Genomic DNA, 72,089 nt, shown 5'->3' with positions numbered 1-72,089 from the left:
AAGAGAACCTCATCACATATGATTCATACATACATTTATCCAAATAAACCTATGATTCAAGGCATAGGAAATTTCCAACATTAAAATAACCTTGACCTTTGCTGTGTTTTTAAGACATAACTTGAGTTATAGGTCTCCAAATTGAATGAAATTAGATTCAGTAAAGATAAGACAAAATGCTACAAATTTTATGAAGGGATCACAGCCCAGATTAATGTGTAAGATGGTAAACAGAAGCTAGGAACACAGACCAACAGTCCAGACCCGATTCAGCAGAACTAAGTCCAATGTTTATTAAATTCCTACTTCACCAAACACTCAAATTAAACCAATCCAAAACCAGGGAAGTCTCAAGACACAGGGCAACAACTCTCATGAAGAACTCAGAACATAATCTTTCCATTATAGTGGTCAAAATGGGCACTCAATTCAAAGATGCATGTGGCCCGGCATAACAGAGTCAGTTTGGGTTTTTCAGACATAAGTTGAGCTATATATATCCAAATTGGACATAAGAGGATGGGTTGGAAAGCTAAGAAGTATACCTACAACTTTCATGAAGGACTCAGACACAAATAGAGAATAGAAAGGATCGAAAAATTGTCCTAAATCTCACCCAATAACACATTTTCCCAAATTCAGCTTACTTTAACCATGAAAAGAACATGAAAGACATAGAGACAAGGTAGAGGTTTCTACCACATATTAAATACTCATCAAACATCACCCAAGAGCATGTTATTGCAACCAAAGTTCAACAAATCAATCATTTTATACAAAATCCCAAAATATACACATGATAGCATATATGCACAAAATCAAAAAATTAAAGTAAGGTAAGTATGTTTATGGACACTAACCTTAAACACAAGCTCTAACAAGCTTAACTAAAACTCTTTAAGCCTTAGCTTGCCCTTCTCTTTGGTAGAAGATTCTCCACCCTTTGACCCAAGTAGGAAAATCTCCAAATTTCTTGAAATTAGTCACCAAAAATCACTTCTCTAGCTTCACTCTCAAAGATTAATTACTTAAATCAAGTTGGATGAGGTGAATTTGGTGGATTTAGCAAGTAGAAGTTGAAGAAAAACAAAGAGAAGAAGGAGAGGAAGTTGGCGTTGAAGAGAAGAAGAAGAAGAGAAAAAGTGGTTGCTCAATTATTGGAGTTGATCTTTATAAAGCAACTAAGGGTGTTTTGGTCTTTTCCCACAATTGGATGGCTAAGATTAAGTCAAAATTAATCTCATCTAATGGCTAAAAATATTCTCCAATTCAATTCCTTCAAAATATTATTTATCTCCACAAATTTCTCAAATTACTCCATAAAAATAATTCCTCAAATTTCCTTAATTAATAAAGCATCATAATTCACTATTCACTAATTATCTAAATTCTCTACAAATATTCATTACTTACTTTCTACCCATAAAAATCATGCATACATACTCCAAAAATATTAAAGAAAATATAAAACATATATAGTAATTTTTCCGGACCAAAATAATACCGACTCTCGGACTGGTAGTACTATTCACAGACCGGTCGTACTATTCACAGACCGGTGGTACTATTCATAGACTGGTAAATCACTATCCATTCATAGTTAATTATACTCAATATCTTTCTCGGATCTAAATAAAATATTATCCCCCTCTCTGTAGCACCATTCATGACCCGATAAAATAATATCATTTTAAGATTCGAAAATTTTGGGGCGTCACATAGCATACAAAATTTGGCAGCCAAATGGAAGTCGATGGGAATGGATGCGAGTGAATCCTTTTTAGTTCAATTTATTATTAACTCACTTCCTCTTGAGTTTGGTCATTTCCAGGTGAATTAAAACAACCTCAAGGAAAAATGGAACATTCAGGAAATCAAGGCCATGTTGACACAAGAGGAAGGGAGATTAAAGGAATTGAAGGAATACTCTATCAATCTCACATTTCATAATGGAGTTAGTAGCAGCAACAACAAATCATGGAACAAAGGCAAGAAAACGGACAAATCTCCAATGAAGGTCAATGAGAACCAAATCCATGAAGAGTTGAAGTGCTACTCCTGTAGGAAGAATGGCCACTTTAAGAAGAAAGGTATATCTTATGTTTCAATATATTTTGAATCAAATCTTATTGAAGTGCCTAATAATACTTGGTGGTTAGATTCTGGTGCAACTACTCATGTGTCTTATATTATATAGGGATTCCTTTCGATCCAACCCATAAACAGAATTGAAAAGTTCCTGTATATGGAAAATAGAATGAAGGCACAAATAGAGGGAATTGGGAGTTATAGAATGATCCTCGACACTAGTTGTTATCTGGATCTTGAAAAGTGTATCTATGTTCCTGAATGTGCCAGAAATTTGGTTTCTGTAGGGAGGTTGGACAATATTGGTTTTAATTTCAAGATTTGTAATGGTGTTTTTTCATTGTACAAACATAAGTACTATTATAGTTCTGGTACATTGATTGATAGTTTGTATCATTTTAATCTTGATGTTGAATTTGTTGAATCCCTGTTTAATGTTGAGCACGATATAGGTAATAAACGTAGTGCACATAATGAATGTTCTGCTTTCTTGTGGCATCAAAGGCTAGGTCACATATCCAAGAAAGGATTTTGAGATTAGTGAAAAGTGAAATCTTACCTCAATTGGATTTTACTGACTAGGACGTGTGTATAGATTGCATTAAAGGTAGGCAAACTAAGCACACATTAAAGAATCCAACCATAAGAAGCAGTGAATTACTTGATCTTATACGCACTGATATACGTGGTCCTTTTGATGTTCCCTTTTGGGGCAGAGAAAAATATTTTATCACTTTTTATCAATGATTTCTCACAGTATGATTAGGTTTATTTGCTGCATGAAAAGTCTCAATTATTGGATATCCTTGAGATATTCATTAATGAGGTAGAGAGGTAGTTAAATAGAAAAGTTAAAGTTGTGAGATCTGATAGAAGTGGTGAATATTATGGTAAATTTAATGAAAATGGACAATGTCCAGGTCCATTTGCAAAGTTTCTTAAAAGTCGTGGCATTTGTGTGCAATACACAATGCCAGATACACCTCAACAGAATGGTTTAGCTGAAAGGTGGAATCGTACTCTTATGGAAATGGTTAGGAGTATGTTAAGTAACAGTACTTTACCTTTATTATTATAGATGCATGCATTAAAGACTGCTGCATATTTACTTAACAAGGTTCCTAGTAAGGCAGTTGCTAAGACCCCTTATGAATTGTGGACATGAAGGAAACCTAGTTTAAGACATCTTCATGTTTGGCGTTGCCCAGAAAAATTTAGGATATATAATCCACAGGAAAAGAAGCTTGATGCTAGAATAGTTAGTGGATTTTTCACAGGATGTCCTGAAAAGTCCAAAGGGTACAGAAGTTATTGTCCTAACCATAGTACAAGAATTGTTGAGTCTGGTAATGCTCGATTTATTGAAAATGGCCAAGTTAGTGAACCACGTAAGATGGATGTGCAAGAGATTCAGATTAGAAGATCAACTCAGGTGGACTCTCCTAATGTCTCTTCTTCAGTTGTTGTTCCTCTTGTTGTATTACGATTTAACAACATGGTTGAACAACAAAACAACATTCCAAACCCACAAAATGACCATATAAATGATGAACTAGTTAATAACAACAAGTCACAAATGAGCAAGTGGTTCCATAAGAAATAGCATTACGAAGGTTAGAAAGGCAAAGAAGGCCAGCTATTTCTAGTGATTATATGGTGTACTCACTTGAGCATGAATGTGAATTGAGCATGAATGTGAATTGAGCATTGATAAGGATCCAGTCTCTTTCCAGAAAGCTATGGAATGTGATAATTCTGAAAAGTGGTTTAATGCTATGAAAGAAGAGGTGCAATCAATGAGTAATAATCAAGTCTGGGACTTAGTTAAGTTGCCTAAGTGTTCAAAACAAGTTGGTTGTAAATGGGTCTTCAAAACCAAATGGGACTCTAAGGGCAACATTGAAAGATAAAAGGCCCGACTTGTTGCAAAGGGTTGCACTCAGAAGGATGGTATTGACTATAAAGAGACCTTTTTTCCAGTTTTCAAAAAGGACTCTTTAAGAATTATTTTGGCTTTCGTGGCTCATTATGATCTAGAGCTTCACCCAATGTATGTAAAGACAGCCTTTCTTAATGGTGACTTAAAGGAGGAAGTATATATGGACCAACCAGAGGGATTTGCGATCATGGGAAAGAAAATTTTGGTATGTAAGTTAAAGAAGTCAATATATGGACTAAAGCAAGCTTCCCGTCAATGGTATCTTAAGTTCAATAATACCATCACTTCATATGGATTTATAGAAAACATTGTTGATCGGTATATTTATATGAAGGTCAGTTGGAGTAAGTTCATTATGTTATTCCTATATGTTGACGGCATTCTTCTTGCTGCGAATGATGTTGGGTTGTTACATGATCTAAAGGGTTTTCTCTCTAATAACTTTAAAATGAAAGATAAGGGTGAGGCATCCTATGTGATAGGAATAGAAATATTCCATAATAGATCATAAGAATTGTTAGGATTATCTTAAAGAGCTTACATTAACAAGGTATTTGAGACATTCAGAATGGAAACATGCTCTATAGGAATAGTTCCAATTCAGAAAGGAGATAAGTTCAGCGAATGCAATGTCCTAAGAATAATTTGGAACGCAAAGAGATGGAGTCTTTTCCCTATGCATCAGTAGTTGGGAGCTTAATGTAAGTTTAAACATGTACTCGACCGAATATTAGTTTCGCCGTAGGAATGTTAAGGCGATATCAAAGCAATCCCGGGATAGACCATTGGAAAGCTGCAAAGAATGTACCTAGGTATACAAGGCACTAAGGATCATATACTCACCTATAGAAAGTCTAACCATCTAGAAGTGGTGGGATACTCGGATTCAGACTATGCCGGTGGTATAGATTCGAGAAAATCTACATTTGGCTACTTGTTTCTCCTAGCTGAAGGAGCAATTTCATGGAAAAGTGGAAAGCAGTCTATCATTGCTACTTCCACAATGGAGGCCGAATTTTTGGCATGCTTTAAGGCCACTGTTCACACATTGTGGTTGCAAAACTTTGTCTCAGGTCTAGGTATTGTCGACAGTATAGCTAGACCGTTGAAAATTTACTCTGATAATTTCGCAACTATTTTCTTCTCTAAGAATGATAGGTATTCTAAGGGTGCAAAACACATGGATTTAAAGTACCTATCTATAAAAGACGAAGTGCAAAAACACAAGGTGTCAATTGAGCATATCGATAATGATCTCATGATAACGGATCTGCTAACTAAAGGCGTAGCCCCCTAGAATCTTCACTGGCCATGTTGATAGGATGGGCATTATAGATAAGTCCTTGTTAGCATGATGTTCAAACTTGTATATATATATACACACATATGGTTATTTTGCTCATATTATTATGACACTTGGAAATTCAATTAAAGATGTGTTTTTGCTTATTTATGTGTTATCCACATTATAGATGTATATAATAATGGTGTGAGTGAGATAACAATAAGGTTGATTGTAACAATGTATTATTTATTGAACCATTTCTCGATTAAAGTTCTTATGAATTGAGCTGGTCTGGGATGTATAGAAGGAATCATGTCGATTAATGACTTATGACCGCCATATAACCCAATCACTTTAATTCTAATTAAGTTAACATGATAAATTCAAGAAATTCACATGGGCCAAGTGGGAGATTGTTAGATTATTTTAATAATCTATGTGGCCCATGTAATTAAAGTGTCGGTTCTAATTAAGGTGGCCCAAAATGATGCTTATTGGGCTTAATGGAATGAGGACCGGTTAGGGTTTTAATACCCTTCCTCTGCCTTAAAAATAGATTAAGGAAATCAACAACGTAAGTTAAGAGAGTGTGACGGCTACCTCAAACACAAAGCGGTGATAAGTTGTTTAAGAGAACGTGAAAAGATAACTCCTGTTGTCGTTGATAATTCTTAGACCATTAAGAGAGAACTTACGGAAAGAAGACCAGAGTGAAGAAACACAAATCTACTGTTACAGCGAGAGTCGAATTGCTGCAACGAGGTAATCAATAGCTATGGATCAAGGTATGCTTCCGTTTATTGTATAATCTTATTGAACAAATTCTATGAACAATAAGATCTAAGCTATATTAAAGTATATAACATTCAATTCCTAAATATAATTTAATTTGAAGCACAATTTTGGATTTTTTTAAAAAAAGTTGGGAGTTGATTTCAATTAAAATGAAGTTAAGTATGGAAATAATGACAATTTGATTTTTCTGAATTTTTCCTAATTTATTATGATTTTTCCTTGTTTTCCTTAATTTTCCCTATTTATTCTATTTTTGGCTCATTATTGCTTAATTAATAAAAGATAACTTCCAGAATTATTAAATTTGAGTGTGTGCGTTCAGTGTGACAGGAAGTAAAAAAAATGAAATAATAAAAAATTATATTGCTAAACCTAAACGCTTAAGAGAAGCACAGTCCCTTTGTTTATTTCATACGCCTCTTCCTTCTCTTTCTCTAAAATAAGCTGAAGCTCCTTCTCCCAATACTCCATTGTTTTTAGCTAAACATAAGTAATCAACCATTGATTATTAGATTAGATTATAGAAGTGAGCTTGTTGCGCAATCTATTAGTGGAAGTCATAAGTGTTGATTCTTCAAATCAAATAAGTGTTATATTTGATTTTACTTTTGGTTTTCAAAACTAAACACATGATTCTGATTTTGGCATTTCATTGATACTGAATTAATGTTTGGTTTTGTGAATAGTATGTTAATTTGAGTAATGGTATATTGATTTGCATGTATTGATGAGTACAGAAAGGTGAGCCTTCAAGGGTTGAGAAAAGCAAAGAGAAAGCCTACTTGAAGGCAATTGAACAATTGTATTTTTCTCTAGAGGTTAGTGCTTAGCATTTATGTGAATGTTTCTTTGGGTTTTGTACAAATTTGAAACCTAGGATTTAAGTAATTGATTTTGGGTTTTTGGTGAATTTGATTGTATTGATTGACTTTCGTGTTACGAATGAAATATTACTATCACTTGAGTGTTTCTACTCTTATTTGGCATGTTTAAAAGTAGTTTTACTTGTGAATGTTTGGTTCTTAAGAGGAAGAATTGATTTGGCATGTTTAAAGGCTTCAAAGGAGTGAAATCTCGTAACTAGAAAATCCAGATTACATGGTCGTGTTGCCTAACACACCCAAGCCATGTAGTCTTTTGACTTGTGAGACATGGCCTGCTGACACGGTCATGTCAGAGAACACGGCCTGGCCGTGGACTCATCTGATTCTCACTATGTAACCTTGAATTTTTTTTTTTTTTTTTTTTTTTTTTTACCTTTTAATGATGCTTAAGCACCCTTAATGCATGCCTAATGTATCTTTGATGTGGTTTTCTTTGGAATCTCCTCTAATTGAGACTAAAATCCCATATGAAAACCAAAAGGGAAATAAATAAGATATGAGTCATGTTTAAATGATTCTAATAGAAAAATTATTACTTATTTGAACTTGTTACTATGACCTAAGGGTTAAATGTAAGTTTAAATGTGGCAAATGAGTTAATTATGGTTTAGTATTGGGTTATGAGATCAAATTTGAGAATTTGGTTAATCGGTTAGGTTTTGATGAAATTATTTTTATAAAGTCCTTCTAAGGTCTATTGATATGCATTGCATGACTATGTGATGAAATGAATTTAACTAGTCTACTGTATATGGTAGGTCAAACCATGCTTGAGCAAATGCATGTGTAATTTTGTAACTTTGTTAGTATTAATGCATGGTAAATATATGCATTTACATTGTGTTGTGTGAGCAAAGAAGTTGAGACTATAAGTCTCAATATGGAACTAAAGCAATAAGGTACATTTGCTTACCTATGGTATATTGTATATATAAATGTGTAAGATGAGAATGTTTAATATCTTGGATGTTTAATAATGTACTTGTTATATGTGAGCTTAATTGAGCATGAATGAGATTGATTTAAGACTATGAATAATTGGGCCTATATTACGTACTTGGATGAGTGATTGTTCAATGTGATTATTTGATTATGAAAATTGATAATGCTTTTAAGTATGAATCCCAAAGGGTAAGTACTAGCGTTGCTAATGAATACGAATTTGGATATTGGAGCTATGATCACATGCTAGACACGTGGGTGTCTTATGAGTGAGCGGATGCGCTTTACTGAAATGAAAGGCTTGTGTCAGTGTGTTAAAGACAGTTAGTAATCCTAGAGGGCTCTGCTATCTGTTAGTTTGATTCAATATCTCTTTTGCTTCTATTCTATCTAAGTTACTAATAAGGCCCTAAATTAGAATGAGTATGTGGACATTGATCAAACATGAACTGAGTATGTGGAAAATGAACTAAATGGAATTATTGAATTATTCTTTGAATGGGTGATGCCTTGTTTATGATTAAGATCATATTATGTTATGGATGTATATGTATTATGAGGAATGACTAAATGTATTGATTATGCATCTAGAATACATTTTAGATGTTGGCTGGTTATCTAAAAATATTTGAGAATAGTGGTAATTGTGACTTATGCTTCTATTGATGAAGTACTTTTGTATATAATTATGTGAGAATACACGTTGCTATGTGTGTCATGGTTCAGACACCATGTTAGTTGCATGTGTTAAGCATCACTGAGTTTTATACTCAGTGTGGGATTTTGTTTATCTCGCGTAGGTTTCAGAGCTTTGGAGGTGCTAGTTGGACCTTGAGATCCCGAAGTTGGAGGAAGAAGTTCCCAGTCTTACATTCCAGAATATGGACTATTTGAGTTATGAGTTACTAGTTTATTCTTGGGTTGTAGTTAAAAGTTTTGTGATTTAAGTTGGATTGTGATTGTAATAAGCTTAATGTTTTTACTTAACCTTTGTTTTCAGAGTTTTTACCAGTTATGGTTTATTTTAATGATTATTGGGTTTATTTCAAACTATTTTGAATATCTTGAATTATTTGAAAACATATGAGGATTTGGTTACCTAAGCAAGACTTAATTTAAGTTTATTTTGCATATATTAAATGTTAACTTGTTTTAAGTTGGTAGGGTTAACCAGATTGTAAAGTTGGTTATCACACTCAAATGCTCTATAAACCGAAAAAAAATCCTTGTAGTTTTTCTGCAAGACTTACCTTAATTATTTTCTGAATTTTTATGGGCTCACAAATTTTGTATAAACTATATTTATACTAGTTTACTAATAATAATGATTATTAATAACCAAAATCGTGCTTTGGTGCCTTTGACACTGCAGTGTGGCATCCATTGTTTAATCCTATGGGATTGAAAATTGGGTGTTACAATTAGTCAAACTAAAATTGGAAAGAAACTCCAATCTGAGAACCTATAAAACAAGGAATGAAATTTAATTCTCAACAGCTCAAAATTTTTCCTTTTTATAGTTTCTAAGACTTGAGATGAATCTAGTCTTTCATTACACAAAATAAGCGGGATAATTAATCTGTAGTGTTTGAACTTTTCATTTTTTTCTATTTTGATGTCTAAATGGAAAATGGTAACCATTGAGTAGTTAAACATTTTAAAATTGAGTTGGATAACCGGAAATCTAAATGTATGATTGTGAGACCCATTTTGTTAACACATGGCTACTGACATGGACAGAAACAACTCCATATTTGCCGAATAAGCCGATTCTGACGTAGACTTTGATAGAAATGACGTTCTTAACCTCCATTTACTGTTGCCGTAGTCGTTACATATCTGTCTCTTTATTTCTCTCCATAGCCGCTTCAGTGGATTCGTCATCCCCTGCCCACCTCAACAATGTACCTCTCCTCCTTCTTCACTTATTTGTTAGATTGTTTACATTCTTGTTTATGGAATTAGTTGGCTTCTGGAGAGCACAAATTTGATGGTTTCTTTTCCTTTGTTTAGCCTTGGTTCTGATAAGCATTTCAGGAGTACTTTTTGTAGCCGATGCTTCTGGAGAATCGCCACTGCAAGTTTCAAAAGATCAAGATTAGCTCAATCTTGATCCATTTTCAACTAAACGTTGGGGATTTAATGATGTTGAAATTCTCTCTTCTCTGTCTTCAAGGAGCTAAATATTTAGCTGAACCATCCATATTGAGTGAAATATTACACAATAATCTCAAAAATTCAAAGATCAAACAAGAGACCTTGGAAAAAGAGCAAAATGAAAAAGGAGGAGAAAGTAAAAAATCAAAGAGGAAGTTTGATCAAATTGACAGCTTAAAGGATCAAGAAATGAACTGCACAAGGAAAATGAACAGAATCCAAAGGACAAGAAACTAAAAGAAAGCCAAAAATGTTAGGAGAGCTGGTTGTATACATCAAAGGACAATCAGAGTCCACATCAGAATCAATTTATTTGGCAAACTTAAATTTTTTTTTTTTTTACACATTAGTTGCCACATGTTAAAAAGCAAAGCGGGTCCCATAATTGTACCGTCACTTTTCCAGTTAGCCAACTCGGCTCGAGACACCAAATTGCAAATTTTGAAAAACTCAAATACTCAATCATTTTGATTTTCCGTTCAAATACTGCAATAGAAAAAAACGAAAAATTGAGACTTAAAAGATATAATTATCCCAAAATAAGCTTATTTTTTCTCATCATATAGTCCATATCGTAACAAAAAATAGCGAATTCCAAATCAATTTTGATTTTGTCAATAATAGAAAGTTTTTTCAATGCCAACCAAGATCAAATAAGTTGCAAGGAAGAACACGTTTTTGGTTTTTTGAAAGAATAAGGAAGAACACTTGATATACCCCAACAGTTAAGAATCATGGCCCAAACCTCTCTCTAGCAAAGAAACACGTTAGTAAACAATGATCAGTGGTCTCTACTTCATTGTTGCACAAAGGACAAAAGTATTCCCTATTATCTTGAATACCATTTCCAATGAATAAGTTTTGTCTGCAATGAATCTTATTTAGAAAATATTTCCAAATAAAAATGAAAATATTTCCAAATATTTTCAAATAATGCAATAAGTTTTTAATGGGATGAATGAAGACAAACTAAATTTGTGATTATAATTGTTTTTAATTGATAAAAGCTATTTAAAAGTTTAAAATAATTAAAGCAATAAAAAAAAAGCTACAAAACTGCATCCATAAATTAGTACTTTGTATTTGGATATTTGGTGAAGGAAAAAAAAAAAAAAAAAAAAAAGAGAAGTGTTATGTAATAAGTGGCTATCCTATACGGACTAGAAGTCTATATTCTTAGTTATTGTAAACTCTATCTTTCTGATTTGTGTAGGACTCTATTAGAATTTCACTTATATAACTATATATATTTGGCTTCTCATCAATAATAGATACACTCTCTTATTCTCTCATATTTTGCTCTCTATTTTTTTTTCTATCTTTCCTTTAATTTTATATTATTTTATAATACGTTATCAGCATATTCGTTCTACATTTTTTTTTTTTTACACATCGATTTTTATTTTAAAAAAAAGTTATAATTAACTGACGTGATATATGTAATTGGCATAATGTCTTATAAAATAAGAAAAGAGACGTTTTGTTGTACATTCTAATCACATAAATAGATAAATATATATATATGTATATACCTCTGATGAAGACTACCTACGGTCAGAGCCCAACGTTGCAGCGATTGAGTTGGGTAATGATTGCGACCCGAGGTGGCCACCAAAATTAAAAGAAAAAAATTGATATGTATGTTTGTGATTTGTTTCTATAAATTATAATTACTATATTGGCTTTCACGCATGATGATTTAACTGCAGTAGTATTTTATTGATTTAAGAGAAAATTCCTAAATATGACAAAGTTACGTGTGCCGTCAAATTACTTGCCCTTGCTGATATTATATGATATTAGTTTTGACTTTTTGATCATTTTTTTTTTTTTTTTGAGAAAGATCAAGTTTTTGTTTAGTAATTTGTTTTAAAATTTTCATTTATTGAGGTTCTTTTATTATTTATTATAATTATCTTATTTTGTCAAAATTTTATAAACTTGAATTTTTAGGGCTTTAATATTATAGACATAAATTTATCATGAATACTAAGCATTATGGGTCTTGAAGAGACAATCAATGATAAAAATTAATCAAAATAATTCCAAGAAAATAATTTTCTTTTATTGAATATTTGATAATTAAATATCAATTTGTTCTTTGAAGTGATTTGAAAGGAATGTACAACGATCAATAGAGCTCATCATGAATTGATACATTTATCGCTACAAGATCCTAAACTATAAGTTATTTTAATTTTGCAATGTTAAGGTTATTATTTTATTATTATATTTATTTCTTTATATTGGCATATATTATTCATATGGTACAAATTTTGAGAATGGGGTCATTTATTTTTAAATATAATTAAAATATTATTGTTATTATAATTGGAACCTATATTAGCTTTTGATTTAGAATTTTCAATAATATTTATATCTCGAATATGCTCCTGAAGTAACAATATCGAGACAAAAAGTTTTATGATAAATTTAGATTTATTTCATATCATTTTATTATTGAGCAAAGTATTGAGTTCTTAATTAATATCATAAAACTTGTCCAATTAGATTTGCTCCATTCCCTGAAGTGAATGGAATGACACATAATACTGGACATGGGAATAGTGAAATTCACCAAACTAGATTTGATGCATTTCTTGAAGTGAATGCAATAATATATGATATGGGGTATGGACATGAACAATGAAAAGATATACTAATCATTGAAATATTAATGAGATCATAGTTCAAATAATGATCTTAGCAATTGTGGTAGTCACATAAGTAATTAAGAGTAAATCTTACCACCATAAGTGGTACAAATAATGTGATATATATGAATATAGGAGTGGTCACGGTTCCAAAACCATTGGTTTCAGTTTTGGAACCGAACGGTTACGGTTTCGATTCCGATTCTTTAACGATTCTATATCAATGGATCCAAACGGTTCTCTGATTGATTTTTCGGCATTATAAAATCAAAAGTTAGGGAACATTTTTATTGAAAATATAAAATTTAAATATTTATGAAATAATTTTTAGAAAAAACTTTTAAAAAAATAGAAAAAGGCTTAACTTAATTTTTTTATTAAAAAAAAGGCTTGAACTTTTTTTTTTAGAAGAAGGGCTTAAACTTAATTTTTTTTTTTTTTTTTTAGAAAAGGCTTGAACTTAATTTTTTTTTTAAATGAAAAGGGATATTTATAGTAAATCAAAAAAATCAATTTTCCACAAATACCCTTAAAACTAGTTGTTATATAGTTGTTAGGAGCATTAACTTGGGGGTTTCACAAAAATATTTTTAAAAAAAAGTTATTGAAACCAGGTGGTACCGCTGGTTCGAATCGTCTGAACCACCGATTCTAATCGATTGGAAAAAGCCAGTTCCAGCCAGTTCTTGAAACTTCCAGTTCACAGTTCCTCAAAAGTTGGAACCATAATCGAACCGCAGTCCCTCGGTTTTAGTTCATCACGGTTCCGATTCTGGTTCCCACTGGTTCCAAACAGGCGGTTCCGATTCCAAAAATTGAAAAAATGGCCACCCCTATATGGATATTACTTATGTACTTATTGTACACCAAAATATTGAAAGAAAAATTTTGCTTTCGACGTAAAAGAATATTTAAAAGGCTCTAGAAGAGTTAGTATTATTACATAGAGGAATAGATTTTATGCATATTGCTTTATTCCAAAAATATACATTAAAATGGTTATGATATGAAGATGACGATTGAAATAAATATGATTGTAAACCTCCGGTTTACAAATATAATATTTTACTCTTTGACATGATCGAATGGACCATCTCGATCAATAATGATGTGAAAAAGAACATTTAATCCTTATATAGATATTTATTGAAGAACTAGAAGTTTCTTCAACTGTAATGAATTATTATATTAGATTTGTTCTCAAAGCAAATTAATTATTGAGCAATCACCAAGTAGAGTTCAAAAGAACTGCTTGCACTTTCTAGAATATATAAAAAGAAATCATTGATCAATTCATCCGTCATGTGGATTATTTAAATATTTTGCGGATGCATCCAAAATATAGTTATATGATTATTATTAACTTGCAACCTGAAGTTTGTATGATTATTTGCACAAACAATTTGATTAAGAATACAACTTCCAGATTATGCTATTAAGATAATTTATCTTCAGAATGATGGTGAATTTACACATCAGCCTTTAATTATTATGACATGTGTTAATTTAAATAACTTAGGGCAACCTGTTGTTTTTATTTATGCTAAAAAATGATTTAGAAGAATCATTTATAAATAATTGCAATTAATTGCAAGACAATTATTACGAGAACGAATCTTTCTATTTTTTAGAGGGACATACTATTAAATTTAGTAGTATTTAATTGCATCAGGCCAATAAGTTATTATAAGTTCTCTCCTTTATAATTGATTTTTGGATCAGGAACCAAACATTTCCCATTGAAGAATTTTTAAATGTGCGGTATATGTTCTAATTGTTCCACCACAACACACTAAGATGGATCCTCAAAAGGATGTCGAAAATATATGTCAGGTATGATCTATGATTAAATATTTAGAACTTTCAAATAAGAAATGTATATATGCCAAATTTGCTAATTGTTATGGATCTCGACATTAGGGGGAGAAAATAAGCAGCTTGAAAAATAAATTAGGTGGAAAAGAATTATCATTATTATATCTTGATCCTTATATAAGGCGATGTGAATTTTAAATTTTAAAAGATAATTCATTTGTAAAATACTGCAAATTAGTTGTTCGATATATTTACTGATCCAAAAGGAGATAATTAAATCTCACATACTAGCCGCAAATCGCTCCTATTATAATTGAAGTCCTTGAAGGACAAATTACTTATATTAATGAGTCTAAGGCATGCTTGAAGTATGATAGACCAATTGGTTCCAAGGATAAAAATCCTAGAAAAAGAAAAGGAGCAAATATTCAAGTTGGTCAAGTTCTAGAAAAGTATATTCTAGAAGAGATCCTAGACATGACTAGTAAGTTTTTCGAAGAAATTTAGGTACCTGAAATGAATGAAAATTATAAGATCTTTATAAATTATGTCATGTCAGGACAAGATAGAGCCAATATAAAAGAAATGTCGACAATATTTATATAATATAGTGCATGAAATTGTGAAAAATAATGAGGATCTTGAGTTTAGTCTATCGGAGAATATAGATATATAATTGATTGGCCAAAATAGAACGATGCATTTGGCATTTAAATTTATTTGAAAAGTTAATTTTAAAATTTTAATATGGGCATCAATAAATGTCAAGCCAGTAGAATACAAATATGTATTTGTGCAAAATTGAAATGGGGTTATGAGATATAAAGCAAACTTGTTGCACATATTTTTCGCAAAGAACTGGGATTGATTATGAGGATAAATATCCTCATGTGGTGGATACAATTATAATTTGATATTTAATTAGTCTGGCAATTTATGAAAATTATAAATGCGTCTAATGAATTAATGACTACCTTTTTATATGCTAACTTGATATAGATATCTATATGAAAATCTCTGAAGGATTTTAATTGCTTAAAACATAAAATTAAATTCTCGAGAAATTTATTCAATCAAATCATATAGAGCTCTATATAGATTATTGGAAAATGATATTCATGAAATATTGAAAAATGCTTAAGCAAGCAAATCGAGACCCGTGAAATATATTCAAGATTTCTATGTGGATTAAAGGAATCACAATAAATACGATTTAATCACCTTAATGATATGTATGGCTTATAAAATATTATATTATTTTATAATTATATTATATTTGTAATATTCTTTTATTGAAAGTCACATCCTTTATACTTTGATACTTATTTTATATGCTATCAAGAGTAAGATGATCTATTGATTAATAAATATTTGTTGAAAGAATATTATAATGATATTATTATATTCATGAGTTTTTATCAAGAGATTTAAATATGAATTTGTCATTATTTGGTTTATGGACATTATTGGAACTCCTGAAAAGCTTTCAAAGATTATAACTTCCGCAAGGGAGTAGTTAAGATAAAAGAGATTGAGAATATAAAGTTTTGTCTCGACCTGAAGATCTAACAATTCATAAATGAAACTTTGTTTATGAATCCACATATATGACTAAGTTATTAAAATGGATTTATGGACTCGAATGACTATGAGGTTACTTGATGAGAAAAGAACCAGTTTTCAACTTTGTGAAAATTATGAGAACTTATTGGTCTTGAAGGCGCTAATAAATCTTGCTAATCATATGACTCGATATATTATAAATTTTATTTGCAAGATATAGTTCTTCTTGAAGATGAAGAAATTGAATGAAGTTAAAGCATATATTTTTTGACATCTCTATGGGATAATAGATATGAGTTTATATTATAATTAACATGTAAAAATCAATTTTGATTACCGATGAAAATGTAGGCTACTTGTCTAATCGACAGTATGTTAGATCATAATCAAGTCGTTCATTTACATATAGAGATACAATTATTTCATAGCATTCAAGGGATGAAGTATTTCTATTCCTTCTTTTAGCCATGCAAAAATTTTAGCAACTCATGAAGAATGACAAGAATGTATTTATTCATAGTACGTACAATCTACTTCTTAAGAGAAAAATTCCTACAATATTACATGGAGATAATATTTAGTACACTCATCTTCCTTGAAGGAATAATATATTAAAGGAAACAAGAAGAGCATATTTTTTACAAAAATTATTCTTTGCTCATGATCTACAAAAGAATGGTGATATTGAAGTTTAACTACTCAAGCGACAATATTATTGATTTGCCATTAAAGCGCTTTCTACTACGAGTTTTGAAGAATCGATACACAAAGTTGGATTAGATAAACTCAAATATCTCAAGTTTTATTTTCATGAGAGGGAGTAAATATGCACTGTATTCTTTTTCCTTTTAACCAACGTTTTTTCCCACTAGGTTTTCCTGATAAAAGTTTTTAATGAGGCAGTATTCAACGCGTATTTAAGAAAAGAATAATGTACTCTTTTTCATTCACTAAAATTTTTTTTCTCACAGGGTTTTTTTAGTAAGGTTTTAACGAGGCATATTCTTTTGAAGAATGGACATCCAATGGGAGTGTTATAAAATAAGTGGCTGTCCTATATGGGCTAAAAGTCTATATTCTTAATTATTGCAAACTTTATATTTCTGATTTATGTAGGACTTCATTAGGGTTCCACTTATATAACTATATATATGTGGCTTTTCATCAATAATAAATACATAGTCTCCCATATTTTACTTTCTATTATTTATCTTTCTTTCCTCTAATTTTATATTATTTTATAATAAGAATGGTATAAAAAATGACAATTTGAAATGTAATGTTTTTTTAAACAAATTTTTTGAATATTTTTTAATTAAATGGTTTTTTATTAATTAAAATTATAAAAATTATTATTTTATTGTTTTGGCCAAAAATTGGGGGATTTTGCTCATCTTTTATGAAGTTGGGTGGTAATTAAAAAAATTGATTTTTGTACAAATTGAATATTGCAAATAAGTTGAGGTGCAAATTGACTTTCTGTGTCAAATATGACTCCTATAAATTTATTGCGTTATTCTATCGAAGTAAGAAAGGGTGTATGAGTAAATTTCTTTGAACCATGTACCTGTAGCAGTGATTCTGTTGCATGGTAGTACTTTTGCTCTCCACGCGGCTCATGAACTTTTGCCAATCATACACTGCCTCCGTGTATAAAAGGCCTGCCACCTTCGTGTGCACTGTGCAGTGCCAGAACTTCTCGTCACTCACTCTCAGTAGAGCCTTGTTTCTCAAGGTAATTATTCCAAGCTTCAACTCCTTCGGTTTTGAGCATCAAAATTTTTTCATGCTCATCCTTGATTCATTTTATTGTTGGTGTGTTCATTCTTCTTTCAACAGAAGAAAATGGCGGAACCTGACGTTGCTGTTCCTATTCTTGTTCCTGATCAGTACGTTCGTTCTTTTCATTTTGATCCACGGACTGCTCTGTTTTTTTGCGTTTGTTTGTTTTCCAGTTTTTTTTTATTTTTTTTGCGTCAGATGATCCATTTTTTCACTTATACGCTGTAATCTTAAAGTTGAAGCAATATACAAGGTTATGTTGTATTTTCTCGAATCGCCATTGATAGAAGCATGCAAAGATAGAGAGATGTCGATAGAAATTATTTTTTATGTTGAGATTCTGTATAGCTGTCTATGAAACATTCGTTTTGGCATTAAACTACCTCTTTAGCCAATTTGTAATTAAGGTACTACTTTTGAATCGATTTGCTTTTGGGTTAATTTTCCGAGGATTTTGGTTTCTCTGTTTCCTTGGTTATAAATGCCTCTGTTGTTCCTTGTGAATTCAGACCTTGTCTGTATGAAGTTGACATCTCTAAGTTGTTCATAGACGAAAATCTCAACAGAAGCCTCTGTCTGGTAAGCTGATCTATTGGCTTTATAAATCTGGTTCATCGATTTGTGCTTGAGCTCTAATTTTATTTATTTTTTTGTTATTTATAGTTGGTAATTGGTTCTATTTGGATTTCTTTCAAAATGACCTTTTAGCTTTAGATGAGCATCTATATTATATGCATGCTCATGAACTGTTTATTTTGCGTTTCACTATTTTTAATTTTGCTTATGTTATTGAAACTGAAATTTTCTGTTGTCTCTCCCACTCGTCCTCCATTCTGGATTGGCAAAAAGTCGCTGGCTAAGATTAGCAACAACATGCTCAAAGAAGGCCAGTTGAGGTCAATTTCAACCGATCCCAGGCAATGCCTTTACGTGTTAACTGGTGAGTTATTATTATCCTTACTATAGTCTTTGCTCCAAAGGATGGTTTAATTAGACGTAGGGTGGCCTGAGCTTAGATTGCATTATTCTTGGTGATTAGTTTGATAATTTTTTGAGGCCTATATACTTTTCTTTGGCTAGATCCGATTCAGTCTTGGGTCAGACTCGATGACCCTACTCACCCTACTCTATACTGTGCCGTTCAGGTTTGTCTTAGATCTAATAAGCCATTCAGTACTTTACTTTTGAGGAATTATATATGTTTGAGCCAAGGTTGTTTCATATATGCCTATTAACGAATTCACGTTCTGCAATAAATTTGACATGCTGGCAATTAAGGAGGCCAATTATCCCTGCATTGTACATGTTAATTAATTACTAACATCTAGCTAGCATTTGGCCAGGTTATAAGCAAGTAATAGAACCATATAAGGAATTTTAGAGTAAGAGATGCAATAAATAATTTCAGTGACAGTCATATTAAACGAACTTTATGTGTTGATCCAATTAATATATTGGGATAAATAAAGCCCTCGACAGAAGATCTGAATTTTGTCATATTATGGATTGTTGCTTTAGAGAACTAGAAATTTCTCTCATGGTGGATAATGGAGGTGAAAGGCTTACTTAATTAGACATCTTCACATGCTATACCATTTCTTAAAATTTCTCTTTCGGATTGTAGTTCACAATGATCTTCGTTATTATCTCCTTCGTCCCTTTAAACAATATTCATCAAATTAAATAATAATATTTATGGAGGAGAGCACTTAAACCGCCCCACCTCCAATCAAACAACATCTGATTGGTTAGTTAATTATGTATTAATATTGTTGAAATTTCTGTATATCTGGATCCTTATCTTGAAGTATGTTACTGTTTGTTTCTATCTTCGTATATGATATATCGTGGCCATTTTATTTGTTACTGACTATCATCTTGTCCAGGTATACCTTGAGGGACCAATTCCTGATTCTATTCAAGAAAACGAGAATGTTGGGGAGTCCATAGCCCAAACATTTGCATATTTTCCTCGATTGAAGTCTAAGAACCTTGTGGGTGCTCAAATTGTGCATCTGTTTGCAGCAGAGGTAATCCCTGTGCTTGGCTCAAAGGTTTAGAATCCAACAAAAGTTTGGCATGTAACTTGACCTTTTCATTCTAATAATATATATTCAGGATGGATATGGCTCGTCATCATTGGATATGTTGACAAGGTAATAAATATATTTATTTCGCTTCCACATCAATTCATTTGCCGTTTGAAATGAAGTTGATCTCATAATACAGGTCAATGAATACATGAAAATAATGATCTGATAGTGGCATCCATATATAATATAGGATAAGACTGTGTATATTTGTATATTTGAAATATATCTTACTACGAGCATATTTCATATATTTCACCAATAGTTTTCGAAATTCAACTTGAATGTGCATTTGCAAACCATCTACTTGTTTTCAATTAAAGAATTAATCAAACAGGGACAGGTTACACAACTTAATTTACATAATCCTTGCACTAGCACTTAGTTTAGTTTACGGTTATGCACTGAGGAGCTTATGAACTCATTGCTGACATCATCTGCAAAGAGAATAATTATATTGCCATGTATCCCTATTCTGAAAATCGATTCTGTCATTTCATTTAATTATCGGTCTCCTGATACATGGTTTTCTTTGTTGAAGATTTTATGGTGGAACAGCAGCCACAAATTCCATAGAATTGGTTATTCCTTTAAACTCCTTTCCAATATAGCCCTATAATCTGATTTCTCCAATTTAAGATGTAATTGCTTAATCAAAATTTTAACTGATCTTTTTAGGATCCACTTATCAGTCCAAGGAAGAAATGGATAAAGTTACATTATCTAGGGGCCTACATCGACTTGACTGTTAATGCTGTTACTCGCTGGGAAGGATACAGTTTCTTTTTGTTGTTTGTAATGAACCTTAAGGTATTGATATACTTGAATCTTAAAAATAAGCCTGTTCAAGATTTTTGTGTTTCAACACTGGTTTTTCTTCAACCCAAAAACAAGACAAGAATAGAAACTGTTGGAAGAGTTTTACCTAAATATTATATCGAAGCAAATGTGTGTAAGCCCCCATAACACCCCCCCCCCCCCCAACCAAAAGAAAAAAAAAAATGATTGAAAATCAGAGAGAAATTGATCTCTTGTTACTATTATAATCAACTTCTCACAACAATATTTTTATATTTTCACCTGTGATGTATCAGGGGGAAATATATTCACCTGTGATGTTTAAACCATTGAATGATTATGAACTGGAGATTTCTGGAAATGACGAGAATTGCTCTGTCCCTAACCTTGCAGAGAGTAAGTCTTATTCTATCCAAAATTTCTTTATGTTATCTTCCTTCCTTACTTCAGAACAATTGAAAACTGATTAGTAGTTAAAATGTCTCAGATTCCAGGATCATATTCGTAAGACAACTGTCTTTACATTTGCGCACCTTGGATCATGAGGTTGCCCTAAGGTCAGTACTGGGAACTCCCTTTAATGTTAAATTAATTTGTCGTTGAAGTCGATTGAGAATTCAGAAAGTTGCTGTTCTAATATACTGTTGAATCTGTGAGATGTCTTATGCTACTTGGCAGTTTATTATATATATTCTAAGCTAAACATTTTGTAGTTATTCAAATATTCATGTTTTAGTTTTTTTGTTAGAGGATTAACATTTGTTTCAAAAAATTATGTCTAGATAAAGTTGTTGTTTGTTCTTGTAGTAGGAATTAACTAAAAATCCTACAACCTTGGTGTTATCCAGCCGACATGTAAGCAGATGTATCCATGAAAATATTAAGAGAAAAGTTATATTTACCATCTTTCTTAAGCTTGCTTTGCCATTATTTTCAACAAATACAGGTTACTTGAAAGCTTTTCTAGAATGATCCATGCCAAGAAACTGCCTCGTGTGAACAAACTGTGGCAAGGAAGAGACCGAGAAAGAGTTGATGATTTTATTAGGTTTCCAGGGAAACTGGAGAAACTTGAAGTAAGTAAATACTGGAGATGGTAAATAAATCATAGACTGAAATATTAATCATCCAATTCTTACATATGGATGATATAAATGGGATTTGGATAACCAAATTACCAAAAGGAAAAAAGAAACATCTCTTCTAGGAAAGAGTTCGAATGCTGTTTATGGACATGTATGAATTCAAACAAGCGAAACATCTAAACATGGCCATCTTCCTATAAGTGATATCTAACTGAAGTCTACCATCCATTTTTTGTAGCTAGTCACGGACTTAATGTGCGATCTCGCTTCGAGTTATTTTACTGGGAAATTGCCAATTGAATTGAATTGTCGGATGATGAACAAGTCTGTTTGCTCTCTGTGTTGCAAAATCAGGTTGACCTATTTCAGGTATATCTGACTGTACTCATCAATTTTGGATTCTAAAATCTAAAAACCTGAAAATTAAAAAGGCGCGAACGTTAATTATCAATTGTTAAGCAGGATGATAATGCAAGGTCCAGGCTGAGGAATGTTTTTGGGAAAGTTACTGACTTGTACAACACTTTATCACCAGAGGTATATCCCACCTCTTTCGTCTTCGCCTTACTGAGGTTTTATTTCTTTTATTAAGAAAATTCAGATTTGTAATATTTCGTACTATGCACAGGTGGTAGATGATCCCCATGAAAAACAAAAATCAAAAGCTTTAAGTGGACAGTCTAATTAGTAGCAAACTTTCTGAATTCATGAACTTAGCTGGGTTCTGGTGATTGGTTGGCGGGTTCCCTGTTTCGTAAAATGGCACTAGTTCTTCCATCTGCAAAAAGAAAAATTTCCCCGAATGAAGTATATAAGCTTTCATTTTAGTTTACACCTTTATTTTTCTTTCAATATCCAATACTAGCCAATGGCTAGTGCAACTCATCATCAGTGCACTAAATCAGTGAAGCAACGGTCTTTAATTAAATGACTTGTAGAAATTAAATTTGATTTCTTAATATCAAGAGTTGATTGCAAGTTTCATCACAGGCCATTAACTCTTTAATAGCAGAGCGTTCTCTTGTTTTTGGATCCCACAAATTGCCCATATGAAAGCATATCCATCACGAAAAACTACTTCAATATTTTCACTGCCAATCTCTAGATCAAAGTACAAATTTTGAAAGATAATTCTATAATATAATCCGTAACGGACTAAAGCATATTATATAAAATCTTTTGAAGACTATTGTAAGCCTTCAAAATACTCTGGTTGTAAATATGACAAATCGATATGCTAATTAGAGTAAGCCTCAAGACTACCGTAAGATTTCCCCTCAAAGTTAGCTGACCAGGACTATTGGAAGTTAACTTGTCCGCAGATCCTACCACCGGTCACCAGCCAAAATACTCTGGTTGCTCTGTTTTTCTTAATTTTCTTAATAAACATAAAAATGTAGCAAATATCACTACTAGGGCGAAAAATGGTAAGCTATAAGCAAATACAATCAACATATCCTAATTAAATAAAAAACCCCAGAACCTAAATTCAATCTTTTAATTACAACCTCCCTCTGATCTCAGGTCAAATGCACTTCCATGACAGTTTCTAAGGAGCAAAGTCTCTACATCATTTTTCTCTTTCGACCTTTACGAGTTCTTTCAGGCCTTCTGCATTTCTCGGATGCCTTTCTGTTGGCCTTCACACTAATAACGCCACTAGGAGAGATTGTACTGCATTTTTTCAGAGCTTGCTCAAATTCAGCTTCTTTATCATTAATACAGTATTGCTGCAATAATTCAGGCTTCAGCAAATCCATATTCTTTATTCTCATCTTCTCCTGCATTTATAATAAAAGTTTGATTCCAACTAACATGGTAGGAAAGTTCATTTGAGAAAGTTGAAAAGCTTACCATCACTTGCTTAGCACCATCATTTAGATCTTCATCAACTGACACACTATGAGGCTGAAACTCAACCTAATTCCATAACAATTAATATAACCCCAATGTCAGAAACGGTAGGGAAATAATACAGAGAAAATTCCTGAATGTACAATGCCATGCAAGTGCGTGCTGAAATGAGATACAGTCTTGAAAGTGAAAAATCCTTTTGAATGTAGGACCATTTAGGGAAGGAAAATATATGAAGCTCTACTTAAAATAAAACCTAAATTCAATCTTATTTGAGAGAATATATGTCCTCAAGCAAAACAAAAGGGAAGACAAACGAAAAGTGGAAATGGGTTAAGATGTCTATTCAAGTTGATGGCTGAAGCACTGCAAAGGGGTCGCTTTCAAAATTCAAAAACAGAGTAAATACGAGCTCTTTGTCCTATCTGATACTGGGAGTGAGCACCATTCAATTTAAACGAGAAAACAATCCAAATCACACAAGGCTTGGTTTTTCCCCAAAATTCGGCGTGGTTTTGATGCTACAAACTGAACCATAAAACATTATGTATTTCCATATTGCATAGTTGTCTTCTTAGCTTCACAGATCCAATAAGCTATCATTCCCCAAGTCACTTGCCACCCTCACCTCCACTCCACTATCCTCTCTCACTGTGCTTCAAATCTCCACAGCCTCAGCTTCTTAGTTTGCCCCCTTCCTTCCTCCTCACTCATATTCAAGAGTCAACAGCAATGGATTCATAACACTGAGAGTTTGTCTGGGCTTATAAAAGTAGTGGCTCCTCTCTACACTTTAATGTGCTTTTCCTTATTTTACATTATATCCCTGTCAATCCAGTAAACTAACTGTAAATCACTTGGCTTGGTGTAAATGTGTAATGAATTCAACATTCAAGTGATCCTCAAAGAACTGGAGTAGGATATTTATAGATGGCATTCTTTAATAGGCAAACCCAGCTTGATATTAATAAGAAGTTAAGAGTTAAAATGAAGAATCGCCCTAGATTCCAAGGTTTATTAGAATTAGAACACAAATAGTATATAAGACTTGCAATTTTGTCGATGAAAGGGAAAAGGGATGACTGATTGAACTAGGTTTAGCTTAGATGGTACAACGGTATATATGATGGATGGCAGTGAAGAAGCAACAAATTAAAGATTTGTGTAAACCTAGGAAGATGTGGAAGAAGTGCAAAAGGATTTAGAACAATCTAAATCTTACTCTAGACGTAACCCTAAAAATAACTAAAAAAGAAAAAAGAAGAACAAGCTAAACAAATGAAGCATTAAATTCAGAATTTGATGACCAACAAAATGTAGTGCAAGCGGTCCCAGCAAGGTTAAAATAGCCAAAACCATTGCCTACTTAGTGAGAATATAAGCTTAAATACCCTAGATTCATTAGTGAACCCAACAAAATAATAATTTTTTGCTTAAACTATGCTTTTTTATTCGACAAAGATAGTATTCCAGCTTACCTTACTTTCACGAGGTAATCTCATATCCATTTCATTGGTTAGAACACCATAAAAATACTTGTAAAATTTCATCATAACCTTGCGAAACAGATGCAGGACTTGCGTTCTTTCTATCTTCATTTGTTTCTGATTCCCAGCACATGAGCACAGCAAAAGTGCAGTAGAGAAATCAGACCGTATAATAAATACAAGGCATAAACAATGAACTTCATACAACCAGCAGAAGCTGCAGAACTACATATATTATCATATAAGCTGTTCAGAAGGCACAAAGGGATCAGAATACTATAATCAAACCTGAATGTCAGTTAGACTCTGTAGCTGCAAGCCCATGCATAATAAAAGAGATGCTTGGAGATGTGATAATTGAATTGGAAGCTTCTCATCAAAGTAGTAATAGGCAAAGAGTGGCAGAAGATGCATGACCTGAATCATTTTATTAAAAAATTATGTTCATCTCAATTAATGACTTCCCTGCACATCCTTAAAAAGAATAGCTAGTGACAAAGTAAATAGATATATATGTATGTTACTATAAAGTAAAGGCTGCTCAAGAAATACCAGAGGGTATAAATGCCTCATATGCACCGCATAGAAAATATAGGCTTTTCTTTTTTTTCTTTTCTTTTATTTTTCCTTTTTTGGCAGGGATTGGAGGCTTTTTTATTTTTTTTTGTGTGTGCACACACGTGGTGAACTGCTGTCGTTTGATGATTTCCTGTTGATTTGATGGTGAATCAGTTGAGAAATACCCTAAACATAATGTTTTTTCTTTTTTTTTCACTATTGGTACTTACAGAAATTCTTAAAGGGGAGGGGACTGCCAAGAATAGAAAACTAATGGTGTTAGTTAAGGGTTTGGCCATTTCTAGTCCATATATCTGTAAACATGCAGCTATATATAAATTTAATGAAACTAGCAGTTCATAAAACAGAGGAGAAATTTCTTGATATATATAAATTATTAAAAGAATTTGAAAAGAGAAAATTCTTGATGTATATAAATTATCAAATCACCATGGCACCTTTGCGACTTATGAACTACGAAGGCCCCAACAATATGTGTTTCCTTATTATGGTAAGTTTGCAAATATCAGAGCAAGAAAATGTTAAGAACTCAGGATTCTTTCTATCTTGAAGTCTCAAGTGTCATACTGCTAGGTTGCTGGCATATGAGGGTGGGTACTTAATTATGGATCAAGAAGGGTGACCCTCAACTGTAGTACAACTACTGGACCAAAAAATGGTGGGCACTATTCGTGACATGCATGATTACATTAATTTTAGAAAACCACACGATTTTGATCTCTTGACCCTTGAATCCATCAAACTTTACTTCTTAAATGCACTATATTAGAGGAGAAATGAGTAGACAAGGAATTTTAGAAGTGCCATGGTATACTCTTTATGCCAATTCATATACTCATCAATACCACAAATGAGAAAAATGCAGCAAAAGGTTAATCGCTTAACTTATTGATATAATATCCGATAATAGAGATTCACATCTGACCTTCCCATAATCTTTACGATTGTTGGCATAGGAGTCCAGCAATTTCACATCATCCGGAGAGCAAATCAATTTTACCACAATAGAAGCTTCTTTTTCTGAACATAATGATGTCTCATTTTCTGAGAAGTCAATCTTTGGATCCAAAATGCTATAAAGAAACTGGAAAAGTTAGTCACACAAGCAAACTCTTATGTTCATGACAGAATTCAATATGTATGATATTACCTCATAGCAAGTTTATAATCTAACTCCCGAAAACATAAAGGAAGACGTTTGACAAACTTTCTTTTGAAACCTATGGATAGCAATGATTTGTCAAATATAACAAATTCAAAGAATGAAATTTCCCAGTAACAAATTTGTAAAGAAGCTCACACTGATAGAATGGAGCAAGAAAGTCAAGGGAACATAAGCCATCGAGTTCAATATCATCAGTCTCCAATGGCTTCAACATCATGCAACTATGCTCACCAGTTCTGTTATTCTACCACATCAAAAGAAGAAATTCATCAAGTTACATTTATAGACTTGATAAATTAATTGAACTGCGAAAATGATGCAAATTGCATAAATATCTTAACTGGATTATCACAAATGTAAAAGGGAGTAAATTTATGTTTCTTCCAGAAGCGAAAAAGATCCTTGTTAAGCCCAAAAGAAACACCAATGTAATTGACTCTCTCAGGTAATCTTTCACGAGGATGTGTCAACAAAGGTGGAAGGTTTTCTCTAGGTGCAATAGTTTCTTCCAGCAATGAGGCCTGCAAGTATAATCATCAGAACTTGTGTCCAGTGTGCTAGTGCACAGAACAGATTATGCAATATGATGAAGCAAACCAAACTTCATCACCACACCTGATTTGCCGCTTGAATGATGTTTTCGTGAAGCCTTCTTCCATTGTTTTCAACATTTGTCTCATCAATAGCAGTCAACTTCCCCTCATAGTATCTGAAATTTATCAAGAGCATTAATATTTTTCTGACATGCATGATTGCGTTAATAGTGAAGCAAACAGTTCAATAAGAGTACTACTATTGTGTTTTCTATTGCGAACTGAAAAGCAAGGCTGAGAAGGACGCTAAAATCTCAGCCAAGCAAGAAAAGTATGCTCAAACTAAAAATGTGTTAAAATTGCAAGTGAATCATAATTCATCGATCTGGAAGGTAGAGAAAAAAGTCACAGGGAAAATAGCTTCACTATACAACTTTATCTTTTTTCAGATCTTTTATGGACCTATGTGCCTCACTTACTCAGCTAACTCTAAGCAACCATTTTGTCACTGCAATTATGATCATTGTATAGACAGATAAGAGTACTAAAGGAAATTATATGATCAGGAAGTCTAAGAAAGTACGAGTGTCATTTTGATTCAGGATGCACTCCAAGTGAACCTGAGATATCTTTTAATCTTTTATGGGATGCAACTTGGTTCAGCTTGATAATTTCTCCTAGTATAACATTACGAGTTGTCACACCACTTTCAGGCTTACAAAGTTCCAAGTAAATAAAGCATGCATCTAGCATTTTCATAAATAGGTATTCATGTATCTAAAATTCTCATTCCTTTTGGTCTTCTTGAGTGTTTTTAATTTACGAATATTTATACAGATATCATCCCCTAGATCTGATACATAAGTACACTAAAAAACGTTAGCTTTATTTTCTGAAAAATTAGGCTTCCAAAAGGATTTGGAACATTATAAATTATGCTATTAATAATTTACTAGATGCCATCATAGCATTTAGTTTTGTTTACAGCAATTTATTGATTAAGAACAGTAAGCCACTTAGAGTATAACAAAATAGTTTAGAATTTTATGTTAGAAAGAAATTATACAAATTTGTATCACGAACTTTTGTCTAAAATACTTTGTATTATCCGGTTCATGGACTTCCTTGCCCAGGAAAAAAGGGAGAACTGAGAAATTATCCCCCTTTAATGCCAAAAGGGGAATTTGGAAACAAAAATGAAAGAGAAAGCACTGATGTAAAGCAGAAAACATAAGACATTTGAGACATTCAGATTGCCTTTTACAAAGGCTGGATAAAAAGTGCACAGTATTATACAGACCTATGAACATTTGATCTAACAATAAACTCAAATCACAAGAAAAATTCAAGTTCTTATTAATAAAGCCAACAGCAAAAAAAAAAAAGATTTTTTTTTATTTGTTACGCTTTTTCACATCAAAATGACAGCATGAATACAATTGTACCTTGTTAGAAGATCCAGAGCCACTGAACCATATCCATGCTGTGAGCCAACCAAAAAGACACAAGTATTAGAAAGATCGTTATCAGCAAGTGATAAAGATTGGAGGTCTGAGACTCTGAAGAATACCCCCAAAACGCTGGGGTGAACTGCTATTCTGACAATGCGAACACCCGAGAGGTTTGGAAAATCTGTATTCTCAAACTCTTCACAAAACTTCCATGGAATTTGATCACCAGAAGGCAGACGCCCCACTTGCAAGCTTTGCGATGCAGATTTACGTGAAATCTCACCTTCAAGGCACACCTGTGTGAATAAAATAGAACAAATATTCATGTCCATAGTTTCACCGTGAAACTTTCACATCCTAGTGGGAAAAATAAGTAGAAGGCAAAAGCTTAAAATAAATAATAGTTCATCGATATCAAGAGCAATTCAAACTCGAAGAAGCCTTTAAACCTTGAAGCAAATGAAAATAAATTTAGAAATTGAAAGTTAGAAAAATCAATTTTTTGTTGTAATCACCTTTCACTTTCCCATATGAAGTGAAATTCATATGTTGACCAAAAATTATATTTGCTTTTAAAGCAAAATCAACAATCATAAAATTTACAAGCATGATATCACCATACTTTCTGCTCCTCATTCTTGGTCCCAAATCCTCATATTTCTGCTATTACACCTCATTCTAGTGATCATAACAATTATTATTTTCTCACCATCAGCTAGCAATTTCGTCCTTTTGCCATCTATTAATGGTCAATAGGCACTTGCTTCAATCCCCTAAAGCTAGTAACAACCAACCCTCTTTACTTCCACTGAGGTATGCGTTGGTCACATCAATACTAACATGACATAAAGATAAGAAATCCATTCTGCCACTAATAATGTATCAATCTCAGCAAACTACATATAATATGTTCAGTAAATAACAGAGATATGAAATGTCCACATACCCAACCATGGAATGTGTACTAATATGATCATAACATGCAAAACATCAGTGTCTCATAAGACCATAACTCAGGAAAAAGGATAAGAAAAATGCATATGCAATAATGAAAATTCAACCAGAAAAGAAAATCACTGCTGATACTCACTTGGATAACACACAAAATGTCTGGAAGAATATTTCTTGTCTCATCAACAGGTCCTGCAAAGACTTGCTTCAATTAACGTCTACCAAGCTGCAATAATAATTTCGACTTGAGAACATACCAAGAAGTACAAAGAGATGATGTGCTGGAGCATCAGCCATTAGTTGCAGGTCATTAGGAGAGTTTTTGTAGTGAGAAGAAACATAAAGAGCCACCATTCGCTGTAAAAAAATAATTTATAAAATTAAAAAAGTAGATAGTCAAGAAAACTGAAGCCTTACACTAAAAAACTCAACTAAAGATAGCTTTGCAACCTTCTGAATACCTGTAGAAACATTTCACTTTCTTTGTGGAAGGAGAACAAAGTGTCTCGATTTACATAATACAAATTGCATTCTGTGGGATGAGGGAACCTGGCAGTCGAAGAGAAAGAACTGACATTCAGGACAGAAGGAAAACAGGATAACATATTCAACACTTAAAGCTTCTCAAGAAAAAGTAAGAAAACCTGCTGATAGGAGGCACCAAATTCGTAGTGTCCAAGCACAGTAAACCATTAAGCCAAGACTCTATAGGATCCTCAGATGCATATCTGATGGGCTCCTTCAATTCAATCTTATGGAATAGGTTGCCTGCGAGTAAAAGGTTATTTGATGCAACTTCTTACTTTTCCAAGAATCACTTAAGTTCCCCATTGTTAAGAAAGAGAAGAAATCCCACATTGAAAAAAGAGCGGAATTCAGCATCATTATTCATAAAAGAAGACAGGAGCACGAGCCACTTCTAATGAGCATGGTAAAATATCTCCAATTTCATGTTTATTTTGGAGCAATCTTCATAATATAATTAGTCTAATAAATGCAGGTTGTCCTATTTGAGCTATTTGAGCTATGGGAATCAGTCCTAAAATCTTCATAAAGGATCCTACTTTCAAATTGGGACCGATTATCTAGGTAAAGCTATGACATATATGCATGGAATGCTTGCTAAATTATGCAGAACTGCAGATTCTAAATACCCAGCTCAGCATGAGTAAATCTCAATGTTTTGAGCTGAAAATAAGCTACACTATCTTAGAATGCCAGTAAAGATGGGAAAATTTGTGTAAAGGGAGGTGCAGGGGATCCTTTCATGATTGGAGCTCAAGAACCAAGGATATAAGATAATTTCAAGAACCAAAGATGGGGAAATTTGTGTAAAAGGAGGTGCAGAGATGGCTTGGATCATATGCCAAGTCACCCAGTGACCTGTGTACCAGGTATGCTTTGCCCTTTCCTTTATAAGTTAATGTCAACACTCTCTATACGTATGAAATTTCTTTCTAAGATAAACTCATTTGCCACATTATCCCTATAAATCTGAATTATCTAAATAACTTTCAATCGAGCAACCTGACAAGAAACAGATTCTGGCTATTAAACAAATAGTGCATCAGTGCTTTCTGTTAAAAAAGTCTCAAATCAACATTTCATAGATTGAAAATTAACATGAATCAGAATCTCAATTTTACCAGAGTGACTAGAGCTAGCACCACATGCAAGATTTTGACTTTGCTTTTCTAAATGACTGAAAAGCTTCAACGACAATGAACGTCCTGTGCCTTCATATCTGAACAAAAGCATTGGCATCTTTTATCAGAAGTGATAAATAGAGGATATATTTTCCATGAAAAAGAATTTCAGAAGACTAATACTTGAAAATCAATGCAGCTATATGTATTGGAATGGAAGAGCAACAGCAGCACATCATACCCATTCACTGTAGATGATATAAAGACCAGATATTGCCCCAGCAATGATTTGACAACAGGCAATGGAATAGCTGCTGCTTCATCAATGACCAGAAGTTCAGCTTGGGAGAGCTTCAAATGATCTTGAGGCTGGATATACTGTTAAAAGTGCTTATTAGGAAGCAAAACAACACATAATAAATTGGAGACAAATTCAAACTATGATGCAAAATACTTGCAGTCACTTTATCTTAATCTACCAACAGAATAAAATGTCAAGGACATTATCAATCATTCACTAGAGTTCAAATAACAACCTCAGTGTAGTAAAGATCACAGCGTTCAAATACCAAGCAATGGTCAAATACTCCAATAAAAAGATAAAAGGTTAAGAGTGATTAGACAGAGAGATATTAAATATTTCCACTAGGGGTGTGCAAAACCACTGACTGAACCAAACCGAACCGAAAACTGAACCGACCCATTTCGGTTAGCTATTCAAGGGAGGTTCAGTTTGTCGGTTTATTCGGTTTGAACTGAATTTGTTGTTCAGCTCGAGTCGGTTTCATAGAAATTCATCACTTGGACTTAAAACCGAAACAATATGGCAAAAAATCAAGGAAAACTGGCCGAACCGACTGGTCAGTTCAAATCGGTTTGGTTCAGATGCCAAATTTCATTCGGTTTGGTCTGTCATAAAAAAATTTTTGTTTTGTATTTTTTGGCCTTGTTCAGTTCGGTTTGAACCAAACCAACCATTTGCTCACCCCTAATCTCCGCTAGCTTCATATTAACCAGTTATTCCACATGCTTCTGAGGACAAGAGAAAAGTTTACCTGAACTACTTGTTTATGCTCCCTGTAAATATACACTTTTCTAATTGCTTTTCTATACTCAGGATTTGTACTTCTCTCCAGATCATAATGCAAATGTTCCTGAAGAATAACCACAAACTGTTAGCCCCTTGTTGCTAAAAGACAAAAACATGAAAAAGCAGAAAAAGCACTAGAAATTACTAATTGAGACTACAAAGAAAGAAGAATGGATGATACTCCCATCCCAAAATATTTGTCCTGTTGACTTTTACACAAAGTTTAAGGAACACAATAATTATAGTGCCACATCATACAAAATATTCTTACTTTCCAAAATTGTCCTCCTTTAAAACTAAATGTTATTCCTAGAATTTAAAACTAGTTATAAAGAATGGCATAGAAGGAAAAGTAAATTTCTCTTAAGTCAATTGGTCAAACATTTTGGGACACCTAAAAATGGAAACATGGACAAACATGTTGGGATGGAAGGAACAATGAAAAGCAAGGGATAAATCAAGCAAGACATGAAAGTCATTGACAATTATGTATAACATACGAATTATAAATACCATGGTGTTACACCATAAGGTTGATTTTAAACAACCAGAATCTAACAGTATTTGATATCCAATGTCAAGGGCACACAGTCCAGGTTATTACATGAATCAGATACTTTGTTTAATGCTGAAATTCTAGGAGTGATTGATACGGTCATTGAAAACATCCTAGATCCTTTATGTTTTCTTCATGACTCCTATTGCTCATGAGCATTTACACCCATATATTAATAAAAAAAAAACCTTTACATTTATTTCTAAATAAATAATTGGTAACTTTATATAATAAAACCAAATTTCAAATGCCCGTATCACCTTTTTCAAATACATGAATCAGACTATAAGTTTTGTCTTTGTTAAGAATCAATGAGTTCATTTAAGCCTTTGATAAAATAGACTGCCAAGAAGCACTACAAATTGTGTATACCAATGGATATGGGTGATGCGTAATTTTTTTCTTTTCCATGTCCGACTGGAACAAATGATTTATATTTAAAATTGATAGTATCTTCAGGTGTAATTTCATATGACTGAATTTTATCTCAGAATGCATCTCCTCGGTTTTACTTTCATAACAAGAAACAAAAGTTCATAATTTCAGTGCATATAATAATTCTTTTACTTGCTAGAATTAATGGTGAAAATATATTCAAAATTTCATAATTATAGTTCAGTTATATTAAATGCAATGCAACACAACGGAGTATTTAGCAAGTAAAGCAAGATCTCCAGATATTTCATTAGAAGGACAGTAAAAGAACCACACATTAAAATTTGAAATAATCAATTACAAAAGAAACCATATATTCAGAAAAGAAAAAACATGGCATGGAAAAAAAATGTCTTTGTTGTGTGTATACATGTGTGCTAGAATGCATGTCTAGTTGTCAGCACAATAGAAAATTAGAAGCATGGCCAAGCACTAGGAAATTTAGAGTCAATAGTGAGAGGTACAGACCTCATAATTCAATGCATGGAGTCCCCTACAAACAAACTCAAACAGTGATATCAAGTTTTCTGGGGAAGGGGCAGTAACAAATATACGCGAGTACCTGCACAAACTTATGCTTCTTCAGCACAAACGAAAAACAAACATAGACAGTATACAGATTAATAAAACGAACTCTTGAAGTGTCTGATGGCTCACCCTGCAGCTACAGCTCCTGCAATTGCCAAACCCAGAGCCGCAGATTTACCCCGTCCACGAGAAGCAGTCAGTGTAATGGTTCTTTGAATTGCCTTGTCCAAAATGGCATCAACAAGAGTTGAAATAGCTTTTCCCTAAAATACACAAAAAGAATACAGCAGCCTTGAAACTCGCAAGGATTTTGAACATGCAGAGAATATCAGACTAACCTGATCAAATGTTGTACATATTCCAAGTAAAGGACCTATTGGCAAAACACCATGAAGTTGTTCCTTTAAAATTCTCGATTCTTCTTGCATTCCCATGGAACCATAACCCTTTTAATGGAATAAAGGAAGTGTAAAATAAACAAGTCCATGAAAACAAGAGCATCAGACTTTAATTTATACATGAAAAATCCACCATACTAGCGCGCTTACAATGCACATAGATCTTGGGCTCTTGCAAGCACATAACAAGATCCTTTTTTCAGGCAGAAAATGAAGAAAAGAAATTACCTCAGAATCGGATGACCTAATGGCGGACTTTGCATGCGATGAGATAGGTAGAATGTTAAGCTCATCATCCATGACCAAGCATGCCTTGCATGATGCAAGAGACAGCAGAAACCGTTCGTTGAACCGAGAAACTATTTCAGAATGTGACTCTGTTCTAAACCTTTCATGAATATCCTGAGCAGATCACCAGAGAACATGTATTAAATGTCTATATATTGATATAGGTAAATAATTTATTTATTTCTTATGAATAAAGGAGTAGGTCCTAGTTGTCCACGACATACAAAAGAAAAATTTACAAAAAGGCAACTCTACAAAATATTGCCCAATTGTAAGAATGACAATGGCAGATATTGTTACTCCTTGTTGAAAGGCTAACTTCTCTAGTCACAAAAACTAAAAAAACAGTGAAGGATCAAAATGATGATCTTCTTTCTTTTGAGGGATATGTACCTACCCTTCTAAACCCAATCTCCCTGAGAAATATTTAAAACTGAATATGCCAACTGTCTATATAATCACAAAAGAATAATAGGTTCTTCACAGATTCATTAGTCCTTGTAGGGAAAAGCAGTTCAATAAATATTTTGCCAACTCTAGAGGTTCAGTGAATAAAATTCTTGTACTTTTTCCAAGCAAAAAAAAATAAAAAGATCACTCTGAAGGGAACCTCAACTCCAATGAAAAGTAAGGTTACCATAGAACATGTTTCCTTCACTTAAATCCCAACAGAAAGATTCAACCTCAAAAGATGTGTTCAACCATGAAATTTTGATGCTAATCCTAGTATATTGTGCTCCACTAGCCCCACTCGTCTGAAATAAATAAATGGGCAGAACCAACCATTATTAACAAATATAAGTTTCCCCGCCAAAACCAAAGATAATATACCATTGACTTTACAAGAACAAGAATAGTTGGAAAACACCAGAAATTGGCAAGCTTATCCATTACTTGAATAAAAACAAAGAATGGCAAAAAAACTTCTGCCTATATGGCCATTTTGACTTTAATAATTACAAATTCAGAGTCATGAATACCATAACTCTCCGAAGTTATGTGCTTTCTCATAACTTCTGAGATCATAAAAATTAACAGTTATCACTGCTGAGATTAATCTCCGAATTCTTATTTTTGAAACCACTCATAAACTCCTGAACTATAAAACTATCAAATGGCTCAAATTTATGTACGTTTAATCATAGTCATCCCAAATTTATGTCACTATTATCAAGTAGTTCTGAAAGACATGCTTTCACTCATTTAGAACACGAATTAACTAAGAGGAGGAACAATCAACAAACCATGACCATCGTGCACAGACTGGTAAGTGAAGAGAGCGAACGAATAAGCAAAACCACCAAACCACCACCTTCTACAGTTTCAATAGTTCTTGCAAGAATATTTGGTGTCAATGCTTCAAAATCCTACATAACGGCAAGCAAATGAAACATCACCAACAGATTAACAGCGGAAAATTTTATTTCAAGAAAAGATAATGAAATTGACCTGCAAAATACACATGCCATATGTATTCCCAAGTATTCTTTCCGAATCCCTATATAAGCAATAAGAAACTACTCCACTTTCAACAAACAAAGAAAAAGGATCAGCCTTTTCAGCATCAAGGAGTCCCCTTTGCATTAGCTGCTTAACCTGCTTTGCACGTTTTTTCTTGTGGCTGAATCACACAAGCATCATATGATCAAATAAAGATATTTAAGCCAAAAAAAAACTTCTTCACAACCATATTAACTAATACATCCAAACAAAAAATGCAAAAATTTAAAATAAGTACACCCAACGATCCAAAAAAATATAAAATTAAAAAAACCTGCTAAGTTCCAATTTTTCCTTGTAGCACCACAAAACATTGGGTCTGGCTTTGATGACAGCCTTGCTCAACATGTAGTGGAGATTGACTATCTGCAATAAAAAAACAAAAAAGAATTAAATAAAGTGGAAAAGAATGTTTCAAAGCAAAGAAAACAAAAGGAAGTCAAAATAAACCTGGTCACGGGACTTGTCGCCAATAATAACGAACATAGACCGATGCCTAGCCTTCACTCCATTTTCAATCAAAGTCCTAATGCGATCATCAACTTTCTTCCTCATTTTGCGCCTGACAACAACACCATATACATACAAATAAATATTTTGCGCCACTCATGAAATATGTTAACAAGCATGTGACATACGCTAATAGTAAACAGGGAACACTAGGGCTCTTTTTCTTTTTCTTTTTCTTTTGACAATGGAGAACCTGAAGGTTTTATCTGCTTGAAATTGGGAATCACTGCAGCATTAAAGGACGTCGGGATACCGTAATTTGAATGCTTAAATAAAGTGTTTTCCTACACTTTAAGTCGGCTGTTCAAGAGCAAACTTTAAAAAATAAAAAAATAGAAAAGGAACCCAATCAAATCCCATTAATTTTAATTATTTTTTATTTTTAATTTCTGAATCAATTATTATAAAATAATTATTTTTTACCTAAATCAAACAGATATTTATCAAATCCATCAATTGGATTTGATTTCCAAACCTAATTCGATTTAAAAAATAATTATTTTCGGTAGAAAAAAAGATGTCAACACTCTATAAATGGGCTTGACTGAGCTACGTTAAAATCTAAAAATCGACTTTAGCCCAATTTTTAACGTAACCAAAATTATAATTGGACTTAATAAATAGAAAGGTCAAGAAAATTTAGTACAATTTCAAAACCCATGAGTTTTTGTTGCGTTTAAAGTAGTAATAATGAAAGAAAGGATATTCAAGTAAAATTTCTTCTCAGCCATGCACCTGTGGCGGTTACAACAAATATATAACCGAGAGAGAAGTATGTTATCCACGCGCATATATACAGCTGGTAGTGCCTTTGTTTGCAGGTATATTTCTCCTCGGTATTCACGGGAGGCTTCTTGACGTTGCCGGGAACAAATCAACGAAATTAAAAATTTTGATGAAATTGAATGTATTTTTAACCATACATTTTGTAGAAAATATTTAGTTTTATTTCTTTAGTTTATAAGTGAAACCATATAGCTGCTCCAGAAAAATATTTTCCAAGTATTCTCTATCCTTTGTTGGCATTTCTTATTTATGAATGTTACAAAGTAGTGCATCTTACTAATAATGGGAACTCCAGGAAGCCAGCAAGGGAAGAAAGGATGTTGGGATGGAGCCCGCCAGGTGAGGAGGGGCATAAACTCAGCTGCGATAGGTCACTTATACAGGCTTCTGCTCTTGCTTCAGCAGGTGGATTAATTAGAGGGTGTACAGGGAACTGGGTTACAGGCTATGCAGCAAATTTGGGTTAGTGCTCGATCCTAGCTGCAGAATTATGGACACTTTTCCTTGGTCTTTCTTTGGAATGGGATAACAACATCAGTAAGCTTATAGTTGAAGTTGATAATTCACAAGTAGTGGCTTTGGTTGCTAAAGATAATGCCCCTCCACTTTATGTGGCCAACCGTTCATGGAACATCAAGGATTTGTTATCTCGGGATTAGACTATTATAGTTTCTCACATCTATAAAGAGTGTAACAATGCTGCTGATTGGCTTGCTCATTTTGGTGCAACTTTAGCTATCGGCTTTCACTTTTTCCAGCAGCCTCCTCAAGGCCTTATTAGTTTAATTTTCCATAATATTTGTGGAATATCATATCCTAGAGATATTGTAATGTGATCTTTTCAATAATATCTTATTTAATTCCAAAAATGTATATATAATTAAAAACATAAAAACCACATATGTGCTTCTAGGATATGAACAACCAAACTCTTCTTTGGACATCATTTTGGTTGTTGTTTATACATTGGTATTATGATGGTTTCAATATGTATTGTCTTTTTTTTTTTTTTTTTTTTTTTGATTACAAATATTACTTTGTTCCTCTTATCTACTAATATCTTCAACTTAATTGTCATTTTGGTTCGGATACTAACCCATTTTGTTTGGAATTTACAATTATAAGAAGGGTAAAAATCATAAATAATATGTAGAACATTATGTAGTATATGATCATTAAATATTATGTAAGAGTCATTCGAACTTAGTAGTGCAATGTCCCTTATGCTTGATTTTCTCGAATCCAATTATAATACCAATAAAATCTTGCTAATCTGATGGTTGTTCTTGCAATTTAATTTTGAACCAACAACGCCAAATAACAGATAACCAATAGAAAGCAAGCACGGAAAATCCATAAAACAGTTGACAGGAAACTAGATAAATCAAACTTTTGAATAAGAACCAACACCATAGTTCTTGCCAAGCTCAAAATCCTGAATACCAAAATTCTGTTGAGGAACCCTGAAAGTAAAGCTCGCACATTCCTATTGTTGTTATTATTAGCAGAAATAAAAGAATAGGAAGAGAAAAAAGACAAAAAAAGAAAACTATCATAGGAATTTGTAGGAATCATTCAGAAAACTTGTGAATTAAGGTAGATTAGTATATAATAACATTTTCAAATTTTAAAATTCAAAAGTTAAAGTTTTAGTTAGATTGGGTTAGATGATCAGATTAGATTAGATTAGGTTTACAAGATTATCAATTATCACTATTATATATTCCCTCTGTCTAAAAAGGATAGTCTAGTTTTTTTTCACACAGATTAAGAAAGTAACAATTATTATGATTAAAAGACAATTTTATTCATATAACTTTCTATTATGTCCATCTTAAATAACGCTTGAGCAATTATTATAATGAAATAATAAGTAAGAATTGATAAAGATTATTGAAAATAATCTTTTTTTTAATTTAATAAGGGTATATTAGACAATTTAATGATGAACTATAACGTAAAAAAGGAAAGTGGATCTTTTTAGACGGATGGAGTACTAATTATTAAATTGACACAATTAATTATTGACCAATCAAAATATAGAAAAGTAAATAAAAAGGTTTAAATTTTCTAAATAAAGAAAAATAGAACGTTGAACAAAGAAAATGCTTTTTACTTTCTCTTTATTTCAGCTATATTTATTTCATATTTAAATCCCAAAACTACTGAAAAATTAAAAAGGAAACTTGTAAGAAATCAAAACATATCTCTTTTAACCCTCAAAAAAAAAAAAAAAAACATATCTCTTTTATTTATAAAATTTTTAAATTTCATGTATTTCTTACCTTCATTGTTTCCATGGAATTCTTAATTATATTTATATGGGTATAAAAATAATGTGGGCTTTACATTAAAAATTATACATCTATAATCTAAAAAATTCATTGCAAAATTGTACAATATTTTAGAGCTTTTTAATTTGAAAATTAGTTATTTATGATTAACTAAAAATATTTTTTTCAAAAATTTTATTTATAAAATTCTAGAAAATGAATGCAAAATTTGAACTAAAATACTATGGTGTTTTTGACACTGATCTAAAATTAAACCCAGGTATTAATCTTGAGATGGTTCACTTTATATAATCTGCATAATATCTAAATCCTATATATATATTACAGAATACTATCTAAATCCTTTTTGACCTGATCTAAAATACTATCTATATTACAGAGTATGTCCAGTCTTGTTGATGGTTCACTTTATATTATCCGCATACAAAAATATATGTATGTAAATCCTTGGATAATTAATGTGTAATCCTAATACGATAATATCATTAACTTACGATAAATAGTTGGAAATATCACTTTGTAAACACATTATTGTTACAGTCTTTGGTACCAATTAAATATGTAATTATTGGTTCAAAGGGTCAATTCTATCTTGAAATTTTGATGAGTATACAAAATAAATAAATTAATATTCTTATATATGCTAATATTATTTTATGCAGATTTTTTTTTAAATATAGAAATTGCTAAAGAATGTAAGTTACTACAAATCCAAGATTCTTTGAAGACCATGACAATTATTGAAGATTTTTTTAGTGGTTAATATCTTAGGATATATTGTAGGATAAAGAGAATATTATTTTATAAGCACAAAAATATTTTTCTTTTTTCTCAAAATAATTTTCGAAAATTGCCTTAATAATAAAAGCCAAATCTTGCTCCTTTTAATTTTACTTACCTAAATGGAAAAGATTTGGACTTAATTATATTTGGTAACAAATAAATAAATACTTGAAAAAGATTTGCATATATTTTATTTTTGGAAATTTCCTTACAAATAATAAGTCAAATCTTTTCTTTATTCTACTTTCCTAAATGAAAAAAATCTCGACTTAAATATTTTTGGCAATAAATAAATAAAAGATTTTCGTGTATCTTTTACTTTTGGAATGTCAAAGATATTCTTTTTAAAACTAAAGAATCAATGCTTTCTAAACGGGATCTTCATCCCTCTATAAAGGTGTTTTCCTCTTGTGAAAACGTGGTGGTTTTTCTTGTAAGAGTAAGAGTTCATTAATATAAAATTTTAAATCTCTCAAAACTCTCTCTTCAAACCCCCTTATTTTTTTTCGTCTTTTTGCTTCAATAAATATTTTTAAGAGAAAAGAAAATTTAATCACAACATTTTCTGAAGAACAGTTCTAATCTTTAAATCTGTTTTCTAAATCTATTTTTTGTTCTTCCTGTGCTTATAATTGTATTTCTCTCTGTCTATATAGATTTTGTAATCTGTTGTAGACTAGAGGTTTTTAAATGAAAAACTTTTGTGTAATAGCTTAGCTGAAAAGCTATGTGTAATAGGTTATCAAGTGACATTCTCCTTGTGTAAGATTCTAATGTCTTGATGTGAGTTTCTGTTCTCTGCAAAAACAGAAAGGGTTGAGGTTGACTAGAATCTTTGAAAAATCTAGTGGAACAAATGTTAGATCTAGGTGTTGATATATTTCCTTGTAATGTTGGTTTGTCTCTTACCCTTGAAAAGAGATAACATAGTGGAAGATCTCAAGATGAGTCTTGGAGAGTCAATGTAGGCGAGTTAGTGTCGAACCACTATAAATCTCTGTGTTTTTCTTCTTTTATTTTCTAAAGTTCTACTTGATTCTGCTTTGTTTACACAACTGTTAATCTTTTTAGAAATGTAAAGTTGTTACGAATTTCTATTTCTAAATATAAATAAGCTGTATCCCTGTGGAACATTAGAACTCTGGATTTCTGTATTGTTATTATACCAAGTTCTAATCTGTCCTTCTACATTCAGTGTAATTCACAATATGAATTATAATCAGTTTTCTAATTTTGCTTAAAGCTTTGTGAAACAGTTCTAAATGCAATAACTGATTCTTCACAGAGTCTTTCTAATTTGCTTAAGCTTTGTGAAGTAGTTCTAAACGCAATAACTATTCTTCACAGAGTCATTCTAAAATTGCTTAAGTTTTGTGAAACAGTTCTAAATGCAATAGTTGTTCTTCACAGAGATTTTTTATATTTGTAACAAGCTTTATGAGGTAGTTCTAAACTTGATAACTAACTCTCACAAAAGCTTTCTATTTCCGCTGCAAAAGAATTTTGATTTTATTTTTGAAAGTTAAATTTTTAGAAAAACCAATTTGCCCCCTCTTAGATTGTGCCATACATAAACGGGACCCATAGTAATAATCGTTATAAATTAAATAGGGAAAGAACCATTCAAATTTGATATGAATAGCCCACAAAATGGTTGCAAATAACTCAAAGATTATCTATCTCTATTCTTGTTTTTGCACAACTCGAACAACATATGAAATTTGTTAGTGATTCAAGTTGTATTAGAAACTAGATATAGAGCTTATAACATGACTTCCTTTTACTTCAAATTAAACTTTGGAAAAATACGATTATCACCTTATAACATGACTCTCCCTTCACTTTAAGTCACACTTTGAAAGCCTTGGTTGAGTTGTCATGAGGATTTCTGACACTCTTCTCCTTTTTAGCCTTTTTTTTCCATTTTAAGTAAAATCAAAGTTCTTTCAAACTTACTTTCTTCTGAAATCTAAATATTTCTTTATTAGAGGCTAAAGCTCTCTTTGAGCTTACTTTCCCCAAAAGTTAAAAAATTTATTCAGGTTTAGTGCCTTTTTGGCCTAAATCTCAGTTCAACTCGCTGCTTGGATTTGGAGCATCTTTGATTATCTATTCCCAAATTGCAAATCTAGCATTCTTAGTTGAAGCTCCGCAATGAGAAAATAGTGCCTCCACCTTCTTAGTTGAAGAAGCAAGGCCAAAATTTACTTGTTGCTCGCCCAAAGATCAAGATATGGACCTCTTAATATCATAATCTCTCTAAATTTTCAGTCTTTTTATTATTTCTTTCTAAATATCATTTCTAAATATGATAAAACGCGAATAATCAATCAAGTATTTTTCCATCTTAGACATCATAACTTGGTAAAAATAACTTCTAAAAAGATTATAAAAGAATGCTAAAATCAATCTTCTATTTCACAATGGTAGAATTATATGTTCTGATTTTCATTCAAAGGGATATATGCTAACATCAATATATCTTTTATTTTCACTCAAAGGGATATATGCAAGTAAACTTGATTCGAGTAGTGAACCAAGTTAACCAAAAACTCCCTCTCTCCTTTTTTTCTTTTTATTATTTTGAAAAAAGTATGATGATCCTAGAATTTTTCAAAAGGGGTTAGAGATGGTATTTTCTAATTATTTTTGAACTATTTCTTTTCTTTACTTATTATGAATGTTATGAAATGTCCATGCATAATGTGATAATGTCCTGCATATTATAACTACTCATCTAAATTTCTTTCATGAATCAAGTTCTATCCAAGACCAAATCTAAAATTGTTTCAAACCGAAAATCTAGTCCTTGTATCCTGCCTGGTTAATTTTCCTACTGGAATAATGTTGGATTGAAACAGGTTTTTTTTTCATAATTTTTCCTCCAAATCAAAACTTAAATGGTGACTCCTTAAAAACAACAACTAGATATTAGACAAGCTTTTTTTATGAGTCTAATCCAAATGAACAATTTTTGATCTCTTAGCGGATCGGACATATGTGCTTGGGTCAGGTCCCCATAGTAAATGATTATGAATGAACATATACAAATCCATTTGGGTCAAGCTCTAGCTTTATTCTCATTTTTTGCAGTTATTTTCCCCCATGGTTTCTTAACTTAAGAGTGCACACTTTATTGTAAATATACTTCAATTTGTCACTTAAAAATGCTCCAACTCCGATTTATATAATAATAAAATACCTTTGCTCATTTTTGAGTAACTCCAGTCAATGAAAGGCTATATGGATGAGAGATGGATTATTTTGTTAATATTTTTCGAACTTTTAATTTTATAGAATTTCTCTCTCCTCAAGCTAAGAATTCTTTTTCTCTCCCTTTAACCCTCTTTTCATCTCTCTAGTTAAATCCTAACTTTTTCATCTTTTTATTGAAAATTAACACTTAAAGGTACAAAATTGGGATGGAAAAATATAAGAGTTCAACAGAATCAAAAGTAGGAAAAAAAAAATAGTGTATTTTTAAAAATATAAGGAGTAATATAGTTAATTTTGACAAAATACAATGATAAAATCATAATTTTCTTAAAATATATTATTAAAAGGAATAAATCTCAATTTGCCTTTGAACTTGGAAGCAATATTCAATTTACCCAGAAATCAACTTTTTGTACAATTTACCCCTCAACTTATACCAAAAGAATGAAAAGCCCAATTTATTACTCAAAAGGATTTTAATTTAAATCAAAATATGATTAAAAAATAATGAAAATATTTGATTTAGATCAAATATAATTACATAATTGAACCAAAAATAATAAATAGTTTTTAAACCAAATATTCATATAATCAAATATTTTTCTAATTCTATAATAATTTTTTAAATCAAATATTTTGTTTAATTATTTTTCAAATCAAAGATAAGACACTATAATTTTTTGTAATTATTCTTATGTCTTTAAATAATTTTTCTTTCCTAATTTTAGACCTTTTAATTAGTTAAAAATATTTAAAATTATTTTTTATGTAAAAATTGCGCTTTTTATTCTTTTAGTGCAAATTTAAAGGGTAAATTATACAAATAATTGATTTTTAAGCAAACAGAATATTACTCTCAAGTTCAGAGGGCAAATCTATCTTTATTCCTTATTAACATAATGCACATGTGTGATCCATGTATTTCTCCATTAATGAGAATTTCTTAAAAGATGGGTAAAAAGTATTTTATTACTACGTATTCCCCAAAATTAGGACAATATGTGAAATTAACCGATTTCTTTTATCACTATATGCAATTTCTTTTATTTATCACTAATTAGACAAAATTGATTTAAAGTTTATTTGCAATTAGTTGAATTAAATTTCTAAATGAGTGATGTTGCAACATATTATAAAAATATTTACAAAGAGAATATTCTCGTGTTCTTAAGTTATGGAACACCAAAAAAGTAGCCCGGGTGTGAGATTTTTTTGCTTGTCAGTTTTAGATATTTAAGAGTAGGGATAAATGCAAACGACAAATATAAAATATTATTGTTTGAAGTATCTTATTTGTTCAATCACATTTATGAGTGTAGCATGACTTTTATCCCTAATGATGTAACCTAGTTGGACTTCTGACAAGGAAAGAGATATGGACGACGAAAAAGGTTGGAACAACTTGTCTGACCTTCGCCGTAAATTAACAGTTATTGGCCCCTTGTTAACTGCATCTTGTTTGAAACTCGTTAAAAAAGTTAAAAATTTTAAGGTAGTTTTAATTATATTTTAAATTTAATTATTTTTTCTTAATATTTTAAATTTTAATTTTAGTTATAATAACATTTTAATTTTAAATAATATCTAATTTAATAAATAAAATATTATTTTAATGAGATTCAATTCAATTTTTTTTGCCCAAATTAGAATCTTTTTCCATAACCATTGCTTATAAATAAATAAATATTAAAATAAAAATAATTTATTCATCTTAAAAATATTTTCAAAATACTTTTATTTATTTAAATAGTATTGACAACAAATAATAATTTTTTAAAAAATAAAATTCCATCGTAATAAATAAAATCTATTTTTATAAGACATTTAACTTAATTTCAGGCTTAAAATGACAAACCAATAACCTAAACTAATATTCTATATTTATAATAACTAAATTATTTTGCTTGGCTTTTTATGAATTTAAAATTTTAACTAATATTAATTAGGGTGTTGTTAAATGGTCAGTTTTTTATTAACTTGACCATAAGAGAGAGTATAAGCCTAATGAAAATAATATTTTATTTCTTAAATTATATAAAATTTAAAATTAGGATGCTGTTCTAACTAAAATCAAAATTTAGGGTATTAAGAGAAAAAAGTTGAATTTAAAAATTACCCCTTAAGTTTAAAGTTTTTTAATGACTTAGCCCCATATAGCTCTAAAGCATGTTTTATGATGATTCAAAATAATAATAAAAGGAGGTTTTGGTTTGGATTTTACAAAAATAAATAAATAAACAAACGGATTGCAAGAAACTACATAGACGACTTAAAAATTTTAATGCAAGAAAATGATATAGTATAAGTTTAATTCATGGGGAAATTAATTCTGATATGTATAGTTGACTGTGACGATGCTATTTTAAAAAGTCAAAGCTTTACTAGATGAGCCCATTTTAGCATGTAATAAATATTAAAAGTCAAAACTTCATATGTACCAAATCGCTTTTATTTTTCTTTTGAAATATGAATGTGAATATTATGCATGCCATAATATAATCCAGTAATAAGTGCACATACAACTTAATAATAAATTCAGGTTCATATCCCTCTACCTCAATACTCAAAAAAAAAAAAAAAATTGTGAATATTATGAAGAAAAAGAAGGTATCATATATATATATATATATATATATATATATATAGGTCAGTTTCTATTTTGTATAAAAAAATATTATTTTTCTATAATATTTAATAGTTTTTATTATTTTAAATAAATATAATAAAATGATTCACATAAAAATATTAATTTATAAAAAATTAATTTGCTAACGATAATTTTATAAATAGTCTAAATATAATAAAAGTAGAAATAAGTTAGTCGTTAATAAGAAAAAACTATGAAATACAGTTACTACGATCAATGGTTAGTATTAGGACTTCTATAAATTACCAACTAATGAGACTTAAATTATAAGAATACCTCTAACTATTTGACTTGTTTCAAAATTATCATAAAACGATTTTTGTACCTGGACACTTTCATTTCAAAACTTAGATATATTGATACTCTAACTCAAAAGTAAATCATAAGAAGGGCTATAGTGATATATTTAGTGTGGAACCATTGATTTACCTAATTATTGATATTGGTAATGATCGGTCTATTAAATCTTGGACGCATTTGGATCCTCTCATTCATGTTACTCTTCTCCCTATTTTTGAAGCTAAAAGGAATCTTTTTCTTTGTGATCATTGGTGGATTTAGTAGAATTGACTATGGAATCAGCTTAATTGGAAATCACTTGATCAGGTTTTGGATACTATTGGTGCTTGATAGATACTTAGTTGACTGAGATCACCAGATTCCTTGAAACCTGAATAACAAAAATATGATGTGAGCTTAATTCTAGTAGATAATGCCCGGATATCATTTCCTCATCATTTGACACCAATAACTTGTATATAACGACAAATCCATTCCCGTAAGAAGGTTAATGTCACTGAAAACTATAAAATATAATTAGAGTATCACTATTCTCTTAAAATCATCATATTTTTGAGACTATCCAATTGGTGCAGTGAGTGTGGATCAAATAAAATCACACCCCCTTTGGAACATTCACTCGCCTCTCTCACCCTATCTAACGTCCTAACATTCTCCACGAAACAATGGAAAAGACAATCACTCCAAGAGAAGGAGAAGCTGATAGAGCAAGCGACTCAGTTGAAAGATTAATACCCACACCCTAGATATGTCAACATTGGACTGTAGGCAACCGCTATGCTCACTCAGGCTTATAATGACTTTGCAGCCATCCTGCAGAGAATAATGGCCAAGCCAATGTCTCAAATTCCTCCTAAAGGTGGACGCTGAGTCAATATTGCAATTAATGAAGGCGACACGGCTAACAAGATTGTAGGAGATCAGATGGGAGACGAAGACTCCTTGTAATGCCCCAAAAATTTTTGAATCTTATATAGTATTATTTTATCGGGTTATGAATGGTGCTGCAGAGAGGAAAATAATATTTTATTTAGACCCGAGGAAGATATTGAGTATACTTAATTATGGATATAGTAATTTATCGGTCTATGAATAGTACCACCAGTCTGTGAATAGTAGTACCGGTCCGGGAATCGGTATTATTTTGGCCCGAAAAAATTACTATCTATGTTTTATATTTTATTTAATATTTTTTGAGTATGCATACATGATTTTTATGGGTAGAAAGTAAGTAATGAATATTTTTGGAGAATTTAGATAATTAGTGAATAGTGAATTATGGTGTTATATTAATTAAGGAAATGACTTGATATATAAATAATGAATGCAATTAATTGATGAATATTAAATGCTATTGAGGATTTATACGGTTATGAAGATATAGAAGTGTTGTTGTGTTATGATGATTATTTGGAGATGTTGGGAGTTTGGAGTTTAATTGGGAGTGTTTTGTATTCACATGTTTGGCGAGCTCAGTTTTTAAAGGAAAATTCTTACAGTATTTCTGTAGAATTTTTCCAAATCTATATAAAAGAAAAATTAGTATTCGCTAAACTTGTGAATACTCAATTACTTCTAATTTATAATCTAATTTTATGATTTATATGTTAAGTTAAACGGTGTCTCCGACACCAAATGTGGCATCCGCTATCGGGTCTCTCGGGACTGGACGATGGGTGTTACACTCCTCTGTTGGCTCAAGGGTCAAATTCTAATCTCGGATTTTGATGATTAATACAAAACAAATAAATTTAAAATTATATTATTTGTGCTAATATTTTTTATGCAGAATGTGTATGGAAAGAAATCGTACAAGGCAAGTCCTACATTGAGTATGAAGATATTCGAAGAACCTAGTAGCTAGGTATTTAGGATACTTTGTAGGATAGAGAGAAAATCCATATATGAGCACAAAAATTATTTTTCTCTCAAAAATATTTTTCGGAAAATTAGATTTCTTTAAAATAATTTCTTTCGTAAAAATATTTTATTTTCGAAAATATTCTTTAAATCGAAATGATTTATTTTCCTAAAACTAAAGAGATTTCTTTTCTAATGTTTTTGGTAATAAAATCATACACTTGTCGGGAATATATTTTGAAAGATCTAAAGTACTTAAATCTATTTTTCTTACCTTAAAAACGAAGGGGAATCTTTTTCGTTTTAGTAAGAGCATCCTTCTGCAAAAATATTTTTTCCAAATAATGCTGCCGAAAATCTTTTGGTTAAAGGAAAGTAAAATCGTGTTTTATTCTCTTACCAAAAAGGATAAAATAAAATTTTTGGTAACAAAGATTTTCATATCTTCTAAATAAGGAAAGAAGATATTCTGATTTCAAATGAAATATCCACTTTCCAAATGCAAGAGACACCATGCTCTCTATAAATATGAGCTTTCACGTCTTAAGCTTTAGTGAAGTAAGAGTTTTTGTTTTAAGAGCATTTTCTCATTGATCGAATCTTTATCTCTCAAAACTTACTCTCTACCCCCATTTTTCTTTTCATCTCTACACTCAACGTTTTCAATATTTAAAGTGAAAAGAATTTTTACAATTACTTTTGAAAAACGGTTCTGTGTTCTAATCGATCTTCTAATCTGATAAAACTGTTTTTCCTGTGCTTATATGTGCGTTTCTTTCCGTCTATTTAGATTCTGTAATCTATAGTAGACAGGCTCTTTATTTTTTAAACTTTTGTGTGTAATAGCTTAGGTTAGAAGCTATTGAGATAGAGGTTATCAAGCGACCTTCTCCATGTGTGGGATATTAATGTCTTGAGTTGAGTTTTCTGTACTCTGCCAAAAACAGAAAGGGTTGAGGTTAACTAGAACCTTTGGAAAATCTAATGGGACAAAAGGGTAGATCTAGGTGTTGATCTATTGCCTTGTACTTTTGGTTTGTCTCTTACCCTTTAAAAAGAGATAATATAGTTGAGGACTCAAGATGCGTCTTGGGGAGTGGATGTAGGCGAGTTAGTGCCGAACCACTATAAATCTCTGTGTTAATCTTTTTATTTCTGAATTTTGCTTGATACTGTCTTTATATCACATTTGTTTAATTTTTAGAAACGCTAAAATTGTTAATGATTCAGATGTTCTAAAACGGTAATAAGTCTTATCTTTTCTGAACATTAGAACTCTGGTATTCTAATAAGTGAATATACCATGTTCTAACTATTGTTCTATTCACAGTAAATTTCACTGATTGGGTTTCTAATTAATTTTCTAAACTTTCTGAGGAAGTTCTAATCTTGATAGCTTTCCATCATAAAGTCGTTCTGTTATTTGATTAAGGCTTTGTGAAGAAGTTATGAATTTAATAACTGTCTTTCACATAGCTTTATATGATTTTTCAAACTTTATGAGGAAGTTCTAATTTCAATAACTTTCCTTCATAAAGAAGCTCTGATATTGAATAAATCAGTGTGAAGCTGTTCTAATCAATAGTTGCACTTTGCACAGACTTTCTATCTTTTGTAATTAGAACATTGTGAGGTGATTCTAATCCATATTCTATTCTCACAAAGTTCTGTGTGTTTTCCGCTGCACTTAGAATCCTATATTTTGTTTAGAATTTCTAAAATTTATTTCATTTTTTAGAAAACCCAATTCACCCCCCCTCTTGGGTTGTGCCATATATAAACGGGACCCACATCCTCTTGGCACATAGACACCCAGAACAAAACACAAACCCATGTACGATCTACTCCACTGCTCAAAAATGTATGCCATAACGATGAAGAGGAATTTCAAGTGAAAATCCTACAAATCTTGAAAGACTTCCGAGAGGTAGGAGATAACATCGACTTCGGGCTGAGGAATGATTCACCACTAACCCCAAAATTCATGTCAATACATTTTCCCATAAGTTCAAGATGCCTTCTTTCGAGATGTATGATAGGACTATTGATCCTCAAAGTCATTTGGCGAATTTCCACATTGTGATGAACATCCAAACGACGGTGGACGCATTACTATGCCGAGCATTTCTCATAACGCTGAAGGGACTAGCGCAAGAATGGTTCCAAATGCTCAAGCCTGGATCCATAGGCAGTTTTGCTCAACGAGCAGCCCCATTCAAAGCCCGATTCATCATCTGCATACTGAGCAAGAATATATCGTTGGACCTGATAGACTTAAAGAGGGTAGATAATGAATCCCTTCGAGACTACATCGCAAAGTTCCAAAAACTTGCCATGTAGATAGAGGATCTTAACATTGAAGTGGCCATCAGTGCGATGGCTAAAAACTGTAAGTATAACAAACCTTTGATTCGCTGAATATTGACAGGTCCTATTCTTTTGCAGAATTGATGAAAGTATAAGCCTTACTAACTTTGTGGCAAAAATTACCATGCCTGTGATACCAAACACATTAAATACTGGCCCACCCTAATGGAAGATGCACATAGACGGAGCTTGTGGAAGATGTAATAATTTTTTCCAATTCACAGCTAGTAGTGAATCAAGTGTTTGATAAGTTTATGACAAAAGAGCCCTCTATGAGCAAATACCAAACTCTAACGAAGCACTTGCTAAGCCAGTTGGAGAAGGAAGGAGGTAGTTGGGAAATTAGGCAGATCCTTTGAGTAGAAAATCATGTAGCTGACATGGTGGCTAAAGCCATCGCCAAAACGAAGGAGGCTAGAGGGTTCTGATTGAGAAACAGACATGCCTGAGCATTGATGGCAAAGAAATGTTCCTCCTATTGGCTGAATCAAATTGGATGCACTTATAACAAAACATCTAGAAATAGGAGAGCTGCCACCTGAGAGAAATGAAGCATTAAAGGTCAATAGACAAGCAATAAACTACTCTTTAGAACGAGGAATACTATACAGAAGGTGCAAATCACATCCCTGGGCAATATGTCTGAACAAAGAGGAAGCCAATTATGTCATCCGAGAAGTTCATAAAGGGTTTTGTGGGGCACATGAAGGAGCAGATGACACTCTAAGGAAAATACTTTTGCTCGATTATTATTGGCCCACCATGAAGAAAGATGTGCAACACCACATACAAAAGTGCATACCATGCCAAAAGCATAGCAGAATAACGAGGAAACCAGCTACATACATGCAACCCATTGGGAGCTCCTAGCCTTTTAGCCAATGGGGGATAGACATCCTGAAACCTTTCCCAATCACTACAGGGCAAAGAAAATTCATAGTGGTGATCATGGATCATTTCTCAAAGTGGGTGGAGGCAAAAGCACTGGCAACAATAACCCCTACTCGTATCATAAAATTCTTTAGGAATGAAGTATTATTCCTATATGGAATTTCGAGCAAGCTGGTAAAAGACAACGGTAAACAATTCAACTGATCGACCTTTAAAGAATTCTACTCTAATTGGAATATTAGCTTGCACTTCACCTCAGTAGCACACACAAAAACCAACGGTTTGACTGAAGTCATGAACAAAATTGTTTTGCAGGGTATCAAAAAGAGGCTAGAGGAAATAGGAACTAGTTGGGCCTAGGAGTTGAAAATTGTACTATGGTCTTATAGGACCACTCCTAGAAACTCCACAAGCGAGACACCATTCTCTTTAGTATACGGAGTAGAAGTTGTTATACTAGTCGAAATTGGAATGCCAAGTATAAGAGTGCAATCTTATAGCGAAGATCACAACTCTGAGTCTTTGAGAATCAATTTAGACTTAGCCGAAAAAAGAGAAATAAAGCATCGGTTAGAACAGTCGTTCGGTAGCATCAAATGGCAAAGTACCATAATCGGAGAGTCATGAAAATAACATTCAGAGTAGGGGACCTAGTATGGAGGAAGGAGGAGATAAAAATAGGATGAGCAGGAGTGGGTAAGCTAGGCCCAAATTAGGAAGGCCCTTTCAAAATCACACAGAAGTGGGGGCCGAGCACCTTCAAAATCAAGTCCCTCAATGGATCAGAACTTCCCCGAACTTGGAATTTAGATAACTTATAGCATTGTTTCTTGTAAATATATGTAGAGGGATTTAGCTAAAAGCTAGGTTTTTTTCACTTAGCCTTGTAAAGCTTATAAGAATAGGGTGTATGTGGGAGAGCTAGGGGGCTCGGGAGTAGTATAAAAAGGGCATTGCAAAGCTCATTTTTTCCTCAGCTTCTACGAATAAAAAATGAGATGAAAAAAGTACTTAAAGATCCTTAGAGTCCAAGCACTTCTCATTGAACTCGTGAAAGGCGAAAAAAGGGCCAGCCCCTATCACTAACACATTAAAAGCTCTAAGAGAGCCTATAAAGGCAAAAGTGCCTAAATAAATGAAAAAGGTTGAGCCCCTATCACTAACACATTAAAAGCTCTAAGAGAGCCAATAAAGACAAAAGTGCCTAAGTAAATAAAAAGGGTTGAGCTCCTGTCACTAACACATTAAAATCTTTAAGAAGAGCATATAAAGGTAAAAGTGCCTAAGTAAATAAAAAAGGGTCGAGCCCCTATTACTAACACATTAAAAGCTCTATGAAAGCCTATATAGGCAAAAGTGCCTAAGTAAAGAAAAAGGTCGACCCCCTATCACTAACACATTAAAAGCCCTAAGAAGAGCATATAAAGACAAAAATGCCTAAGTAAACAAAAAGGGCTGAGCCCCTAGCACTAATACATGATAGCTCTAAAAAGAAACATATAAACATGAAGAAGCTTAAGTCATGTAAAAGGGCCAAACTGTTAACATTAATATATTTAAACTCTATGAAGAGCTTACACATAAAAGAGGAAAGGGAATGCAAAAGTCAATACATAGCCCTAACTCCCATCATAAGCAAAATAAAATGCATAGGAACATATAAAAGCAAACTGCGAGAATATTCAACACACATAACAATGAATTGATATGGGTGGAGTAAGAAAAATCCAGAAAGGCAAACTAGACAGATATAAAGAGCTGATGGTCATTCCAAAACATAGAAGAAGACCACATCAAGAGTTATAATTTACCAAAGAAAGATAAGGAATACAAAACAAAGCTATTCTATTGCGGGGCGATCCTCAATTACACCAACTGAAAGTGTCAGCTCGTCCATAATAACCCTTGGGTTGGAAAGAGCAATTGACTCAGGTGCATCTACCACTCCATAACCCCCTTCAAGTTTTGAGGGTGCGACCCTAGCAAGATCCTGCATATCCTCACTCAAGATTCCATCCTCAACAGCCATTTTCTACTCATCATCCAAGTCTAAATATGTATCAATCTGGCTAACGAAGCTCCAATCGTTATCAAGAAACCTAGATTGAAGCTCAGCCACTGTAGACGCTCAAATTTGTCCCCTAAAGGCTCAGTGATGATAAACCATTTTTCACATAACTTTGGATCAGGATTCCCGATTGTCCTGGTTCTCAGACCAATGGTCCGTGGCTGAGAAAAAATATGCGTTTAACCATTTTTACTTTTTCAGGTTACCGGTCATTTCGCGATGAAATCGGGCCCGAGAAGGGCATTGGGCCCGCCGATGCATTTCCCGGGGCACCAATCATTTTGCGTGCCACTTGATCCGATTTGGTAAAAATGGGCCCGATCCTATTGTAGGGCCCACCAGTGGCATTTTCCCACCTCCATTTGCCTATAATTGGGGGTAAGGAAGGAATTTTTAGACATTTAAGGGAAACTATTGATTTTTGAAAAATCAACGTAGATATCAAAGGAAACTTATGTTTTCCTTTGTTCTAAGATAGTGATTCATTGATCTTTGAACAAAAAACCCTTAAAGATCTCCTAGAAATCACAAAAACACATATTGAGTATTAATCTCGGATTATTGGGTCAAGAACCTAGCATTTGGGTCTCTTCGTCCATCTTTTGCACAAAAATTTGAGCAAATCTTCAAGAGGTAATACCTGAGAGCTTTTAACACATTGCTTGATCTTTTTCCCTTTCTTTTTGGTGTTTAAGCACCTATTATGAGTGTGGTTATGAGGGAAACCTGAGATCAACGAAGGAAAGTCTTTTATGCCTTTATGGCGCACAACCAAAGCTAGTGGCATAGGCCACTACATGTGGCGTGTGCCACAAGCCTGTGGCTCATGCCACTTCAACCTAGAATCCCCTGTTTGACTTTGTTCTTGCTTGAAGCCTTCTTGATATGGGAAGGGCCTTGCGCCACTATATGGGGCGCACACTACACTCATGTGGCGCATGCCACTTCCCCCTGCGGTGCTAGGCCCTTTAGTTTAGGGGTTCAGAATGTAAACAATCAATAAAATGACCCCGATATGGAGATCTAGAGGCAAAACTCCAACCTTAAGTGTTTGGAATGCATTTCTGTCCATAAATGGATCAAATAAACAGTAATAAATAAGATTGAGAGTAATGACTTGTGTATTTGTTCATCATTCATGATGAACATCAAGGCCATGAGCTTACATTGTGACATCTTACCGAGTCGAGTCTTAGCATAGAGTCGAGTAGTCGAGTTGAGTCGAGTTGAACCAAACCCGGTTGGGGTAGAATGAGATTATAAGTGGACTTACTTGATTGAGAGAAAAAGATCAAAGCATATGGGTGAGGATTTATTTGCATTAAAAGACCAAGCTTGGGTCTTAAGTAGTAACCTGTTGACAATTGAGGTACCATTTAGGAAGTTTCACATAAAAATTCATTGATATTTTGATGGCCTACCCGTAATAACCATTTCACTTTCCCATTTTCATCTTTATCTTCATCTTCTTCATCTCCTTCCTTTCTCCATCCATTTTCATGGTAGTTAAGCCTTAATTTCAACTTCTCTTCTATCCAAGTAAGTAAACCTTCTTGAAGTTCATAATTGAATCATTTGGTGCTATTTTTAGAATATTCATAAGAATTCTTATTTATAGGTGAAGTGAGTTCAAAGGTAGTAGAAAAAGGAAGTTAAAGAAGAGCTCAAGCTTTTTGGAGTAAAGGTTTGATATCTCTTTTCATTTACCATTTTCTTTGCATGAGAATTTGTGTGGTGTGTTGCTAATGAGACACTATTGCTTCATGTTGAGTGGGAGGACTGGTAATGGTGAGAAAACAGGGGAGGAATTGAATAAATGAAGTAAATAGTGAGTTTATGCTGAAACAGGTTTTGCTGGAAATTTTACCAGTAACTTCATCTTGATTTTTACCCCATTTAATGATGGAATTAGGAAGTGTCATAGAAGAGTTATTTGTTCCTCTATGTGTTAGCTTTACATGGGTTTTTGAATCATCCAAATCGGAGTTGTATATTGAGAGATATGACCAAAAGAGTACAGACTGTGCAAGTTGGAAAACGCGACGCGCGCGCGCGAATTGCATGACGAGCTCGCGACTTGTGCCTGAAACTCACTGACTCTCATTTTGCACTTTACACGCTCGCAAATTTCATTTGCGCGCTCGCGACTTTAACTTGAAACTCTCTGACTCTCATTTGGTGCTTTACTTTACGCGCTCGCGACTTTGCATTGTGCGCTCGCGACTTGTGCCCGATAACACACTGACTCTCATTTTTGCATCTCGCGCTCGCGACTTTGCAAGGCGCGCTCGCGACTTGTGTTTTCAAGAACTTTTGGACTTCATTTTCTATGCAATTGGATTCCTTTGCTCAACTTGTATGCCTCCAATCATTTTACAATAAAAATACAACATTAGAACATGTATCAAAACAACATGCAAGCATGCAAATGATGTGAAATCAAATAAACATTATGATTTATGAAGTTATGAACTATGAATATGATGTTGTGTTATATTATTGACATACCAACATTAGGCTCCATTGAGGTTAGGTAGAAACCACTTAGATAAGGCTATGTCGCGACATAGGATAGCAGATCTGCACCCCATACAGTTTGATACTCCGGCTACAGGCCGTTGAGTGGATATGATTATATATGGGCCATAGCAACCAAGCATACAGTATTCATCCAGTTTCATACATTTTTTCTTATCACTTCGGTTTCACTATAACCTTATGGAGCCATACAGATATCTTGACATAACATTTCATGAATCATACAGTATTATAAACAGTACGAAAGATAATCAAGGTATAAGGAAAGGATCATGCTATATGTGCTTATATGTTTAATTATCCATATGCATTTACATGCTTATTTCTATTTATGTATGTGCTTAATTGTTTCTTTATATGTTGAGATATCCACTGAGCTTTATTTGCTCAGCGAGTTACCTGTTTAACTCGCAGGTTTTGAGACTGGACCGTAGAGAGTCGGCTTACAACTGCTGCAGTTCATCTGTAGAAGACTCAGTCTTCAGGGTAGCTACTCATTTGGATGTGTATCTTTTGTCTACCCTTTTTATAGCATGTATAGGGCACACAGTTGGGCCCATTTCATTTTGACACTAGTAACATGTCTTGTAAATATTAAGTACATTATTAATGTAAACAACATCAGCATGATATTATATTCAATATACATTATGATTTAAGCATGACAGGCCATAAAGTGAACCTGTTTGTAGCGTCTCGGTTCAGTTCATTCGGGTTTACGGGTGGACCGGGAAGGGATGTTATAAATTTTGGTATCAGAGCCCTAGGTTTAGTTTCCCCGGGGCTTGCATTCATAAATCAGTATAGTGTACATGCCATGTCTACCCTGATGAACTAAGCAGTTGTTGTTCTTTTAGGAGGATGTCACAGGAAGGTGAGAGCGAGTCACACGCCTCCAGAGCAGTGGAGGGTGAGGCTCCAGTAGCACCAGGTCAAGCCAGAGCAGTGGAGGGTGAGGCTCTAGTAGCACCAGGTCAAGAGGTGTTGTTAAAGCAACTTGCAGATACTTTTAGACAGATTGCAGGGGTGCTACCTGAAGCACCAATAGTAGTAGAAACAGAAAGAAAGCCCCCACTAGAGAAGCTTCGGAAATATGGGGCGAAAGAATTCAGTGCTAACAAGGATGATAGTCCAGAAATAACTGAGTATTGGTTAGATGGGACATCGAGAGTTCTGGAACAATTACAATGTACACCAAAGGACAAGTTGGTTTGTGCCACATCATTGCTCATAGATGAGGCCTATACATGGTGGACTACTGTTCAGCAGCGAGTATCAGCAGAGCAGCGTACATGGCAATTCTTCTTGGATGAATTCAAGAAAAAGTTCATCACAGAGGCTTACCTAGATGGGAGAAGGAAAGAATTCTTATACCTGAGGCAGAACAGAATGTCAGTTGCCGAATATGAACGAGAATTCACCAGACTCAGCAGGTATGGTAAGGGGATAGTGACTACAGAGGCCGAGAGGTGTAAAAAGTTTCAGGAAGGCCTGAACGATGAGATTCAGATGGGAGTGGTAGCTTCCAGATTCAGAGAGTTCTCAGCTTTGGTAGAGGCAGCTCAGGAGATAGAGCGAATTCAGGCCAGTCAGCGTACCAGACGCCAGCGGTCTCAGCAGAGGAGAGACCAAACTCAGAGTGCACCCAGTGCATATCAGTCAGAAAGCAAGAGATTCAGAGGTGCTAGTAGTTCAGCTAGTTCTAGACCTTCCTTTAGCCAAGGCGCAGCTAGGGTTGCTAACGCGCCAGCGGTATCAGTTGTGGCTAGTTCTGCCGGTGGTGGTGGAGGTTCAGGTAGAGGAATTGGTAGAGGCACCGGTAGAGGTGCAGAGTCAGCTGGTTATACTTTTCCACCTTGCGAGCATTGTGGCAGACGGCATGGTGGAGATTGTTGGTTGGTGACTGGTAAATGTTGGATATGTGGAGCATCAGACCATCAGAAGAAGGATTGTCCGAAGAGGGCAAAAGGTCTTACACAGTTCATAATAGGCAGAGGTAGAGGTGAGAGCTCCGAAGGGCAGAGACAGCAGTCGGAGACTGTGGACAGACCCGATACAAGAGGTTCAGCCAGGGTCTATGCGATGCGAACCAGGGAAGATGAGGAAGCTCCAGATGTAATAGTTGGTGAGTTTTCTTTATGTGATCATACAGTTTCTGCTTTAATTGATCCTGGCTCGTCTCATTCATACATTAGCGTACCTAAACCTTGGGTTAAAGGGTTAGAAGTTGCATATGTGAGTCAGGGTATGGTAGTTACTAATCCATTAGGCGATGTAGTAAAAACTCATACAGTGGTCGAAGGATGTCCAATTGTTATTCATGGAAAAGAGTTTCCAGGAGATCTGATGGAGTTGCCATTTAGAGAATTTGATGTTATTCTGGGTATGGATTGTCTATCCAGACATCAGGCTATAGTTGATTGTGCAAAGAAAAGGGTGACATTATATACAACAGCAGGGGAAGAGATTACAGTAGTCGGGAAGCGGCGAGAGTTTCTGGGTAATGTGATATCAACCATGGCAGCAAAGAGATTAATTCAGAAAGGTTGTGAAGCATACTTGGTATGTGCATTACAAGCAGAGAAAGAACAGTTAAAAGTGCAAGATATACCAACAGTGTGTGATTATCCAGATGTATTTCCAGAAGAGTTACCAGGGTTACCACCAAGGAGGGAAGTGGAGTTTACCATAGATGTCTATCCTGGAGCAGCACCAGTATCAATTGCACCTTACAGAATGGCACCAGCAGAGCTAAAAGAGTTAAAGATTCAGCTACAGGAGTTATTGGATAAAGGCTTTATCAGACCCAGTGTATCACCTTGGGGAGCACCGGTGTTATTTGTAAAGAAGAAAGATGGATCATTCAGATTGTGCATTGACTATAGACAACTGAACAAACTGACAATCAAGAATAAGTATCCATTGCCTCGAATCGATGATTTGTTTGATCAGCTAAAAGGTGCAGGTATGTTTTCTAAGATCGACCTTAGGTCGGGATACCATCAGTTGCGGATAAAGGAAGAAGATATCGCTAAGACTGCATTCAGGACCCGATATGGTCACTATGAATTTTTAGTCATGCCATTCGGTCTCACAAATGCACCAGCGGTTTTCATCGATCTCATGAACCGCATGTTTCATTCATATCTGGATCAGTTTGTGGTGGTGTTTATAGATGACATTTTGGTCTACTCCAAAGATAAGGTCGAACATGATAAACATTTGCGGATTGTACTTCACACACTGAGGGATAAACAGCTGTATGCCAAGCTCAGTAAGTGTGAGTTTTGGCTGGAAGAAGTTTCTGTCTTAGGACATGTGGTGTCATCGGAGGGTATCAGAGTGGATCCTCATAAGATTGAAGCTATTGTTGATTGGAAACCACCCAGAAATGTCACAGAAGTTCGAAGTTTTCTGGGTTTAGCCGGCTATTACAGAAGGTTCGTAAAAGGATTCTCCATCATTGCATCACCTTTAACAAGATTATTGAAGAAAGCAGTTGTATTCCAATGGGATAATAGATGTCAGCAGAGTTTTGACACTTTGAAGAAAAAGTTGACTGAAGCACCAGTGTTGACCCAGCCAGTGTCAGGTAAAGACTTTGAGATTTACAGTGATGCCTCTCATATTGGGTTAGGATGTGTGCTCATGCAAGACAGGAAAGTGGTAGCTTATGTCTCCAGACAATTGAAGCCACATGAATTGAATTATCCAACCCATGATTTAGAATTGGCAGCCATTGTTCTAGCATTCAAAGTATGGCGGCATTATCTGTATGGTGAAAAGTGTTATATTTACACAGATCATCAGAGTTTAAAGTATTTACCGACACAAAAGGACTTGAATTCAAGACAACGGAAGTGGATGCAGCTTTTGGCTAATTATGATTATGTCATTAATTACCATCCGGGCAAAGCTAATGTGGTAGTTGATGCCCTTAGCCGCAAATCATTGTTTGCTTTGAGAGCAATGAGAATTAGCATGGAGTGGCAACAGCAGGGAGTTATTCTAGCACAGATGCAAGTACAGCCATCTTGGGTTCAAGAAGTTGTAGAAGCACAGGAGAAAGATGCACAAACAGCACTATGGGTGAAACAAGTACAGGAAGATCATGGTGGGAAATTCAGATTGGATAACAGTGGAGTCTTATTCTATGAAGACAGAGTTGTTGTACCACAGATAGGGGAGCTTAGACAAAAGATTCTGCATGAAGCTCATAACAGCCCATATACAATGCATCCAGGTAGTACCAAGATGTATCAAGATTTGAAGAAAGGTTATTGGTGGCCGGGCATGAAGAAAGATATCGGAAATGTTGTAACAAGATGTTTAACATGTCAACAAGTAAAAGCAGAACATCAACTACCAGCTGGGTTACTTCATCCAATAACAGTGCCAACATGGAAGTGGGATCAGATCACGATGGATTTTGTTACTGGATTACCTCAGACGCAGCGGAAGCATGATGCAGTATGGGTGATCGTGGACAGATTAACTAAGTCCGCACACTTTCTACCAGTTCGGATGGACTATTCTCTGGACAAGTTAGCAGACATTTATGTTAGCGAAATAGTTCGACTACATGGAGTTCCATCATCCATTATCTCTGATCGTGATCCAAGGTTTACATCGAAGTTTTGGGGTAAACTGTAGGAAGCATTAGGGACAAAATTGCATTTCAGCACTGCATTTCATCCTCAAACAGATGGCCAATCAGAGAGAGTCATTCAGATCCTGGAAGACATGATGAGATCATGTGTGATAGAATTTGAAGGCAGTTGGGACAGATATGTACCTCTCATGGAATTTGCCTATAACAACAGCTATCAATCGAGCATTAAGATGGCACCATATGAAGCATTGTATGGTAGACAATGTAGGACACCTGTGTGTTGGACAGAACTGAGTGAGAAGAAGATTTTGGGTCCAGATTTGGTTAGAGAAACAGAAGAGAAAGTGGAAACCATCAGAAAACGACTGAAAGAAGCAAGTGATCGACAGAAGTCCTATGCCGATTTAAAGAGAAAGGATATTGAGTACTCGGTTGGTGATAAGGTATTTCTGAGAGTTTCACCATGGAAAAAGATCCTAAGGTTTGGACGAAAGGGTAAGCTTAGCCCTAGGTTCATTGGTCCATACGAGATTGTTGAACGTGTAGGACCATTAGCCTATCGCCTAGCGTTACCTTCAACCTTAGATCGAATTCATAATGTCTTTCACGTATCAATATTAAGGAGGTATCGATCAGACCCATCACACGTGTTATCAACAGAAGAGATTGAAATTCAGCCGGATCTCACTTATGAAGAAGAACCAGTTCAGATCTTAGCCAGAGAAATTAAAGAATTACGGAACAAGAAAATAGCATTGGTAAAAGTTCTTTGGAGGAATCATAAGACAGAAGAAGCAACTTGGGAATCTGAAGACACCATGCGACAACAGTATCCGCAATTGTTCACAACAGGTAAACTTCGGGACAAAGTTTTTATTTAGGAGGGGAGAATTGTGACATCTTACCGAGTCGAGTCTTAGCATTAGAACATGTATCAAAACAACATGCAAGCATGCAAATGATGTGAAATCAAATAAACATTATGATTTATGAAGTTATGAACTATGAATATGATGTTGTGTTATATTATTGACATACCAACATTAGGCTCCATTGAGGTTAGGTAGAAACCACTTAAATAAGGCTATGTCGCGACATAGGATAGCAGATCTGCACCCCATACAGTTTGATACTCTGGCTACAGGCCGTTGAGTGGATATGATTATATATGGGCCATAGCAGCCAAGCATACAGTATTCATCCAGTTTCATACAGTTTTTCTTATCACTTCGGTTTCACTATAACCTTATGGAGCCATACAGATATCTTGACATAACATTTCATGAATCATACAGTATTATAAACAGTACGAAAGATAATCAAGGTATAAGGAAAGGATCATGCTATATGTGCTTATATGTTTAATTATCCATATGCATTTACATGCTTATTTCTATTTATGTATGTGCTTAATTGTTTCTTTATATGTTGAGATATCCACTGAGCTTTATTTGCTCAGCGAGTTACCTGTTTAACTCGCAGGTTTTGAGACTGGACCGTAGAGAGTCGGCTTACAACTGCTGCAGTTCATCTGTAGAAGACTCAGTCTTCAGGGTAGCTACTCATTTGGATGTGTATCTTTTGTCTACCCTTTTTATGGCATGTACAGGGCACACAGTTGGGCCCATTTCATTTTGACACTAGTAACATGTCTTGTAAATATTAAGTACATTATTAATGTAAACAACATCAGCATGATATTATATTCAATATACATTATGATTTAAGCATGACAGGCCATAAAGTGAACCAGTTTGTAGCGTCTCGGTTCGGTTCATTCGGGTTTACGGGTGGACCGGGAAGGGATGTTACATACATCTTGTTCAATCTTTTAAATTACTATTTTTTAATTACTATCCTTTACTTTTCAAGTCTTTATTATTCTGTCTTTTATATTTATGCCTTTTAACTTAATGTATTATGATTATTATTGCACTAACCTTCTATTTATTAACTTTGTAATTAAAACATGCATCATTTGAGCATTTGTTGAATGAATGTATGGTTAATGATTGTATTATTTATCAACTCTGTGAATGTTGTTATATTGTGATTGTATTATTTGGATGGTTTTGTTTTGCTTTGTTTTAATGTTTTATTATGGCAAAGTGTAAGAGACCTTAATGGGTCTCAATTAATGCATGTTTTTAAATAATTAATGTGTTGAGAAATTTGGAGGCATAAGGGTAGAATGTATTTTAGGACATGGTTTTTATCCTTTTCTCCTCCCCCTTTCCTTAGATGATTTACTTTCATGTTTTATGGATGGCATTATATGCATGATTGACATGATTTCTAAAAATTGCATTAAAACCATTTTACACCTCAATTAGAGTTAATCCTAATATTATTATTGTGAATTAATGGACAACTAGGAGGCCGGTTTAACCAGGCAATATGGGTGTCTAATAACTTCCCAATATCGTACCTAACTCCCGAACTCTATCTCTGGTTTAAAACTGAGTTAGTCGATTTCAAAGAATCTACTAATTCGAGAATTTTTCCCTAATAAGGGTGGTGACTCCAAAAATAAAAAAACTCTTACCAAGGTAAGAGAACCTTTTTCTGAAGATTAATGAATGGGTTAAATAAAGAAAATTGATTTATTTAACAAAACAAGTTCGTTCGATTCGATTCTTTCCATATTTTCTGGAAAAAATCCAGCGTTCTCAGCCACAATTAGATCCGACTGATGTAATATCATATCATTAACCGAGCGAGTGGCTACAGTGGCAGTATCCTCCGCATGGGCAAGGTCAGCCCTGAAGTTGTTGGATGGCGAAAACACGTTCTTCCTCCTGCTTAATCAACTGCTCCACCCAAGCACTGAGCTTAAGGGAGGAGTTGAAATGTGTGTCCCTATCCTTAGAGATAGGTCGAATCTTGTCCTCCAACTCCCCCATAAAGCGGCTATGCTCCAATGCTTGGGTTTGGACTGAGCTCTCTAACTTTTCAACCTTAGCCTTTTGGCCTTTAAGTCCTCGATCAGAATAGTGACTATCTCCCACGATTCCTTTATGCGACGATGGGTGTCATTAAGGGCACTCACCAACTGAAACATATAGAGTCACAAAAGATCACAACACATAAGCAAAAGGAGAAAAGGAAGAAAAAACGTGAAACAATAAAGAAGTGTAAGAGGAAATACCATCAGAAGCCCACTATCGATCGATCATGAAATGATTCCTTCTCTAGGTCCTCTAGTTAGACCAAGTCGGTAGGAAGAGCACACTAGGTAGCCAAAGCCCGAGCAACTTGGCCACTATTGAACCAGACATCCTTCCCATGCTTCCACCTCACTACAGTTCGTAGCTTAAGCCCTTTCTTAGATATTGAAGAGTGAGGTTCATCATCACCACCTCGCTGCCGCTTGCTTTTTCTCTTTGGCTCAGTAGTTTTCTGGTCAGTAGGAAGAGCAGCTGGAGGTTAGAAGCTGCCACACTTGGAGATCAAATGAAGGCAGCTCGGACACAAGAGAGGGCACATGGGAGACACTATGATTGCCACCTTAGAGCGCCTTATGGCAGATTGTTGGGTTCCCAAGCTTCCTCCGAGGCTCTACCCAGACCGAATGGCCATTAACTGGTCTTGATCTATAGCCAGATGTGCTTTCATCTCGTTGGACAGTTTTGGGGCCATTTTTACAAAAAAGGAAAAAAAATTAAAAAGAAAATTCAGTAATAGAATGAGAGGAAAGCAATTAAGATCTAGCTCACCCTCTGTCTCCTGTGTTTTCCTAAGTCAGTAATAGAATGAGAGGAAAGTAATTAAGATCTAGATCACCCTCTGTCTCCCGTGTTTTCCTCTTCCTTACGGCGTACGGTCTCGCCCTCACAAGAATGTTATAATCTAGTAAAGGGTGAAGAGGAGGAGGGTTCAGGAACTGCCGCTTCATAGCCTTAATCTACCTAACCTCTATGGCAGTCAAGTCCTGAGGGTTTCTCAAGCAAGGAGCCCACCGTCTCCACTATGAAGGCACCCCAAAGCCCTCAGGGTGATTAATAAGGAAATATTTTTGTTTTCATCTCCCTTTAATCAATGAGCTTTTCAAAGCGAACAAGTTGCATTCTTTCCGAGATAAGAGGTGTGGATGGTCCTCCGCCCCTCTCTAGATAGAGTTAAACATGGCACGCGGGTGATACATGTTAAGCTCAAAATTTTCATGGCGAGCTATGATATCCATATTGAGTGTCATCTTAATGATGTTAGAGGCGATTTGGACAACGTTCATTCCCCACTCCTTACAAAAGGAAGAGAGAATTTTCTGCAGAGGAAATGTCACACCTGCTTGGTAGTCCTCCATATAAATAATCAAATTCTGTTGGTCTAACCCAACATTAGCTCTCGTCCCTGCTAGGGAGGCCCTTATCTTATATTCTAAGGGAATGAAGAAGCAAGTGCGGATACCCTTTAAATCGCGCTTGGTTAATATAGAGCTTAAATCCCTTACCCTCACGTTTTATTGCTTAGAGCGAGCAGACTCGTTCTCCCTTGATTTTGGCATCGTCTCATCTCGCAATTAGGGAATTGGGGGCATGTTTTGAGAGGTTGAACCTGAACCCACTCTCAAAGTAGAGGAAGACATATCTTGTAGCCTTTGCTGAATCAGTTGCATCTCATTTTTCAAGTCCGATTTGAAGTTCACCATCCCAAGAATAAGCTTGTCAGCCGCTAGGCCCACTTGTTCATCCCCGAGACCCAAAAGGTCAAAAAGGTTCATAAGCAGGGGCGTTACCCTTGTTTTGACGATCAGAACTCACTTTCAAGAATTTTTAAATATGAAAAGCTAAAAACAATGAGCTAAGAACTCGAGTAGAAAGGTAAGGGAAGTTACTTGAAGAACAATGAAGTAGAAGATGAGTTTGGAAGGAAAATGTCATAAAGAAGCAATCGAGAAAAATCCTAAAAAACATGGGCACAAGACTTTATAAGGAAGAGAAATACCCATGAATTGTCATTGGAAATTGAAGTGCCAAGGCACAGGAAGAGTTGCTTTTCAAAATTAAAAAGTCACCCTTATGGCAAGCTGCGACAAGCAGTTCTTTATCTTTGAATACAAGCAATGCACTATTCCTTATAAATTGAGCAGCGATTCAAAATCAGCGAGAAGTTACTGAGCCTATCAATCAGTGATATAAATGTCATCTAAACTTTAGAGGGACATCCGATAGACACTTGCTTGACCAAGATCCCCGGATTCCTTGAATCATGAGTAACAAAAATATGATGTGGGCTTGATTCTAAGGAAATAATGCCCGAATATCACTCCTCCATCATTTGAATAACCAACTTGAAATCAATAACTTTTATATAACAACATATCCATTCTCGAAAGAAGGTTAATATCACTAAAAACTATTAAATATAATTAGAGTATCACTATTCTCTTAAGTTCATCATATTTTTAAGACTAATGCCTTTTTCTTTTGTAACTAAGAGAGAGAACAGGATGGGGTTAAATGGGCTCATTCACCTTCAGGCTCCTATGGTTGCATTTGTTTATATGGACATGTTTGCTTAATATATTGATTTAAATTAACTTTCTTTTAGAATTTGACAGTATTTCAAGAACATGACTCATCACATTACTTATCATTCACTATTTTTTTTTCATGGAGGTTTTAATTTTTCATTTATTATTTTTTTCGTTTTCTTTGTATTTGGATGAATATCAATTCAGAATTTTATTTTAATAATTTAATTTACTTTAGCTTAATTAGTAGTTTATTTTCAATTTATTTATTTTTTCTCCTTTAGAAATTAGAATTTTTGAATACAAAAGAAATAGAGGGGACAAAAAAAAAAAAAACATATGAAGTTCATGAGCAAAAAGAGAGCTAGATTTCACTACGTAACAATGAAGATTACAAGAAATAAGCTAGTTTCTGTGAGCCCCCTTCCGAGCACAATGGGAAAGATCCGAAGGACGGGTTTAACCAGATGGGCCCATTGGTCAGTTCGTCATGGAAACTGTGAGGAACTCCTTAGGGTTCCTTTTGTTTGTTTGATTAGTCATGGCTTGGTTTAGCACTTATGTGATGTCGGGTTGGCTCTTTAGAGCGCTTTGACTGTGTGTGATGTGATAGGGTCGTCACCTTAATTTATTTTTATTTTCGGAGAAAAGGTTAAGGAAAAAGTAATAAAGAAATAAAGGGTGTAATTCGGAGCGTAGCCTGACTCTAGCCTCGTTTATCGAGGATTCTAGGTCGTGCGACAAATTTCCCTAAGTCCCGATCGATCAGTTTGGCTAGCGGCTAGCTACCTAGGCTGAAATTCCTAGGTATGCCTTTGTACCTCATTTGTAGGAGGATCAGGATCCATGAAGTTCTACCATCGATTATGATGGTAGGTTTTTTGAGGTTGCCACTTGTGGAGTGGGCTTGTAAGGTGCCAGACAGACTGGGCTTTACGTGCCGAATGGACTGGGCTTAATTGATAAAGTTTGAGTTAAGTGATTATACCCTAGAGTGCGTCGTGCAGCTGGATCGGAGCTCAATCGATGTTAACGACCAAAGAGGTCGAGTCTTCCTCCAAATCAAGCAAAGGTTGGGCACGAGGACCCTATTATACTCTTATAATATTGCTAATTAACAGATTATTAAGTAATTCTTAAATTAATTAATAATAAATTAACTGGCTAGTTGCTTTGGTTTAAGGAAGACCAAAGTGTTAGTGAAAGTCGAAAAGATCGACTTTTGAGAACCAAGTCGAGCCTTAACTCAACTAAGGAAGAAGAACAAGGTTGGACTATATAGCCTTAGAAATATTCACGAGGGAGAAATAGAGTCGTTGATACTTGAGAAGCGCTCAATCAAGCAACAAGAGGTAAGTAAAAATGAGGGGGGAGGTGCCCTTTTATAGGGCAAGGAGCTGCTGGGCAGAGGACACGGCGGTATAGAGGTCCTCAAATTTGGTACCAAGTGCTCCTTTTTTGGTACCATATATGGCATTCGGCATACCACAAATCAGGCACCGGCGAGGGGTTGGTCGGCATTGATTGGGTCAAATTACTATCCTGCTCCTGCCTTTTATTTTTAGGGTTTTTGGGCTTTCGGATGTCCGTTCGAGGGCAAACGACATCTCATTGAGCTTATTCTCACGCCGTTGGAAAATTTCCTAGAGCACGGTGCTAAATTCATGATCAACAGTTTACTCCCTCTAAGTGATCAGAGTCGATCAAGGCTCGATCTTTTGGATTCTGATTTCAGCACTCTTGAATGGAATTTTGGTCTGAATACCTGGAGGATCGTGGCGATGTTTTCAACATCTGGTGTGAATCTTGCTTGATTATGAGAATATTACTCTAGAGTCGGCCCGATCTGTTTGATTTCTAGGCCCTCTCTATAATCATTTGTCAAATCGAAAGGTACCCCTGTGTTTGGAAGTCTATCATAGATGTTTTGACTATAATCGCATGTCATTCTATGCTCGAATGAGTCCTAAAAAGTCTGATCTTCCAGGTAAGGGCATGGCATGTACTCCATTTTTCTATAAATAGGGGAGGGGGTGAGCCTTAGGACCTCACATTTGCTCATTCCTTCGCTCTTGCTTTCTTTTCAATCTTCTAATCCTGATAAGTTATTCTGCAAAGATGGCCCAACAAACATGACGAGCAGGTGGCATAGAGTTCATCTTGAAGGATTAGAGTACCCACATCTCGTTCCTTGGCCAAAGCATGGTATTTTTTTAGTTAGTCCCTGAACTTTTAAACTTCTGTAATTTAGTCCCTAATCGTGCACTTACTAGAAATTGGGTCTCATTTAAGTGTTTATTGCAAGTGAAGATTTTCAACACTAGGGCCCAAATTCAATTAGTTAAGAATTTGCAACTTGGTCCTTAGACTTCGGGCAAATTATATTTTGGTCCTAAAATCCACTTAGTTTAGATTCTACGTCTGATTTCGACTTTGATTAAAGCCACAACCTTTTTAGAGCCTGTAGGCAATCCCGGTCAGAGTCTGATTGTAATTTATCACTTTGGTCCCTGGATTTTGGGTAAATTACCACTTTGCCTTTGTGGTGTGTTTTGGCTCCAACCAGAGCTGTAGCCTCCTGAGACCCTATGGGTGGTCCTGAAAGGAGTCTAATAGGTCTGAAGATTCTATTGCGAGTTTGAAAGCTTTGTAATAAGTCTGAAAACTTCTGTAATTGGCCTGAAATCCTTGTAATTGGTCTGAAAATCCTATTCTGAGTTTGAAAACTTTGTAGTAAGTTTGAAAACTTCAGTAATTTGTTTGAAAACCCTGTTCTGAGTCAGGTAACCTCTGTAATTGGTCTAAAAATCTTATTCTAAGTCTAAAAAATTTATAGTAAGTTTGAAAACTTCTATTTCATCTAAAAACCTTATTCCGAGACTGATAACTTTTGTAATTTGCCTGAAAATCCATTTTTGAGTCTGATAACCTCTGTAATTGGCCTAAAAACCCTATTCTGAGTCTGATAACTTCTATGATTAGTCTGAAAACCTTATTTTGAGTTTGATAACTTCTGTAATTGGTCTGAAAATCCTATTTTGAGTTTGATAACCTCTGTATTTGGTTTGGAAGCCCTATTCTGAGTCTAATAACCTCTGTAATTGGTCTGGACTTGGTCTGAAACCTTATTTTGAGGTTAATTACCCTGTAATTGGTCTGAAAACCCTGTTGACGAGCTGGATACCATGGTTGTTGGTTTAAAGACCCTATTTTGAGTTTCGTTATTCTATGATTAGCCTGCTTGCTTGATGTCGTCCTACATGATTTGTTAGTTTTGCTGCATAGACATCATTTTTGTAATGAAATGCATGTTAGTGAATTCATTTAATGTATTCATAAAGGGGTGAATTGAAAATTTTGAAAACTAATATTTGTGCGTCTGTGTGCCTTTGCACGTACGTAGCAGGCTAACATCTGCTCCAGAGGGGTGCGGAAGGATTTAGGCATCATGGGGAATGTCATCCAGAGATACCCAGCAGTCGATGATAGGATAGCTCCTACCGGGCTGCACCTCTTTACTGTAGTGGAGACTGGTAATGCCTACCACCCCTCGCGGAGGGCATTGGTGGAGTGGTGGTGGGAGATGACCGATACCTTCCACACACCCATCGAGGAGTAGACTATTACCCCCTTTGAGTTTGCTATCTTAACGGGGATTCACTTCAATTCTCACCCACTAGACGTGGATCCTTCGCTGCTTACTCTCGAGTGCCTTACTAACCTACTCGGCTTCATGCCAGCGACTAGTGCAGGAGGCTTATATCATCGCAGTACACTTTGCGAGCAATTGAAGGCCTTGAGTCGAGCAAGCGAGGACATAGCCACCATTGATCGGATGACTTGTGCATCCTTTCTTCTGATTTTAGGGTGCACCATTACGCATGATTGGGTGGATCACGTGGACCTTGGCTTTGTGCAGCCTCTAGTATATCTGAGCTTGATTGGAAAGTATGATTAAGGTAGAGCCTTTATGGCATCCATATACTAGGATATGAGTCTGTATAGTCGCCGCACCAAGACTAGCTTAGGAGGCACTGTGGCTATTTGGGAGGTGAGTTATCTGAACGTCTCCCCCCTCATTTTTCTTTTTGGGCTGATTTCTCCCATCTTTACCGTTCTAATTATTTTTTTAGCAGGCTTGGGCTTATTTACTTTTTCCTTTCATTGCTCCTATTTTGAAACAGGACGTACCATCAAAGATCCTAAAGATGGGCCACTTAAGGGCGGCTTTGGTAGAGTGGCACATTAGGGATGGTCATTTGACCATGAAGAGGAGGTTTAACGAGCTTTCTATAGGTCAAGTGAGTTCCCAATGACTTGGAGGCCGTTAGTTAGGTCGATGTTTGCTTCTGACCCTGAGAGATGTTGTTTATCCATGTAGGTAAGGCTTCGTGTATTTCAGCATTTCCTGGATACTCCGTTGGAGGGGAACCTGCTGCTCACCTCGAAAATGTCAAACTCCCTAGTCCTCTTGAGATGTGGGCGATCCGATACTACTTCATTGGTGAGAGGGTTTATCTCTAGGTGATGGGCCTATACTAGATGTCGGCTAGCCCTCAATGGATGTATTGGACGGTATAGGCATAGTTGACAAGTCCTAGAAGGCGAGGGGGATCCTATTAATAGCTTTCTCCTCTCAGGGGAGACCTATGCTGATTAGGTCACCTCTACTCTATCAATAGGGTGGAGCCTCCCCCAGACAGATCCTCGGGTATTGAGACTAGGACAACTTCTCATGAGCAGAGTGGCGAGGCTGATTTGGAGGGGTAGTTTGATTTCGAGATAGACCCGAAGGTGATGTTTAATGTGGTGGAGTGTATGGGAGCCGGATTTGGTCCCACCAGCCATCCCCTGCTTTGATAGGGACTTCTGTGGCAGCAGGGACCTCATCTTCAAGCCACATCCCCCTTCGTGAGCTTCTCTATCTATTCAGCTTCCCTCTCATCTTCGACTAGAGTTTTAGAGGAGGGTGTCTTACTTTGGTTTGGGGAGGACGACCTATTATGTTGTACCGAGTATCCTTCCGAGGAGTGGCTAGAGTATCCCGTTGATGAGCTGGTGAGTTCCCTTTCATTCCCTTCTTTTTGACTCTTTGCATCCTATTAAGCTACGGTGTTTGTTATTGATTTTTCTTTATTTTTTGCAATCGATCCTTGAGTGGGTTTGGGAGATTTCTATCATCGTAGGGAACCTCTGGACGGCTCTATTCGATGCCCTTACTCGAAAGAGTATTGCCAATATAAAGCTAGCGGAATCGAGGGAGGGGCAGTCAAGGAAGCGCATGCAATAGAGTTGTCTCCCTTTAGACTAGTACAATTCTATAGGCTCTAATAGACATGTTAGTACATTTTGGGTTGGTGTCGCCCTGCTTTAGGCATTATGTTTTGTAGAATATTTTACTTATCG

General features: G+C 34.3%; 2 protein-coding genes and 1 non-coding gene across 5 annotated transcripts; 2 read left to right on the top strand and 1 right to left on the bottom strand.

Annotated features, from left to right (window-relative positions):
• The first annotated feature begins 17,823 nt into the window (after positions 1 to 17,823).
• Positions 17,824 to 19,964, top strand: LOC149492756 (uncharacterized). The gene is made up of 5 exons (XM_089715941.1): positions 17,824 to 18,011; positions 18,414 to 18,483; positions 18,754 to 18,844; positions 18,985 to 19,049; positions 19,791 to 19,964. Exons 1-5 carry the CDS (start codon positions 17,968 to 17,970, stop codon positions 19,962 to 19,964), a joined length of 444 nt encoding a protein of 147 aa, XP_089572067.1. The 5' UTR covers positions 17,824 to 17,967.
• On the top strand, positions 19,802 to 22,787 carry LOC110010314 (uncharacterized). The gene is made up of 10 exons (XR_016318946.1): positions 19,802 to 19,934; positions 20,023 to 20,060; positions 20,536 to 20,575; positions 20,673 to 20,804; positions 21,089 to 21,188; positions 21,280 to 21,349; positions 21,739 to 21,868; positions 22,116 to 22,246; positions 22,340 to 22,414; positions 22,506 to 22,787. It is a non-coding gene; the product is annotated as an uncharacterized LOC110010314 (transcript).
• Positions 22,788 to 23,008: 221 nt separating this feature from the next.
• Positions 23,009 to 37,132, bottom strand: LOC105641395 (RNA cytidine acetyltransferase 1). Of its 3 annotated transcripts, none has more exons than XM_089716680.1 (27): positions 37,042 to 37,132; positions 36,789 to 36,900; positions 36,613 to 36,704; positions 36,288 to 36,459; positions 36,083 to 36,205; positions 34,779 to 34,952; positions 34,491 to 34,598; positions 34,282 to 34,415; positions 34,093 to 34,186; positions 32,599 to 32,697; positions 31,785 to 31,921; positions 31,544 to 31,641; positions 30,542 to 30,665; positions 30,359 to 30,446; positions 30,155 to 30,254; positions 30,037 to 30,089; positions 29,066 to 29,242; positions 28,941 to 28,978; positions 27,578 to 27,671; positions 27,304 to 27,483; positions 27,098 to 27,206; positions 26,948 to 27,017; positions 26,723 to 26,870; positions 25,507 to 25,635; positions 25,210 to 25,335; positions 23,732 to 23,797; positions 23,009 to 23,658 (listed from the first exon to the last, which is right to left on the bottom strand). In XM_089716680.1, exons 2-27 carry the CDS (start codon positions 36,891 to 36,893, stop codon positions 23,443 to 23,445), a joined length of 3,054 nt encoding a protein of 1,017 aa, XP_089572806.1. In that variant the 5' UTR covers positions 36,894 to 36,900; positions 37,042 to 37,132; the 3' UTR covers positions 23,009 to 23,442. The 3 variants fall into 3 exon arrangements, with proteins under 3 accessions (XP_089572806.1, XP_089572805.1, XP_089572807.1); XM_089716679.1 differs by having other exon boundaries at positions 36,977 to 37,097; XM_089716681.1 differs by lacking the exons at positions 23,009 to 23,658; positions 23,732 to 23,797 and adding an exon at positions 23,804 to 24,557 and having other exon boundaries at positions 36,977 to 37,099.
• Positions 37,133 to 72,089: the final 34,957 nt, after the last annotated feature.

Source organism: Jatropha curcas, chromosome 11 (genome assembly GCF_041381405.1).
Source record: "Jatropha curcas cultivar XTBG-Jc1 chromosome 11, XTBG_Jcur_1.0, whole genome shotgun sequence".
Taxonomy (NCBI): Eukaryota; Viridiplantae; Streptophyta; class Magnoliopsida; order Malpighiales; family Euphorbiaceae; genus Jatropha; species Jatropha curcas.
Note: the sequence above shows the minus strand (reverse complement) of the source record. Positions and strands in the feature narration are given on the sequence as shown.

What these genes read in the sequence shown, in the direction of transcription:
- LOC149492756 (XM_089715941.1), top strand. Translation starts at nt 17,968, where the DNA reads ATGGCGGAACCTGACGTTGCTGTTCCTATTCTTGTTCCTGATCA. An exon ending in CCTATTCTTGTTCCTGATCA is followed by an intron (nt 18,012 to 18,413) that starts GTACGTTCGTTC and finishes TTGTGAATTCAG; the next exon opens with ACCTTGTCTGTATGAAGTTG. An exon ending in CTCTATACTGTGCCGTTCAG is followed by an intron (nt 19,050 to 19,790) that starts GTTTGTCTTAGA and finishes CATCTTGTCCAG; the next exon opens with GTATACCTTGAGGGACCAAT.
- LOC105641395 (XM_089716680.1), bottom strand. Translation starts at nt 36,893, where the DNA reads ATGAGGAAGAAAGTTGATGATCGCATTAGGACTTTGATTGAAAATGGA. An exon ending in GCAGGAGCTGTAGCTGCAGG is followed by an intron (nt 34,187 to 34,281) that starts GTGAGCCATCAG and finishes AAGTTTGTGCAG; the next exon opens with GTACTCGCGTATATTTGTTA. An exon ending in TGCTAGCTCTAGTCACTCTG is followed by an intron (nt 30,666 to 31,543) that starts GTAAAATTGAGA and finishes TTTTACTCGCAG; the next exon opens with GCAACCTATTCCATAAGATT.